Source organism: Lissotriton vulgaris, chromosome 1_1 (assembly GCF_964263255.1).
Source record: "Lissotriton vulgaris chromosome 1_1, aLisVul1.2, whole genome shotgun sequence".
NCBI classification, from domain to species: domain Eukaryota; kingdom Metazoa; phylum Chordata; class Amphibia; order Caudata; family Salamandridae; genus Lissotriton; species Lissotriton vulgaris.
Window position 1 is genome coordinate 46,265,827 of NC_141685.1, and position 72,089 is coordinate 46,337,915.

At 48.0% G+C, this 72,089-nt stretch overlaps 1 protein-coding gene across 2 annotated transcripts; it reads right to left on the bottom strand.

The window, feature by feature from the left end:
* Positions 1 to 1,364: 1,364 nt before the first annotated feature.
* LOC147737155 (uncharacterized) lies at positions 1,365 to 60,266 on the bottom strand. Of its 2 annotated transcripts, XM_086967338.1 has the most exons (3): positions 60,001 to 60,266; positions 3,213 to 4,919; positions 1,365 to 3,131 (listed from the first exon to the last, which is right to left on the bottom strand). In XM_086967338.1, exons 2-3 carry the CDS (start codon positions 4,136 to 4,138, stop codon positions 2,888 to 2,890), a joined length of 1,170 nt encoding a protein of 389 aa, XP_086823464.1. In that variant the 5' UTR covers positions 4,139 to 4,919; positions 60,001 to 60,266; the 3' UTR covers positions 1,365 to 2,887. The 2 variants fall into 2 exon arrangements, with proteins under 2 accessions (XP_086823464.1, XP_086823448.1); XM_086967322.1 differs by having other exon boundaries at positions 1,365 to 4,919.
* Between the last annotated feature and the right edge of the window lie 11,823 nt (positions 60,267 to 72,089).

Sequence of the window (72,089 nt, forward strand, 5' to 3'; positions counted from 1 at the left end):
AAGCATTCAACACCTGAAAGTTAACTGCATCTTCCTTTACATTACAAAAGATATGATCAGTAACTACGTCAAACACTCCAATGAGCCTCATTCTCAACTCGACAGCCGCCGCCTCACTGTGCTCATCCGGAACAATCTTGATCACAGAGGGCAAGACATTCATAGACGGCGTGCAGAAACACTTCGCATATTCTGCTGCAAATACTTTACCCCAAATCTCACAATCTGTTACCTCTGGCAATAAGTCTTTCTGCAAACTAATTGTGAGAATAATGTGTTTTTCCACAGGAGTGGTATTAGGAAACACTGCTTCAAGTTGGTCAAATTTCTCAGCAAGCAAATAAGGCATATAGTACTTAGTTTGAGGGTGCTTGCCCATTACCGAATTAACCATGACTGGACTAATCTACATCCCGGCCAGTCCAACTTGTTACGCTGCAAGAAACATATTGAACTAAGCCCTATGTACCCCAACAAAAGAGGTATAAAGTTGACACAAGTCGACAATCAGGGCATTGAGAGAACGTGGATATGGTGTGAACCCGGCTAAGACTGGTCAAGTGGCCCCAGGAATTGACAAGGGACCTAACCGAACCGGAGTTACGGTGTGGGGGAGGGTGCCATTAAACCAAACACGATGCTGCCATGCCGAAATTGGAATCTCTTGTGTCCTATATGGAGTATAGTTCACAGGAATCGCAGTGTGAGTGTATGTATAAATCCTATCCTCACCCGCATTTATTGCAGGAAACGTGACCCAAGAGTGGAAAAGCTCAAAGGGGAACGCCGAATCAGCACTCACCACAAAGATAACAGAAATACCATCGTCTGGTACTCCAAACTGCGTCAGATGACGCCGGAGCGCTGACCAACTATGCTGAGCTATGTCAATATCACCCATGAGGACATAGACAAGAATTTTTTTTTATATAAATTGCAGTACAACAAAGGGTAGTAATTCAAAATTTGAACCTTTTTATAAATCTCATGCTTGAATTAACCTATAACACATTCGTGTAGGTAGGTTCATCCGTCACGCCTCTTAACCGGAAAAGGTGTTGAGGGTATTGTGGACAGATACGAGCACTAATCAAGACTTTGGGCGCCATGTTGCAGGAATTCTGCTCATGCACAGAACTATGCGCAGGAAACCAGGACCTCAGTGTATTGTGGTGTACCAAAAATCCACCTCGGTGCCCAGAACCCCTATCGGACTAGCAACAGTGTCTCATTCATTCTCCTTACTACAGCGAAGCTACCAATGAACAAGCAACTTTGGGACCTCTCAGAAATAGTGGGAATCAAGAACACTCTTTTGTTTTTATTCTCATAAATGTCCACAACGTGAGCAATCAGAGACACTGTATAGTTTAAAATGTTTATTTTAACTACGTGCTCTAAGATGCAGTATCTTTGCTAACATAAGTAAAAAGATGCATAAAATCAATACAATCAACATTGTTACAATTCCATAAAATACAAAGGGAGAAATCATATCATAATGATAGTGGAACCAGATCTATTGTGCCTTGTGTACCACCCTCCCCTTGCTAGGAGCTAGGTATTATAATAATAGAAGATCTCTAGGTTAAAACCGGGAACCCCATACCTTCAATGTCAGGTGAAGTGAATCACATCCCAGATGAGCACAGCACTTTGTCGATTGAAAGGTTTTTTCCAAGTGCTAGACTCATGCATGCAGTGCAATATTAAAAGCACCTGAGTTTCAGAAATGAGCAGCTGTGTTTGTGTTGTGTCTAGAGCGTGGGCCGATCAACCTGCATCAACAGCACACATTGTTATTTTAACCTTGAACACTTTGTGCAGACTTGAGGTCGCAGTGTGAGTCTAGAGATGTGAAAACCAGACCATTCTCATGTGAAGGAAAAGCAAGCAGTTTGTCTTTATAAAAACAGAGACATGTAGTGACATGTGCAAAAGCAGCAATATGGCGTTTTCGCAACTAACTCACTTATGCTAATATAGCAATGTGTGCAGGCAGAATCATATTCATCCCTGCACTTTTACAGGTAGCATGAACAGGAACACTTGGATGTTTTTCTTTGTAACTCTTCATCGCCAAATACAAACCACCAGTGTTTCTTTTCTTTTATTCCACATTGAGCTAGTCTCCAAGTGGATTTCCTGTTAAATCACGTTGTTTTTTCTATGTGTACCGAAGTAAACAATCACTGGGAACAGACAATTTCAATATTCTACAAATCTTTGATTTTTTTCTTTTCTTCTAGTCGAGTCTTCATTCATCTGGTATTTGAATAACCCACATAATTATATACTTGTTCCTGTAATTCCTTCATCTCACAATAACTGCACTGTTCTGCTCCTGTCTATGTCCTCAGATAGGTCAATATTATTGTTATTTTTCTTAAATTCTTTTTGAATTCACTGTATCACTAGGATTATTTCTAAGTGAGTTAAATGAAGGTGTGTGTTCGCTGAGGCTATGTAGGATCAGAAATTGACAAAAGCTCGTCACACTTTTAGTGCAATTGTAAGGTTTACCCCAGGTGTGTTCGCAATTGGCAAAATCACTTCTGACATTCATTGCAATGCTCATTTTTACTCTGTGTGTGTGAGTTGATGTATTCGTAAGTTTTATAACTGACAGAAGATATTCACACATTCACTGCACATGAAAGGATTTTTCTCTGTGAGCATTAACTGATGAATCCTTAATGCAAAAGATTTCCTACAGGTACTTCTACACTCACTACAGTTGTACGGTATTTACAGAGTGTGTGCAAGCTGATGTCTACATAGGCTTGATAATTGACTACATTTCTTCACACATTCATTGCACTTGAAGGCTTTTCTTCTGCGTTTGTTTGCTGATGCCTGTTTAGGATTGATAATGGACTTCAGCTTTTCAAGCATTCATGGCATTTAAAAGATTTGTTTCCCCTTTGTGAGCTCGCTGATGATTTCTTAATGCTGAAGAGTAAGTAAAACTACTGCCACATTCACTGCAATGGTAGGGTTTTTCCCCAGTGTGTATTCGCTGATGTCTCTGGAGGTTTGATTGTAACCTAAAACTACTTCCACATTCACTGCAATTGTATGGTTTTTTCTCAGTGTGCATTCGCTGATGTCTCTGGAGGTTTGATTGTACCCTAAAACTACTTCCACATTCACTGCAATTGTATGGTTTTTCCCCAGTGTGTATTCGCTGATGTCTCTGGAGGGCTGTTAACTGACTGAAGTTCTTTACACATTCACTGCACTGGTACAGTTTTTCCCCTGTGTGTGTTTTCTGATGTGTGTGGAGGTGTGATAGTACTCTAAAACTACTTCCACATTCACTGCAATTGTATGGTTTTTCCCCAGTGTGTATTCGCTGATGTCTCTGGAGGCCTGTTAACTGACTGAAGTTCTTTACACATTCACTGCACTGGTATGGTTTTTCCCCTGTGTGCATTCTCTGATGTCTATGGAGGTTTGATTGTACCCTAAAACTACTTCCACATTCACTGCAATTGTATGGTTTTTCCCCAGTGTGTATTCGCTGATGTCTCTGGAGGGCTGTTAACTGATTGAAGTTCTTTACACATTCACTGCACTGGTATGGTTTTTCCCCTGTGTGCATTCTCTGATGTCTATGGAGGTTTGATAATTGATTGAAGCTCTTTACACATTCCTTGCAATGGTATGGTTTTTCCCCTGTGTGGGTTCGCTGATGTTTTTGGAGTTCTTGTAACCGACAGAAGCTCTTTACACATTCACTGCAATGGTATGGTTTTTCCCCTATGTGTATTTTCTGATGTGTGTAGAGGTTTGAAATTTGACTGAAGCTCTTTTTACATTTGTTGCAATGGTATGGTTTTTCTCCTGTGTGTATTCTCTGATGTGTGTGGAGGTTTGAAATTTGACTGAAGCTCTTTACAAATTCATTGCAATGGTATGGTTTTTCCCCTGTTTGTATTCGCTGATGCTCTTTTATGGTTTCTAATTGGCTAAAGTTCTTGACATATTCAGTGGAATTGCACGATTTTTCTCCTGACCGTGTTTCCTGAAGGGTCAGCATAGTTAATAAACCACATGCGTTATTTTCACATTCCCTGTATGTGTGATATTTCCGATTTAACAATAAAATACAAGACTCACTAAATACCTGCCACATTCATAATATCAGTTAAGGCTTCCTTGTGGGTGATTGCATCTTCAGATTGGATAATGGCTTCCCATGCTTGCGGGTAAAGCTTAATCTTCCTTCCAGTAGGTGCAAATTGGGACAATACTCTGTACTTTAGAGAGCAGATCTCCGCTTTCCTTTAGCCTTCAGTTGTTAGGCTCCACTTCGTTGTGCTTTTCCCTGGTGCCTGTGGTTTGGCTAGAAAGAGTTAACAATACACCTAGAGCAGTGAATGCTGGTCTGGTGCCAGTTTAGATAGAGAAGCACTGCTCTAGCCACATCATGATGGTGAAGCGACTCGTAATGTGTACAGCTACTCCAAAGAGTGTCCTGGGGCCAAGCACAGGTCAGAAAAGAAAGTAAATCCGGTTGTTTCAAACATGGACAAAAAGCCAAGTTTTCAACCTATTTTTAAACATTATCATGTTGCTAACAGCTCAAAGCTGAAGAGGGAGTTTGTTCCAAGCTATGGATCCCAAATAGACACGAGACCTTCCTCCAACTCTCATACCGGCCTCTTGATCAAAGCTGGTCAGCAGGTGGTTTGTCAGTTTTGTTGTCTTGGTTTTGTTGAGGTCATTTCTTCATCTTGGGGTGTCGAGGTGCGGAGCTCAGACTCGTACACTCACTGAATTGCCTTTGACTGCGTCTTCCTGGATCTGTCCTCTGCCTCTGATTGCACTGATGTTTTTGGAGCTCCTTATTTTTGACAATTTGTGCTGGTTTGATGTGTTATCTTCATTATTCATAATCATTTAAGACTTATTTTCTGTTGGATGTAAAGAAATGCAATATTACTAAATGTAAATGTAAAGAATGTGAATATACAATATTTAACCAGCTGTAGAAGACATCTCTTCTCTACCATATTTGAAATTTAGTAAGGAACATTTTACCATACATGGATATTTCATTGAAACTGTGGTTGAACATGTCACAAAATTCTTACTTCTGAAAAGGCAGTGATTTACCATTATTCATAGAGTAACTTACTAAAGAAAGGGCAGCTACAGAGCACTCATGTGCTACAGGTAGAGTTTTAGGTAGATATACATGGACAAGATTTCATTTAAACAGAACAGATTGTGGAAAAAGAGAGGAATCAGGAAGCGCTGCTGTTAATTCAGTTTCAGAAAGAAGCTACCAAAGGTAGCTCTTCAGTAAGTGTATAACAAAGGTAACTCTTCAGGAAGTATTTAACCAAGGTAACTCTTCAGGAAGTGTATGACAAATGTAACTCTTTAGGAAGTGTATAACAAAGGTAACTCTTCAGGAAGTATACATGACAAAGGTAGCTCTTTAGGAAGTATATATGACAAAGGTAACTCCAGACACCTTTTTCCACACGGCTTTCCTGTTCACACTGGATCAGCTCCAATGTCAACTCCCTTCTTTACCTAGCAGCTTATTAAGAGTCTTTCTATAAGTGCGACGGTCCTCATGATCGCGGTACTCGCGGTTGCAGTCCAACTGCCACCATCCAGGCGAACTGACCGCCATAATGTGAGTGTGGTGGTGGGACCCTAGGATCCTGCTGTGGAAGCGGTCTGCAAACACCCCGAATATGTTGGCAGTGCCGATTCCGACATCGCCGATCATATTACGGTCTGCATATCCACCGTCCTTTTCCCTGGCGGGACCCCGGCATGAAAAGGATAAAGGACATGCAGGTAAGGGGGCCCTCACAGGGCCCCGGCCGATTCTGCTCCTGGGGTTGCATGCGGGGGGGCACATGTTGTGCCACCCCATGGAATTGCGCCCTTGTTCCTGCACAGTGTGGCATGCATGACATGGTGCAGGAACGTGCTGCAGGCACTCTTAAGGTGGTGGTATGCTGTTTATCCAATCAGTAGTACTACCGCCTCTTGCTGGTAAAAAGGAGAACCGAGTTGTATCAATCGACCTGGTAAAACCACAATCATGTGGCCTATAATCAACAGTAGGTCAAGTGGACTCCCAAGAAACAACAGAATACTCAAATTTGCAACAATCCAAGAGGTTCAAACTGAAAGACTAATCACATTTGATAAACCTGCAGTGCACAGAGAGGGACTATGCAATAATGCCATGGAACTCATGCCTCTTGAAACACAGATTGAAACAGTTTGTCATGAAACACCAGTCTACAATGATGTAGCATCAGAATGTGCTAATGAAAGACAAATTGAGAAACAAATTCCAACAATTGACAGACCTGCCTCTGGCTACTTCATCAACTTCGCTACCTTTTCTGAAGATCAAAACTATCCTGAAGTGAGACCAGAAACAAAGACTTTTAAAGAAAAAGAAACAGAACTCTTTCATCAACTAAAGGAAACTTACCTTATTTCTCCATGGTTAGAGTTTTGGTTTGGGCTAGGTGTATTTTTCCTCCTGCTTTGGCTCATCATACTTTGTTTGGGAAAATTCATTGAAGGGAAATACAGTTCAATGGACACAGCAAGTCAGAACATCAACTTAGTCCTGAAACCACACAAATCATCTCACGTGAAGAAAAGAGGACTATCATCAGTAAATGTCACAGCCTTTCCAATACCCGGCAGGGTAGTATGGGACAAGACTGACTATGAAGTATATGGCCCGGTCGAGATCTTGAAGTATCCTCACCAATTCAAGGTTTCCTTAAGTGACTTTGTAAAACCAAGTACATTCTCTGATGATTGGGATTTTGAAAGTATAAATAATATGATGTCGAATTTAGTGTTGTCAGCAAGATTTACAGAACATGATTATTTACAAGGTTCGTCTAATTATGAACAGATGTACTGCTTTTCACATTATGCAGACCGCTACTTACATAAATCTGCACAACCTAGAAATGTTTTTAAATATAACCAATGGGAACATTGTGCTACTCCACCTAAAAGCAGTTCAAAAAGTTTTTTGAGAAATTCCAATACTTCTCAGGGTTTAATACAAGTAATGCAGAAACGTTTTATTATAAACTGTTGGATAAAACAGGGTTGAAAACAATGCTGACAAATACTAAATTGATATATTCAGAAGCATTTTATGAAAAAATGATGACATTTGGTTTTGATTTCTGGAAAAACAACATTGAAACAAAAACAATCTGGGGTACAAAAGATTGGCAGGTACAAGGCCTAGAAGCATTATTTCGAGCCTGCATGATCCCAGAACAAATAATGTTCTTAAATGACACAATTCACCAAACAACCTGTCTTGGCCTAGCTAAGATTAAAGACCTTAACAAACCGTCTATTCCAAAGCCAATACCTGATAATGCAACAACAGAAGTTGAAATAGACGTATCTAACATTTTACATCTAAACAGAACGCATCCTGATTGGAAAAAGTGGTTAATCTTGCCTACTGACACGAATAACTGTCAAGATAGATTCCTGAACAAAACACAGGGGTTAAAAATGACCAGACCCTAGATACTCCCAGAGACAACATCCAGGGATAGTAACAACATACAGTGTAGGGAAACTGTGCCTTGAATGGCTAGAATCATCCACACCGGCAGAAATTAAGCAACACTTAACTTTACTTAAAGATGGTGCTGACTTGCGTGATTTCATTATGGGACCACGCAAACAGCGTCAAAAACGCTTCATAGCGGCCAGCATATATGCGGCATACAACGAGGCTTGGAAAGAAACTCAAATTGAAACAGCTGAAAAAATAGGAGAAATTGATCGTATTAATTTGGAAAAATCACTTTCTGTTGTGGACAATTCGTTAATGTCTCTGTCCTCCAGAATATATTCACTGGACAGTATTGTATCATCTGCCATCGATATAATAGATAAAGACTTGCTAATGTTACAACATGGCCAGTCGCAATTGCGTTCTATTGTACAGCTAGGCTGACGCTGCAAAATATTCGTTCAGGCTATGAGCCATGGCGTTTAATCAACACAACTTCATTGTTTTCCATCTTTAACCTTACTGATAAACAAATCAGCTTGGCACAGAAAGGAGCAGACTATACAATCCTGAGCATCAAAAAACTTGAGCGATTACCATTGACAATGTCAGAAAGACCTGTCATTGAATAGATAATACACGGGATTATTCCGATAACAACTTTCCAATTTAAAAATTGCCTTGAGTATATACCGACTGGCCAGTATGAAGGATTGGGTAAAGGGTACATTAATTCAGCATGGAAATTACCATATACACACACATGCTATAGTGACAGCAACAAAAATGTATTTCTTAGTGGTGAAAATTGCAAACATTCACTAAGCGGTATACTTTTGTGCCAGGGTATTAATTTACACGAGGCCTGTGAAGGAACTTCAAACAACCTTTCATGCCACCAACATGTCACACCTGCAATGCAGATAGAGCCCTTCTTTAGGCAGCTTTCTAACGGGAGTTACATTCTAATAACGGATCACAGCTGTTGTGGCTTGGTGCCAGGGAAAGCATATCTCGTAAGCGTAACTTCCATGGTCACTTGCTGTATGCAAGCATTGTTTACAAACGGCCCTGGAGATTCCGAGAAGCCGATTTGGCCTCCTTTGAATGTCTCTTCTATACGAATTGATACTTTAAGCAGAATGAAGTCTGTGCTTTTACAGACAACAGTGCCCATAACGTCATCTAAAGAGACGTATGATCTACAAGTTGCAAGGACAACATCAGAGATACATGACCTTTTATCAACTAATTGCCCCGTGCATTTCACAGAAATGCTTAGCCAAATTCTAAATATGTCAGATGCCGTAGGTATCTCAAACATATTTAAGAAGATTTTTTCGGGACTGTTAACGCCGTTCAAAGCAAACCTGGGAATTATTCCCAATTTTGTCCATTCAGTCTTTGGCGGCATAACCCTAACTTTGGGACTTGTAGCAGGCATTTTAATTTTCACCCTCCTGCTCCGATATGGCAAGCCAAAGCACAGACATGACTCCGGCAAGGATGGAAGAAACGATCCTAGCAGTACGCTACCGGGACCGCATAACTAGAGTCCTTGGATTGGCCAGGCTGAGAGATCTGAACATGACCTGGTTTCTTTCATTCTGACCTACATGGCAGACCTGCATTTTACCTGTGCTTCGATGTATGCTATGCGGAGAAGAATGCGTGTTAGACACCTGTCTTGCACTACCATCAGCAGTACCAATGGATATCGATACTTTGCTTAAGTCCTGTAACGGCTCACGCATCAGGTTGTCCCCAGCGGTTACCAATCCTGATGACGGCATTCGTTGAGACTCCTGTGCTACGACTAGGTGGCGGCAGTGAAGCGATACACGAAAGCAACATCACCCAGGTACGGCTTTCTGTGAGCATTGCTGATTCAAACATCGATGATAGCAATTATTCTCATACCTGCCAAGTTACAGCATTATCGAACTTGGTCGAACTGTCATCTGAATATGTACACCTATTCTTTAAGAGCCTGTCTGATATGATGTTCTCCCCTGAACAGCAACAATGAATTTTTGGAAACACATTCCGGCGCACAGCGTTCCCATGAACTCTGAATTTGGCCTTCAGTTTTGAGCAACAAAAACTACTAAAAAGCGTTTGGACCTCTATTTCCCCGTTCACCATGAAAAAAATTTTATTGAGCATTTTTCAAAATATTTACCTTTTGTTTCCTGGCACGAATACCTTTGCATAAAGTAGAACTATTCATAAAGAACAGAACTTCTATTTTTAGTAACTCTAGAGACAAAATAACTTTTCCTCAGTGTGAGAAGTTGGCCTGATATGCAGTGCTTACTATTCTAGTGATCACTATGCATCAGTCCAAACGACCCTTATGGTGATTGGTTGTAAGTCAACCTTAGACCAGCTATCCTAGTAGCGTGGATACGAGCAGTCTTCGGGCTAAACTCTAGAGGGCGTGTTAAGCCAGCTGTTATACCATCACATATACCCCTTGAACACCAAGTGAAAGGACACCACACAAGTGTTATGAAAATAAACAGTGTATTTATTTTAAGTCACAACAGCCCTGTACTCTTTATGAGGACAGGGTACTAAGCACACAACAAAACTCTTAGGAAAATACTTCAAGTGCACAATCTACACAAATGCCCGAGGGCACGGAAAGTTAGTGTTCTCGGGTGAACCCGAAAAGGTAAGTCGAAAACGACAGTGACTCTGGACCCTTAGATAATGAGGCTATGCTGGGGCACCGAAATGCCGAAGTTACCTAGCCCAGGGGCTGCGGCTGCATAGGTCTTTACAGACGTCGGGAATCCTCGCTGACGAACCAGGAGCCTGAAGAAAGGAGTTGCTGGCAGGCGACCAGTGAAGAGAGTTCGAAGAGATCCAAGCCTGGATCGAAGATGGATGATACCTGAAAGCAGAGGGGACCAAGTTCGTAACTACTAGCCAGTAGTCAGAGGGCACCAGGAGGGCGCCGGATGGTAGTCACCTCGACTAGGTGAGTGGGCGACGCTAGGCTCTGCAGTCTCACGGACCAGGAGGCGTTGTCGGTGACCAGGATGGAGGTGCGAGCTGTCCCACGATGGTTGATGCTGTCGGCGTCGCTGGGCCCAGGATTGGGGCAACAAGCCTTGGCAAATTCAGGGCCACATGGTGGACCTATAATGGCGTCTTGAGTGGACCAGGAGGGTCCGGGGTGCTCCTCTTTCAGGAGGGAGCAAGGGCCAGTCTGGAGCAACCAGACCAGCAGTGTTGTTGTCGTACGTCGTCGAGAAGGCCACAAGCCAGCGGGCTAGTAGCCAGACAACGTGATGAGCAGCAAAAAGGAGAAGGGCCCCACGCAGATCGTGGAGATGCTGGGAGGCTGGACTTCGGTGCTGGAGTTGCTCAGGGTCGGGGCTTCTCGGACCCCAAAGCACTCACCAGAGGATCCCTCGGCGGTCGTGCTGAATAGAAGTCGTGCAGTTCTGATGATGGCCGGTCCCTCGAGGTCTCGTCGCACCCACGGATCTCAGCTGAGCTGACGATGTGGGTAGAGGTCAGAGGTGCCAGGGAAGCCGGGTCTCGTCGAGCTGGGCAGTCGGATTCCGGAGGAGTGACGTGCAGCAAACCGCAGAGTTCTTAGATGGTGCCTGCGGATGCAGAGTGACTATTCCTTAGTCACAAGGGAGAAATCTTGAGAAGAGTCGAGAGTTCCTTTCGTAGAAAGTAGTTTCTTGATTCAAAGATGATCTAATTTGAAAGGGTCCCCCCTCCTGCCTTTATCCTAAAGAAAGGGGTGGGTACGCGACTAGGTCCTGCCCTAGGGGTGGGACCAGGAAGGGGGGTGGTTACACCCCTCTCCCATGCCAGACTTTCCCCAGTTCAGGGGCTGGTGTGCCCCTGGAACTGGTTCTAGCCGGCAGATGCGTAGTGAGCACCGGGGTGCCACTCCGCAGTCACCTTCCTGTAAAGCCCTGCCTACCCAGGATACAAAAAACCCTGTCTGGGATGGTGCAAGCACCTCCCCGGACAGGAAACCCTTTGTCCAAGCTCTCCTCGCTGGAAGGACTCCCAGCAGCAGGAGGTCAGACTCGTGTCTGTGGTGGCAGCATCCTGTGGAGCTGAGGCTTCAGTTAACTTTAACCGGGGTTCACAGTTACGTACATGTCGTGTCCCTCTAGAAGGGTGGAATGCTAACCCCGTTGCCAGAATTGGCGAGGGGGTAGTATCCCAATTCGTATGACACCTTACTCAACATGTTTTGATAACGCGATACCAAAGATAGCAATTAACCGCGAGGATTATAATGCACTTAAGAGTATATGGTATGAGTTATCATGGAACAGCTATTAGGACTTGGTTCCGCAAGCTGCAAACGGGCTCAGCTCATGCCAGAGCACCATCTCACACGATTCCAAGCACTCTGCCTTCAGGATTGTCAAGGCCTGCCATAGGAGTGACTGATAATAATCTGTGTGTCCATTTTGGGGTTAGATATAGGTATACTATATCTAAAGCAAAGGGTGATTACACCACCTCGCCCCAGCTGTCGTGCAGCCAGTTGTGTCAGATTTAGATGGCCATCCAGGGGTGGCATAATACATGCTTCAGCCCCTGGTAGGCCCTGGGTACACCAATGCCCTGAGTTACAGGGTCTGATAAGGTGGCCCAGTTCCAATTGGAAATGTACCTAAGGTACATGGAATCCATTTTAGAGAGAGAGCAGTAGGCCTGGGGTCCTGATTGGCAGGGCCCCAGGTCAACTAAGTCAGAAAACCAGCAAAACACCAGGCAAACCCCCCCAAAAGAAAGGAGATAAGGCTATCCTTGACCAGGTAAGCCTATATTGCCTGAGTGGCCATATGAGGTGGTACATGCACTGGCATGGTTACCCCCTGTATCATGGTCCACTAAGCAACCCCTCACCCTAAGGGTATCTGAGGGTCTCCACCATAGGGAATCACTACCTGTGGTGTGCTTTGGCAAAGTAAAAGGCTGGTGTGGGAATGAAGTACTGAAGTGAGACTCCACTACTGTTGGGCTCAACTTCCTCCAATCACTATCCACCATGTGTGCCTTTCTTTCCAGTACTGAGTTGCTATGAGCTCTCAGGGTCAGCCTCTGGCTACCTAAAGCTGGAGGCTGAGTCCCTCTGTTTGGCTTACTGGAGGGACAGGTCAGGTTTGGGGTTTTTAGGCCCCAGGTTTGACTGTGCCCAGCAGTGTCCAGCTGTGGGAGTTCCCTTACTAAGTTTAAGGGGGGATCCCTCAGGAGTGTGTTTTATTTTCACTTGGCTAGGACTACTAGCTTCAGTGATCCTAACCTGCTGATTGGGAAATTCTTTTGGACAGGGGGCCCTTTGGGGTCCACCACTGGCCTCCCTGACCTCTACAGCCCTGGGCTGATGGAGGCAGGGTTGAGAGGGGCAGGCTACCTGCTCCAGACTGGGTCCCACTTGGGAAGGGTCCACTGCCATCAGGGGCTCTGCCGGGCTAGGCCTGGCTACCTCTGGGGCAGCTCCTTCACCAGGGGTAGAGTCAGTTCCCTGAGGAGGCTGGCTCTCACCTAGTGTCTGGGAGGGGGAAGACTTTTCTTCCTCCTCAATGCTCTCAGTTTGAGTGGAGTGATCCATTGTTTCAGGCTTCACAACACTATTATCTGTCTGAGTTTGAGCTGTGGCCATCACAACTCCACCAACCTTTTCAGGAAGGGACTCAGTTTGGGTTTGGGCTGTGGCCATCACAGCCTTGCCAACCTGTTCAGGGAGGACATCTTGGACTGGAGCTGTGGCTACCACTGCCCCACTAACCTTACCATGGAGGTTTAACATTTTAAAATGGGTTTCTTGCTCTACCTCAGCCCAGGCTGAGGTCTCTAAATCATTCCCCAGTAGGCAATCTACAGGCAAGTTTGGTGACACTGCCACTCTCTTGTGACCAGTGACACCTCCCCAGCTGAGATTTACCACTGCTATGGGATGATCACTCTGCACTCCATCAATGTTCACTACCTGGTATGTGGCACCAGGCATAAGTTGCCTTGAGGGGACTAGGCTCTCAGCCACCATGGTGATGCTAGCCCCTGTGTCTCTGTAGGCTTCAACTTTTGAACCATTGATGAGGGGCTCCTGTCTGTACCTGCCCAAAGTGTTGGGACAGGTTGTGAAGTTGATATCAAACAGGGGGAAGAGGGGTGGACGATTTTTGAGGGGGGTCCAATGTACTCGTCCTGAACAGCAGCAACCAACAGTTTTGTACAGAGTTCCCCAGGGGAGAGTCAAGAAAAAACTTTTTTTCTCAGCCTCTCTTCTCTCTCACTCAATAAAAAGTGGGGGTTTAGTGCATGAGTGTAGACCCTCTTCAGAATGTTAGGATACCTCACACAGGCTCACGGCAGGACCACAACTGTTGTCCCAGCCGATGACCGTCCAGCGTCATCATTGGTATCCTGCTCCTACGGCAGGCTGGCGGTGCAATGCCCGTCGGGCAGCGAGTAAAGCTGCACTTTAGCGGAGATCTTCTATTCCGAGCCAACGGGTGTGTGGGTGTGAGGGGCCTATAAGGGGTGCAATAGTGAGCGTGGTGGGGTGTTTTTAAAAAAAGTCAGTAGAGTCCTAAGTGGAGAAAGTTTTAATGATCAGGCTCACTGCTTTATTAAAAAAGTAAAGGGGAATTAAGGAGTGGTGAACAATGAGACCAAACCTTTATTCAACCCTTGTTGTGACAACGGTCAACATGTTTCACGCCCTAAGGGCGATTCATCAGGACCTAGTGCTCATATGATTGCTAGCGTCCCCCGGTTTGGGAGGACACTGGTATACGACCTGTGTTTTGTCGTTCTCAAATGATTCCTTAAGAGGGACCTCCTGAAAGAATGAGAAAAATAAGCAAACAACCAATGATGTCAAGATAACGATTGACAGGGGTACATCATAATTGTGCCTATATCCAGGGTGTCAGAGCAAACGTGCCCAGTGGCTAACGTTGTTTTAAGGTGGTGACAGGGTCGGGTGGTGTTGTGAGTGAGAGATATTTAAAAATGTACACAGATATATATACACATATCCACAGTGCGCTTGGGTGAGTCGCTCTGCATGATGATGCCATTCAGGAAATCTATAGCATGCATCTACGTAAAGGCGTCATGTTCTCGCCTGTGTGAATTGTACACGGAAGTAGTGGCACATCCTCACTGAGTCAAGCGGTGAATGGCGCCAACAGTGAAGTGTTTCACGCGCATCTGTAAACCAAATATTGACCCACAGACGCTATTAAAAGCCACACAAACCATTAGAGGTAATTTGACACTCTGTGAAAAGGGGAATTCAACGCTGGCAGTGGGATCGAATATCCAGCGAGGAGACAGTAAAAAGAGTCAACATGCCATGCTAAACGTGTGCGTTTGAAAAAACGCCGGTATGAAATACACTATTCCACTTACCCGTTAGGAGACCTCTTTCAAGCCTCACGAGCTGTCCAGGTGGGGCCAGCACCGATTAAGGATTACCTATAGGGGAGGTAGCCTATTTAGCGGGATCGATGGGAAAGGCTAACTAGTAGATAGCCCAAAGACGTGACTGGAATGGCTGCGAATGGACGCTAATGTGCAGGCAGCCTCTCAGGGCTCGGATCAACACCTTACCTCAAGAATCGGCGGTGGCAGGCTTCTCTACACCTACCCCTCCCACTGGAGCTCTGGTACTGGACAGCCGGCGCTGGAGTGCAGCTTGTCCGGTGTAGATAAGGAAAAGTAAAGCGCGCGTAGGGGGTGTGTCAGACCAGTTGCTGGGTTACGGCGCTTGGGTGTAGAAACCGATGAGGGGTTAACTACGGATAGCGCGGACCAAGACAAAAAGGCCGCGGCCATCTTGGAATGGTTCTGGAACTCTCGCAGGGCATGTGTAGGGGCATGTGGAAATGGACAACTAGTCCAAATTAGTAATAACTCTCTAGCGAGTCTTGCCCTGGCATGCGCGAGTTTAAAGCAACGAGAGGATTGCTGCAGATAGTGGTGAGGCCATTTAAAGGAATTGTTTTAAAGTCTCCCAAGGCATGTGTTTAAGGCGTATTGTAAATAGACCACTAGTTCAGACTAGGGAGAATCGCCCATGGCACACGTGATTCGAAATCACGGAGGTGAGCGGAGGCTGGGATGGAGAATACATGGCCCAAGCCATACAAAAACGGAGTCCATCAATGGATGGATGTGGAAATCTAGCAAGGCATGAAGAAACACTGGCAAGTGGACAACTGGTCCGGATTGGTCACTATCTGGCGAGTGTCGCCCAGGGCACCCCGTCATTAAGTCCCAAATCGTCGCTCTGAAGACGATGTATCCATCTCTGTTCATATCTGAACAAGGCTTGTTGATTCAAGTTCGGTAAGGACTCAATGACAGTCCAACGAATGTTCTCTGGAGAGTGGTTACTGTCCTTACAGTGTTCGTACAGCCTTGTGTGTGTTTTGTGACATCGGATGTTACTATTGTGCTCCATTATTCGTTGCTTGACTGGACGCATTGTCATTCCGATGTACAATAAGTCGCAAGGACAGATCAAAACATAGATGCATTTGGCGCTGTTGCAGTTGGTGTGTCTGCTCATTGTCCAGGTTGTGAAGTTGGCAAACCCCATGCCAGTCTCACAGATAAGAGTATCTAAGTTAGGGGACCTGGTTAGGCCAGAGGCCCCAGGTACTCCCAAAGAAAATGCACCCAGATTCTTGGGGGCACTCCCACCACCTGGGGGATTACTACTAGTAGTAACAGGAGGCTGGGAAGCTTTATTTGGGGGTATGTTCTCCTTATTGTTGTTGGCCTTGGGACAACTGTTGTCACTTTTGTAATGGCCTACCTGTTTGCAGGTATGGCAATAAGGTTTCTTTTGGGTTTTGGGAGAAGTTTGGGACCCACCCTTTTCAGAGGAATTTTGGGGCCCTGTGGTTTGATCAGAAGATTTATTCCCACCCTTCTCTTGAGGCTTGGTTGATTCCTTCTTTTGGTCACCACCCTGGTTCTTAGGCTTGACCCTGGTTCTGACCCATTTTTCTGCACTCTTACCCAATTCTTGTGGAGAGGTTGTCTTGACAGGGTTTTTGGCCCTAGTGGGCAGTGATATAGACTTTAATCTTGCTCACATCTAGGATAGGTATTCTTAGCTTGTGTTGGCCCTTTTAAGCCCTTTCTTCCAGACCTAGAAGAGGCCATCTATTGCCTATTGGCTTTGGCCTGTCATTATTTCTTATAGTAGAGGTTGGATCCTGTGGTCCTGACTTTATATTACACATTGGTATGGTTTATGTAGGTACTCTGACAGAGCTAAGGGTTATTTCATCCTTCTCAGGCGTACAGGCCCAGAACTAGAGGGACTCCATCTTGATGGAGCCGAGAGGCTTCAGGGGTAAAGGTAATGTTTATAGTTAAGGCTGTTGTGTGCTAGAGGAAAAACCAGTCAGGACTGCTTCTTGTCCGAGGAATGTGTTTTTCTCTTGGGCCCAGACGTAACAAGCAGCTGGCCACTGCGGTTACGTAAAGAGCTCTGGAGCTGGCACAGGAATTCGGTGGGAGGCAGCCCTTTGTTGGAAATTTCCATGAGGGGAGAGGAATCCATATTAGCGAACTGCAGGAGAGGAGGAGTGGCCAGTTCAGCTTGGAGTCAGAGCAGTGTGGTTCTTGCAGAGGAGAGAACAGGATGTCTGCTGGAGCTGCAGAATGCAGTGCAGTTCTGGAATGAAGAAAGAAGGCAGATGATTGCTGAAGCTGAAAAGAGAGAGCAGTGCAGAGAGCATAAAAGAAGGCTGTCAGCTGGAGCAATTGAACCAGAGGCGTGGTGATGTGGTGATGGAGGGAGAGACAGAGAGAGAGCCCTGATCCCACCAGAGTCAGAGGGAAATCTTCCTTCTAATAGGTGAGGTAGTCTGAACTAGTCCCCTTTACAATTACACCTTAATCTTGTTCTTATTCCCTAGGCTATTGTATGTCTAATCCTTTCCCTTTCAGCGGTGTGTTAAAAGTTCCTGTTACCCCGCAGATAAATTGTATGTCTAATCCTTTTCTTTCAGCGGTGTGTTAAAACTACTGTTAGTCATAGAGACTCCATAGATTTATGTATGTGTATTTTATCATTGTTAAAATAAAACACCCCATTTCTTAGTGAACTAGTGTGGTGTATATCTTTTGTCCCCATACAGTGGAGGTAACCTTGTTTCCTAGTCAGGTATTACTGTTTGAACAGATGTTACCCCTGATCAGGTAAGTAATAGTGAATAATTAGGGAGATAGGAGACCTGCAACTAAGGGATAAAGTTTATACTCCATCCCATAATATTATTGTAGTAGCAAGCCCTTAGTGAATAGAGAGAGAGACTTCCCAACATAGAGAGACAGAGATCTGAAGGTATTCATAGGAAAGTGGTCGTCATTGGTAAGTGGCGTTAATGAGAGCATCAGGGAGGACACTGGTGTGTAATGAGATCGCCTCTAGGGAAAGTGGCGTTAATGAGAGCACCGGGGGGATACGGTGCGTAGGTTCGCCAGATTGTGAACCGTGTGTAAATGAGAGCACTGGGGCTGCAGACCCATGTGTGTATACCCACAGGATTGTGGCATGTTAATGAGAGCGCCAGGGAGGACACTGGTGTGTAATGAGATCGTCTCTAGAGAAAGAGGCGTTAATGAGAGCACTGACTGAGGTTAGTGTGTAATGGTAGATAATCAGAACTGCCCCAGGGTAGATTAGTCTGGACCCATGAGGTCGCGAGACTATGAGGTATGAGTGTGGTGTAGGGCAGGGATGTCCTTAGTAATCAGTGAGTATTCTTAGTATCCCTATAGATTTAGTGGTGTTTCTGATAACATGAGCTTTTATATTGCGAGTTCCCCATCCTCAGATAGGTACCCAGGTGCCTGGATAGATGGTCCTGAGGAGGGAGATGGTTACGTTCCGGCTGGGTTAGAGGGGCCCCTAGGGGCTGGTCCCATCTGGTCCAAAAATCCGGTCGGTACATCTGGCGTAGTCGGCTGCTTACGAATCCTGTGTGACCTGGCCATGTGCTTGGATAGTTTCCCATGTGTTGTGAGGGAGTGCCCTGATCGCCAGTTCCATCTGGCGTAATCTTGCAGTTTATGTAGCCTGTGTGACCTATGGGCTTGAACAGTTGCAGTGTGAGGAGATTGTACTACATCATGGCATTTGGCTTATTTAGGGTGGAAGAAATGGTTTTTATTTTGGTGTTTGAACTGTCAGGGTTGAAGGATGACATTACACGAGGGAGCCAGTAACATCTTTGTGATGGTCCAATTGTATAAATGTGTGTGAAAAATGTTTTTAAATTGCCCATTAAATTGCTTGCTGCGTCTGCTTATGCTGTGCAATGTGAAATGTGTTCAATGTAATATGACTTGTGGAGTTCTTCTTGTAAATATGGCTTGTGTATAGCGCCATGTAATTGTAGCTTGTGAGGAGCATGTTCTCATTTTGACTTGCTGTGTTCCTTGTGAATTGCGCCTTGGATATATTACTTGTGAGGAGCATTTCATTTTTTGAACTTGTTGACATTCTTGTACATATGGCTTGAGAATAGCGCCATGTGGTTATGGCTTGGATAGAGCATGTTATTGTTGCGTTAGGTAGGAGAGAGCTGGTTCTCTTTCAAATGCTTGGGGGATAACGTTTTGTAGATGTGTGCACATGTTATGTGAAAACGTGGAGTGATAAGTTCTTGAATTTCCCATGTACTGCAGTCATTGGGGAATGGTTGTGCTTGAGCTACCAAAGGGTTAATATCTCGAATTGAGATGGCAGTATTTATTTTAACATGCTGTTTAACATGCATGGTTATTTGAGCTGACTCTAAAAGTCAGTGAGTGTTTTGATGATTGATGGTTTGATTTGACTTTTATTGGTTTCTGGGTCTGCCTATGTGCTTTGTCAGCTTCTTGACGGAAAGGTAACATCTTGTGCTGAGCGTAGGGCTCTGTTCATTTAACATTCTTTTTGAATTGCGTCTACGAATTTGTGTGGGTTTGCCTTGGAACTGATGATTTCATGTGTCTGGCCCTTAGAGGTCGGTAAGTTATAAATCAACCAGTCGGATTGAGATAAGGGTTTGCACGGAGAGAGCAGTGTTCTTTTAAATGTGCTACTTAATATGCATCCACAGACGTGTGGAGAATTATTTTTGAATGCATGATTTAAAATGAGTGAAATATTAGAAGATGGCCCAGTTGGTGTGCGCGCGCTATGGGGCTGTTTTCATTATTATTTCGTAGGGGGTTTCCAACTAGAAAGGAATGTGCTGGCCGGTGTTTTGCAATGATCACAGGTTGAGAATAATCAATCATGCCCAACAGTGCACAGTAAAATGTGCTTTAATTAGTGAAATGCAACCGTGTGCTTTTATAAAAAATGTTCTAGAAAATATAAATGTGTATTTCCCTGATGCAAGCTGAACCTTTTTTCAAATGTAGATGTTTTAATATGCAGCAGACCAGCATATGTAAGTTAACCCACTCAGTTAGAAAATAAATGGCTGTTTGATAATATATTAATTTGGCCCTTTTACTAGGTTGAATTGAAAGGCTTGCACGATAAATTATGCTGCAATGCAAAATTACATGTTGCCCCTGGTTGAAAAAAAAACCAATGGTGACATGTGTCTGCATTTTATGTTGTTTTAATATTATTTCCCTTTCAACAGCTGACAGTATATATTGTGATTTTGTTTATTTTTTTTATTTTTTGGATGCTAGTGTGTATAGTTAGGGTGGAGCAGAATATATTGTTCTATTTTGACTAAAAATGATAACTATGACACACTACCATCTTAATGCATTGCTATGTGTCCCTTACATTAGTTTAATTTGCATTTAGTTTCAAGGCTCGCCTATGTACTTTGACAAGCTGTTGATAGAAAGGTAATACCTTGCACGGTAAAAGCAGTGTTCATTAAACATGCTGCATGATATATATATGTGCAGAGAAATATTAAACCCAACAGTTCATGATAATTCGTTTTTTCAAATGCAAAATGCATAGTCTTGTGTGCAGAAGCAAATTGCCCCTTTTTGTGTGTTGATCTGCATGCTAAATAAATGCCCATGTTTCAAATGTCTTGCCTTCTAGCTGAATTAGTTAGACAAAAGTGTTTTTTTTAAAAGTGGAGCTTTTAAGTAGCAGTACATTGTAACAGAATTATTTTTAAAATGCTAGCATATGACTGTGTTACAGATTAATTTGCTTTTTACCACATTTGAATTTGCTTTCGTTAGTTAGAGAATACAGGTTCTGGCCTGGGAACGGCTTACAAAGAATGTGTTTTTCGACCTTGAAGTTAGCCTGGCTCTCAGACAGCTGTTTTGTGAAGGGAGGGTTTTTTTTTCCCCTCTAGAAGCTCCGAGTACTGCCTGTCTTGTTATTATTGGCCAACATCCAATTTTGTTCCGCGCAAGAAATGTTTATGTAAGAGAGGGGTCAACTCGCTCTTCCTTGCTGTCGGCGCAGACAGCTTCATTGCCTCCAGATAAGGGATCCTTGTACATGCAGAGTAGTTGGCAGACTCTTGGCCCTTGGAGTTAGTTAGATACAGTAGGCCTGGGTAGGCTTCCCTGATTAGAGACTAGAGATGCTTGGACCGAGTGCTTGGCAGCAGTCTTGCTCCTGCAATGAGATCAGCACTTGGCAGTGATTCAAATTACTTCACACTGTAGCCTGGCTTCTGCGTATTTTTTGGAGCAGATTCAAAACTCTGAGCACGAACATCTTTCTGAAGGGAGGGGCTGTCTCACAGAGGATTAGGGTATTATTAGGCCCCAGCCCTTCTGGCTGTGTTTGAAAAAATTAGATTTTGCCCAAACAAATTTAAAAGTATATGATTTTAATTATTTCTTGACTTCAGAATAATGTTTTTAATTAATTAGGATATTTCTCGCAACAATAAAAAGCACTTGGGGTGCTTTTTAAATGGAAAATTTTATCTTGCTAGATTAATGATACTGGTTTTCTCGTTCTAGGTTGCTGGGTTGTGGTGTTTGGTGCGTGCGTCGGCCCACCCCCCGCCCACTCCCTTTATTATTTTACTTTTTTATTTTCATTATTTTATGTTAGTTTTTTATTTTTGGAAGATGGAACCAGACCAGACCGGATTGGTGGTTGATGAACGGCGGAAGAATTGCTTCCTTGGTACCGGATACAGATGAAGATGCAGGGTGGTGACCTACACTGATGTCCCAAAATTGACTGCCTTGAACCTCAATATTATAACATTGGACTTACAACCTTCAATTGGCTGAGCTCGTCATGAGCATGGAAGGGGTTCTATGTTGGCTGCCTCAGCGGTCAGGTTTAAACCCCATACAATATTTTTGGATATATTTTTGACAAAGCCAATAGTACAATTTTTTATTCTGAAAGAACCCATCATGATACGATTTCCCGCAAAAGGATTTTGTTATGTAATTCCTTGGCCTGCATTATTCCCATGTTTTTCTTTGCAATCACCACGAACAGGCCCCACATAAACAGATTATAGTCCTGTTCATGTTTTAATGTTCATGAAGTGTCACATGATTGAACTTTTTTTTAAATTCTGCTCTTAGTATGCTGTACTATTTTACAATGGTTTATCTTTCACCTATTATAGTTTTCCTGTTTTCTGCAAAACAGTCTTTCCTATGGAGGAACGGAAAAAAAAATGGTGGTGCACACATGTGTTCCACAGTGTGATATAATGAAGAACCTAGGTGCTAACTGTTTTGTGCTTTTATGTATGCACCACGTTTTGATAAATATACCTAATATGCATAGTGCTATACCAGCTATTTTGTAGGAATGGGGTTGTCTTTATTTTCCTGTTATTACACTTTCACTTTGATTGATCCAAGGGTGGTTACCCTAGACTTTCAGTTGTCCTGGGAGGTGTGTCTTTTAGTATGATTATGTCCTACATCTATTAGTAATGTTTGCCCAGACCTTGAGAACAGTTTGTCATGTTTCTTTCTCAGATTTCACCAAATTTTTTCCTTAAGTTGACCAATGTCAGTAGGCCTCATTTAGGCCCATTGTTATTTTTATCCCACAAACAAGGCCCTACACCAATAGATTTCATGAGTTATCATTAGCTTAAGTTGACCATAGTAGGTAGGCCTCATTTAGGCCCTTTTGGTGTTTTATCATTAGAAGTTGAAACACATTTAGTTCTTAAGTTGTCCGAAGTAGGTAGGCCCCATTTAGGCCCCTTGCTGTTTTCATTCAACAAATAAGTCCCTACATCACTAGATTTCACCAGTTATCACTAGAAGTTGAGGCACATTTAGTTTGAGGATGCTTTAGTTAGTTTCTGTTGTTATCAGATCAAATTTTGGATATGTTTCAGCATTCAGGTCGAGGGTGCTTTGATTTGTTTTCAGTTGGTTGTTAGATTTGTATTCCCTACATTAAGTTTCAGGTGGAATTTCCTTAAGTTGTCATTCATTTTAGAGAGTTTTTTGGTTTTTGATTTGTTGATAGATTATGTTGATGTTTGTTTATATGGATGTTGTTGTTTATAGATGTTCGCAAAATAAAGTCTAAGGGTGGAATGTCTTGACAGGGTTTTTGGCCCTAGCGGGCAGTGATATAGACTTTAATCTTGCTCACATCTAGGATAGGTATTCTTAGCTTGTGTTGGCCCTTTTAAACCCTTTCTTCCAGACCTAGAAGAGGCCATCTATTGCCTATTGGCTTTGGCCTGTCATTATTTCTTATAGTAGAGGTTGGATCCTGTGGTCCTGACTTTATATTACACATTGGTATGGTTTATGTAGGTACTCTGACAGAGCTAAGGGTTATTTCATCCTTCTCAGGCGTACAGGCCCAGAACTAGAGGGACTCCATCTTGATGGAGCTGAGAGGCTTCAGGGGTAAAGGTAATGTTTATAGTTAAGGCTGTTGTGTGCTAGAGGAAAAACCAGTCAGGACTGCTTCTTATCCGAGGAATGTGTTTTTCTCTTGGGCCCAGACGTAACAAGCAGCTGGCCACTGCGGTTGCGTAAAGAGCTCTGGAGCTGGCACAGGAGAGGAGGAGTGGTCAGTTCAGCTTGGAGTCAGAGCAGTGTGGTTCTTGCAGAGGAGAGAACAGGATGTCTGCTGGAGCTGCAGAATGCAGTGCAGTTCTGGAATGAAGAAAGAAGGCAGATGATTGCTGAAGCTGAAGAGAGAGAGCAGTGCAGAGAGCATCAAAGAAGGCTGTCTGCTGGAGCAATTGAACCAGAGGCGTGGTGATGTGGTGATGGAGGGAGAGACAGAGAGAGCGAGCCCTGATCCCACCAGAGACAGAGAGAGAGCCCTGATCCCACCAGAGTCAGAGGGAAATCTTCCTTCTAATAGGTGAGGTAGTCTGAACTAGTCCCCTTTACAATTACACCTTAATCTTGTTCTTATTCCATAGGCTGTTGTATGTCTAATCCTTTCCCTTTCAGCGGTGTGTTAAAAGTTCCTGTTACCCCGCAGATAAATTGTATGTCTAATCCTTTTCTTTCAGCGTTGTGTTAAAACTACTGTTAGTCATAGAGACCCCATAGATTTATGTATGTGTATTTTATCATTGTTAAAATAAAACACCCCATTTCTTAGTGAACTAGTGTGGTGTATATCTTTTGTCCCCATACAGTGGAGGTAACCTTGTCTCCTAGTCAGGTATTACTGTTTGAACAGATGTTACCCCTGATCAGGTAAGTAATAGTGAATAATTAGGGAGATAGGAGACCTGCAACTAAGGGATAAAGTTTATACTCCATCCCATAATATTATTGTAGTAGCAAGCCCTTAGTGAATAGAGAGAGAGACTTCCCAACATAGAGAGACAAAGAGCTGAAGGTATTCATAGGAAAGTGGTCGTCATTGGTAAGTGGCGTTAATGAGAGCATCAGGGAGGACACTGGTGTGTAATGAGATCGCCTCTAGGGAAAGTGGCGTTAATGAGAGCACCGGGGGGATACGGTGCGTAGGTTCGCCAGATTGTGAACCGTGTGTAAATGAGAGCACTGGGGCTGCAGACCCATGTGTGTATACCCACAGGATTGTGGCATGTTAATGAGAGCGCCAGGGAGGACACTGGTGTGTAATGAGATTGTCTCTAGAGAAAGAGGCGTTAATGAGAGCACTGACTGAGGTTAGTGTGTAATGGTAGATAATCAGAACTGCCCCAGGGTAGATTAGTCTGGACCCATGAGGTCGCAAGACTATGAGGTATGAGTGTGGTGTAGGGCAGGGATGTCCTTAGTAATCAGTGAGTATTCTTAGTATCCCTATAGATTTAGTGGTGTTTCTGATAATATGAGCTTGTATATTGCGAGTTCCCCATCCTCAGGTAGGTACCCAGGTGCCTGGATAGATGGTCCTGAGGAGGGAGATGGTTACGTTCCGGCTGGGTTAGAGGGGCCCCTAGGGGCTGGTCCCATCTGGTCCAAAAATCCGGTCGGTACAGAGGTCAGATCAGAGTCTACCAGGTGTTGGTGTAATAACTGGTTCTGATAATTACTTAAGATTTGCTCTCTCATAATTAGATTGTATAATCCTTTAAAATCAGTAACCTTACTTTCCAGTAGCCAGCCTTCAAAAGCCTTAGTGGCACAATCAACAAAGTCAGTCCAATCCTGAGACTGAGTTTTCTGGGTATCTCTGAACATCAACCTGTACTGTTCAGTGGTTAAACCAAACCCATCAACCAGTGTATTCTTCAGGACTTGGTAATTGTTAGCATCCTCAGTTCTACTAGTGAGGAGCTTATCTCTAACTTTGCCTTCGAAGGAGAGCCACAAGATAGCTGCCCACTGACTCTGGGGGACACACTGTACAGTGCAAGCCCTCTCCAAAGCAGTCATCCATTTGTGGATGTCATCCCCTTGCTTAAAGGGGGGCACTATCTTACTCAGGTGCCTAGTATCTAAACTCCTGTTTTCCCTTGGGGGAATGCTGCCACCATTGGAATCTAGTCCACTTAATTTTTGCTCTCTAGCGAAGGCAAGTCTTTCTTTGGCCAGGGCAAGTTCTTCCCTTTCAATCCTCAGATTGACTTCCCTCACTTTGGCTTCATACACTCTCCTCTGAGGGGATGTCATCCCTCTTTGAGAAGAGCCCTGAGAGCCATTGGTTCGAACGGATCTGTTAGAGCCTCTCGATAGAGACCTAACTCGTCCATTCCCAATGTTAAGCTGGCCTTAGAGGGGCCCCAGGGTCTCCTAGTACCATTCTCGTGCCTGCTTAAGTTGTCCCTAGTTAGCTGGCTAACTACTTCTGGACCTTTGTCTGCCTCATCCTCAGATGGCTCTAGATCCTCATCCTCCTCTTCACCTTCTGCAGAGAGATGGATAAGGTCAGGGTCACCCAAGGTTCCCTCTAGGGGAGGCATGTTCCCATCTGGATGAGAAGGTTCTGTGTTACCAGCCCTCCTAGCATCATAAGTCTCTAAGAGACCAATCAGAAAAAGAATGTTAGGGTTTGCACACTGTTTTAGCTTCCTGGATGTACAGATTTGTCGCATCTCTTGGAAGCTAAGTGCAGCATATCTGGACATGACCTGTGGAGGGTCGACTGACACAAGGGGAGACTCAGAGTTTCCTCCTTTGTCTGACATGCTGCTTCTAGTGTGGTGTAAGTGATGCACCTACCTACACTATATGTTTACCTACTGATCCCTTGCTAAGAGTTGTAGCCAAGGTGTGCTAAGCCTTGAGGAGCTACAACAGCTGGTTCAGTAGAACTCAGAGTATTCTAAGCTAAGTTATATGTACCTGGAGTACTTATGTGATCTTTCACAAGATATCCTTAGGATATGTGTAGTAAAACAACAGCAAGCTCAAATCCCAACCGCTGCTCACCAATGTGAGAAGTTGGCCTGATATGCAGTGCTCACTATTCTAGTGATCACTATGCATCAGTCCAAACAACCCTTATGGTGATTGGTTGTAAGTCAACCTTAGACCAGCTATCCTAGTAGCGTGGATACGAGCAGTCTTCGGGCTAAACTCTAGAGGGCGTGTTAATCCAGCTGTTATACCATCACATATACCCCTTGAACACCAAGTGAAAGGACACCACACAAGTGTTATGAAAATAAACAGTGTATTTATTTTAAGTCACAACAGCCCTGTACTCTTTATGAGGACAGGGTACTAAGCACACAACAAAACTCTTAGGAAAATACTTCAAGTGCACAATCTACACAAATGCCCGAGGGCACGGAAAGTTAGTGTTCTCGGGCGAACCCGAAAAGGTAAGTCGAAAACGACAGTGACTCTGGACCCTTAGATAATGAGGCTATGCTGGGGCACCGAAATGCCGAAGTTACCTAGCCCAGGGGCTGCGGCTGCATAGGTCTTTACAGACGTCGGGAATCCTCGCTGACAAACCAGGAGCCTGAAGAAAGGAGTTGCTGGCAGGCGACAAGTGAAGAGAGTTCGAAGAGATCCAAGCCTGGATCGAAGATGGATGATACCTGAAAGCAGAGGGGACCAAGTTCGTAACTACTAGCCAGTAGTCAGAGGGCACCAGGAGGGCGCCGGATGGTAGTCACCTCGACTAGGTGAGTGGGCGACGCTAGGCTCTGCAGTCTCACGGACCAGGAGGCGTTGTCGGCGACCAGGATGGTGGTGCGAGCTGTCCCACGATGGTTGATGCTGAAGGCGTCGATGGGCCCAGGATTGGGGCAACAAGCCTTGGCAAATTCAGGGCAACGTGGTGGACCTAAAATGGCATCTTGAGTGGACCAGGAGGGTCCGGGGTGCTCCTCTTTCAGGAGGGAGCAAGGGCCAGTCTGGAGCAACCAGACTAGCAGCGTTGTTGTCGTACTTCGTCGAGAAGGCCACAAGCCAGCGGGCTAGTAGCCAGACAACGTGATGAGCAGCAAAAAGCAGAACGGCCCCACGCAGATCGTGGAGATGCTGGGAGGCTGGACTTCGGTGCTGGAGTTGCTCAGGGTCGGGGCTTCTCGGACCCCAAAGCACTCACCAGAGGATCCCTCGGCGGTCGTGCTGGATAGAAGTCGTGCAGTTCTGATGATGGCCGGTCCCTCGAGGTCTCGTCGCACCCACGGATCTCAGCTGAGCTGACGATGTGGGTAGAGGTCAGAGGTGCCAGGGAAGCCGGGTCTCGTCGAGCTGGGCAGTCGGATTCCGGAGGAATGACGTGCAGCAAACCGCAGAGTTCTTAGATGGTACCTGCGGATGCAGGGTGACTACTCCTTAGTCACAAGGGAGAAATCTTGAGAAGAGTTGAGAGTTCCTTTCGTAGAAAGTAGTTTCTTGATTCAAAGATGATCTAATTTGGAAGGGTCCCCGCTCCTGCCTTTATCCTAAAGAAAGGGGTGGGTACGTGACTAGGTCCTGCCCTAGGGGTGGGACTAGGAAGGGAGGTGGTTACACCCCTCTCCCATGCCGGACTTTCCTCAGGTCAGGGGCTGGTGTGCCCCTGGAACTGGTTCTAGCCGGCTGATGCGTAGTGAGCACCGGCGTGCCACTCCGCAGTCACCTTCCTGTAAAGCCCTGCCTACCCAGGATACACAAAACCCTGTCTGGGATGGTGCGAGCACCGCCCCGGACAGGAAACCCTTTGTCCAAGCTCTCCTCGCTGGAAGGACTCCCAGAAGCAGGAGGTCAGACTCGTGTCTGTGGTGGCAACATCCATTTTGTGGAGCTGAGGCTTCAGTTAACTTTAACCGGGGTTCACAGTTACATACATGTCGTGTCCCTCTAGAAGGGTGGAATGCTAACCCCGTCACCAGAATTGGCGAGGGGGTAGTATCCCAATTCGTATGACACCTTACTCGACATGTTTTGATAACGCGATACCAAAGATAGCATTTAACCGCGAGGATTATAATGCACTTAACAGTATATGGTATGCGTTATCATGGTACAGCTATTAGGACTTGGTTCTGCAAGCTGCAAACGGGCTCAGCTCATGCCAGAGCACCATCTCACACGATTCCAAGCACTCTGCCTTCAGGATTGTCAAGGCCTGCCATAGGAGTGACTGATAGGAATCTGTGTGTCCATTTTGGGGTTAGATATAGGTATACTATATCTAAAGCAAAGGGTGATTACACCACCTCGCCCCAGCTGTCGTGCAGCCAGTTGTGTCAGATTTAGATGGCCATCCAGGGGTGGCATAATACATGCTTCAGCCCCTGGTAGGCCCTGGGTACACCGATGCCCTAGTTACAGGGTCTGAAAGGTGGCCCAGTTCCAATTGGAAATGTACCTAAGGTACATGGAATCTATTTTAGAGAGAGAGCAGTAGGCCTGCAGTCCTGATTGGCAGGGCCCCAGGTCAACTAAGTCGGAAAACCAGCAAAACACCAGGCAAAAAAGTTGGGGGTAACCATAGTCAGGTATCTACCTTCCTACACTCAGCCTCTAGCACATTTTACAACAAATGCATTTATATGTGATGAAATAGTCTCGCCCTTCATTTCTGTATTAAGAGACATTTCATGTGTAATTTTTTCACAAAAATCGTTCGACTGATTACATATGCTATAATTTTTTGAATGATTTCTATGCTTAAAAACGTACAGTACCTATATTTTCATGTATTTCAAATACGCCATTTCAAATGCTATATGTATTTGGGGTGGGAAGTATTACGCGCACATCTTATTGCTTTAGTTTTTAGTAATTTGATGGACATAAATTCGTGGAGTGGGTGTCGTGTTCTATCTAGGACCCGATCAATATTGTGATCTTATGCCCCTATACGGCTATAATCCATCCATACCCCTATAATGGCATAAACGATCAGAGCCATATTTCAGAAACTTGTCTCTGCAGCTCGTTACAGTATATGACACAGCAGAAGCCACTATCTTAGATTCCTAGATTACACACCGAGTTCTTTCAACAGATAAAACCCCCAGCAACCTGGGAAAGCCCCGCTTGCTATGTTTTGATTAGTAATAGAACTCTAATGAGCACTGTAAGAACGACCAGTTCTTAGTGACATCTTTATTGACGTCTATTGTCCAAAAACGTACGTCAAACAAGGCACCTTCCAGGTATAAATAATACCAACGTTGCCTTAAGCAAACACAGCGGTGGTGGTGAATATAGGAGCAGAACAGCTGTCCCTTGCAGAGCCCAGCAGATACGAGAAGCCCACAGACGCTGCCCCTCCTCCTCCTTGACGCGCTGAGAAAGACGCTGTCTTTTCTCCTGCCGAGAAAATCCAGCTCCGGCGTTTCCAGCCTACCCTTACGGGTAACTGGGATATCGAGTCCTGAGAGGAGATACAAGACCTCCAACATTCTATTCCAGAGGTACAGTGTTGACTAAACCCTTAGAGAGAATTCTTGAAGCAAACCCTCTGGCAAACCAACTTAACTTAAACTGCCACTTACTTACTCCCTCCCAAGTATTAGGCTTAGGTCAGGTACACTGGGGTAGGCGTAGTTAGAAGCACCAGTTGAGGATGTTAGCTAAATGTATATATGAATGTATCTATTTTATTCATTTTAACCATTGTATGGCTAAGAAACCATATCAATGCTTTTACAGTATTATTTCGCAATCCTCCTTTTACTGTACGCACTTTTTATAATAACAAGTCTTGCAATTGTGGCAATTCATTTCTCTTGTATGAGAAGAAAGACCGGTCAATAAATAATACCTTTTATTGAAAACGCCCGTCTCTCTATTCTCTGCATCCTGGTGAAAGTAATTCTTGCACAACTGACTGAGTGAAATAGCGGTCTATTGTTTCACACGACTCTAGAGATTGACTCTTATTCTGAGGAGCAAAGTTGTCATGTTTATGCGGTTGTCGGAAGCTGAATCCCTTCTTGTCTGAGCCAGGGAAGCTGATCACTTCCTATTCGGTCAAGAAAGTTTCCAGTGACCTCTGAGCTAGTTGGTACAAACCCAATTAAGTCTAACATAGTCAGTAGAGACCTGGAAGACCGCACTTCTACGTCTACACTGCTGTTTATGTTATTCCAATGCGCAGGGCCTATAGGGAAAATAGGAACTACACTACAATTTTGGGGTCCTTCCTAACCTAGGGACAGGACCAAGCAGAATCCTTGAACACAAACAGCACACGATGCTGAAATGATTTGGTGGTGGTCCCATCCTCCTAGGACCACCCCAAGCACAGGTATGGGCAAAAATACAATCCCAACCAAAAGGCCCTGCAAAGCATTATGGGTCGAAATTCTAAAGTGCAGTGAATATTATTGTATCCAATATCAAAACCCTCCTCAGGGGCAGGCTCTCAGGCTCAGCAGAGAGCTAATACAATAATATTCACTAAACTCTAGAATCTTGCCCCATAATGCCCTGCTTTCAGCAAGCAAGAGCATTTTTTTCTGCTCTTGCTTGCTTTATCAAAAATAACATCGCCTTTCACGAGTTCGTGACCGATAGACAACCCGATTGGGTGTTTGTAACTGAAACGTGGGCCTCTGACTCGTCAGGCCATGATTTACTGCTGGCGATTCCTGATGGCTTCAAGTTGTATAGACAGGATAGAATTAGACGTAGGGGGGGGAGGGGGGCTGGCCATTCTTTGTAAAGCTTCTCTGTCCTGTACTATAAAAGCTCTGTCTGAGGCCTCGGACCCTTTTGAGGCACTGTACTTTTCTATTCTCTGTTCTCCCTCGGTTTCTTTCACCGGAATCCTCATCTATAGACCGCCTGGTCCTAGAGCCAGTTTCAGCGGTGAGCTCCTGAGAATTTTGGAACCCTATTTTGGTAAACCCCACCTCACCATTCTAGGTGATCTTAATTTCCATTTGGATGATCTGGGGGCCAAAGACACTGCTATGCTGGTGGACTCATTGGGAGCATGTGAGTTTACTCAATTGGTGCACAGCCCAACCCATCGGGTGGGTCACATTTTAGATGGTGTGTTCACTAATGACCCTAGACTCTCAGCTGGTACCCCTGTGCCTTTGGTCTGGTCAGACCATTTGGCAGTACCTCTTGAATTAGCATCCTCCCCTGCAGAGATGCCTATGCCGGGTGCTACTAATAGAGGTCCCAAATGGAGCTATAGGAATATTACTAACGGAGCCCTTGCTCCCTATATACGAGCTAGCGGGCACTCTTCTTCGAGAGAAGCTGGTGAGGCGGCCCAAGAGCTGGCTAACTACATCATTAAAGCTGTTGATGAGCTAGCCCCCGCATCTCTTCGATATTCGGCGCGTAAACCTTTAGCCCCCTGGTTCACGGAGCCGTTAAGACTTCTGAGACAGAGTTGCAGGAGACAGGAGAGAAAATGAAGAAAAGCCTGGGACCCTACTGAAAGAGAGGCACACAAACGCCTGTTACGAGAATATAAGGCTAGAGTAATTAAGGAGAAACAGGAGTTTTTCTCCAATCTCACTACATCCCTCACTTCGCCTAGTGAACTCTTTAAGATTGTGGACTCTCTATGTTCCCTTCAAGTGCCTGATCCAGTTGTTGGCTCACAGGAGTTGTGCAACAAAATCTCAGAGTTCTTCCATAAAAAAATCGAGGATATCTATCTCGGTCTGGAAACTCAGAGGAACACTTTGGGGGATCTTTCCTCCCTAACCCTAGCCAATTTAGAGTCCTGGCCGAGAGACCCCACCAAGACCCTCCCTCATTTTCCGCCGCTCTCCCTTGATGGGCTTGATCTCCTGTTAGACAGGACAAAGTCGGCTTCCCCTCTGGACCCCTGTCCTTTGAAAGTTCTGAAGGAATGTAGGGACACTCTTCTGCCGCCTCTTCTCGAAGTGATGAATGGTGCCATGGCTCAGGGTACCTTTCCTTCGGTCTAGAAAAAGGCGATAGTGAAGCCCCTTCTTAAAAAACCCACCTTGGACCCCGAACAGCTTAAAAACTTCAGACCCATATCTTTGCTACCTGCCCCAGCAAAAATGCTCGAATCACACCTGAATTTTCATCTATCCACTTTCCTGGATTCTTCGGGGTTCTTAGATAGCTCCCAGCATGGATTCAGAAAATCCCATAGTACTGAATCGGCACTTACTATGGTGGTGAATAACATTCGCCTGAAGGTGGATCTGGGCCAAACCACTGTGCTGGTCTTACTTGACCTCACAGCAGCGTTTGATACCCTGTCTCCCTCCACTTTAATATCTCGTGTGAGGGAGGCAGGGATAGCGGGGTCAGCCTTGAGCCTCCTGCACTCTTTTCTACATCTAAGAGAGCAGAGAGTCATGCTCGGAGAGTTCCTCTCCCCTGCTAAATCCTTGCAATATGGGGTGCCACAGGGGTCGGCCTTGAGTCCGACCCTATTCAACATCTATGTGGCCCCCCTTGGCAGGTTAGTAAAATCGCAGGGGATGGAGGTGGTGTCATACGCCGATGACACCCAAATCATGGTGTCCCTGGCTCACTCTGTTACTACATCCGCGGCCAACTTTAGGACTTGTATGCAGACAGTCGCGGAGTGGATGATCCAAAACTCCCTAAAGTTGAACTGCGATAAAACAGAGATCCTGGTCTTTGGCAAAGACCATGAGATCTGGTCTAGCGTGTGGTGGCCTCCCTCCCTAGGAATCTGCCCCTCTCCCTCCCAATCGGCCAGGAATCTCGGCGTTATATTTGACACCTCGCTGTCCATGACTCTCCAGGTCAACAGAACGGTGACCACTTGCTGGGGGGTCATCAAGATCCTTAAAAGAATCCTGCACTATCTGTCTCCCCAAGCACGTAAGCAGACGGTGGTTCCATTAGTGGGTTCCAGGTTGGACTACTGCAATCCACTGTATGCAGATTCTAACAAGGGCCTCATCCAGCGCCTTCAGGTCGTGCAGAACGCGGCCGCGAGATTCGTTCTGGCTCTACCTAATGCTTCCTCTGCTACAATGGCCAGGAAAAGCCTGCACTGGCTTCCCATTCAACAGAGGATCTCATTTAAGCTCTTGTGCCTGGCTTATAGAGCTCTTGCGGCTGGTCCTTTGGATCCTTTGGGCTCTCTTCTAACCCGCCATGTTCCCAGCAGGACTCTCCGATCCTCTGAGATAAATCTGCTTGTAGTTCCCCGCGCGTGGAAGATCAGATGGGGCATCAGAGCATTTTCCATCGTTGCCCCTCGGTTATGGAATGCCCTCCCATTGGAGATTAAGGCCCAACCGTCTCTGTCCCTCTTTAAAAAAGCGCTCAAAACTTGGTGCTTTATCAAGGCCTACAAGTAAGAGATTATATTTGTTCCAGCTAGCTTTTTTTGGTTAGGCGCCTTGACGCCCATTGGGCTTAGTAGCGCTATACAAATCAGATTTCATTTCATTTCATTTCATTTCAGAAGTGGAACACAGTTTGCTGTGGCTTGGCCAGAGCGGTATAGCTCCCGCCAAGCCACAATAAACAGCTATGCCCCAGGGGTGGGCACTCCGGGAAATAGCAGGAGTCTGGCCTGGGGAGCCCAGGGCCATTATTGGCTGCATATTCTTCATATTTTCCCCAGGGCTGCAGAGGGGCCATATGTCCCCTGCAATACATTTAACAAAAAAGAGGTGGCAGTCCCTGGGGTTGCAGGGGGGTCTGTGTGGCCCCCACACATCAATTAAAATTAGAGCCCTTGAGAAGTGCTCCCTGGGTCTCCGGGAAGACCACGCTGGCCCCCGCTCCCAAATTGACAAAAGGCCCAGGGAGGTGGCAGGGGTTCTGTGTGCCCCCCGCATTATTTAAAATTAAAGCCCTGAGAAGGTGGCAGCCCCCAGGGTGGAGGAAGGGGGGTCCGCGCGACCCACGCGTTGTGTAAAGAGAAAGCCCCAGGGAGGTGGTGGACACCTGGGCAGGTGGGGAGTCAAAGAGCCCCCAATTATAATTAAATAAGCACCAGGGAGGTGATGGCTCCTGGGCAGTGAGGGAGGCTGTACAGGGCTCGACAAATCCACTCGCTCGCTCACATGGGAGAGGGAGAATTGATTAGGACGAGCTATTTTTAGGTCCCAGTCGCCCTTTCTGATGAGTAGGAAGACAAACTAACTTTTGTACTCTGTCTTTGAAAACGGAGCAAAAGTGACAAGATAACAAGATTTAAAGGCATTTTTATTGCTCACAAAGACCCTCGCTACCTCCCACATCTATCCTGTAATATATCCTGATCTTCATCATTGAATTCATATAGACGAACCACGGGGGAGGTGAATCCTGCAGTCAGATTCTAAAGCGGACACCGGGAACCGAAGATGCAACGTTCTGAAGATCACGGCCTACACCGTAGTGGTGCCCGGGGCGCGAGTTGGCATGATGCCCGTGCAGTAATTGATCAACATCGGCCTGAGGAGGGACGGGCTGGCGGTCCGATTGACTTTCACTTTCGTTTTCGGGGATCTCACCGGATGATGTCCCCCTGGGCTGGAGGCTACTGTTATACTTGGCATGTTATATTCCTTCATCTGACTGCAATATAGGACATAGGCCTGGCCGTTCCTCTCTGGCTGCAGCTGTTCCTTTTGTCTTAAAAACTTGGTGCCGCCATATCTCCTCGAGGTTCGATTCATTCGCGATGGCAAGCAAAACTGATGGAGACAAGGTAAAGGCTAAGACCACGCGACGAGGTGGATATACCCAGTCCAACAACATGGATCGGTACGCCCAAACAAAGGGATCCCCTAGTGGACCGGGTAAAACGATGGAAGATGCTGGGGGAGCTCAAGCCTCGATAACGGAACTAACTTTGCAAGACGTGATGGCCGCCATTGAAGGGAGTAAAGTCTCTATCGGACAGCAAATGGATATTCTCGCTCATAAGTTGGACACAGTGGCTATAGATGTCAATCTGATTCGAACTGATTTATCCAAAACGAACAAGAAGGTTAAATCTTTGGACATCAAGACCGCTAGCTTGACGGGGGATGTCACTGACTTACAGACCGAGGTCCGCAACTTGCGAACCTTCCAACAAACTCTTCGCCCGTCGTCTGGAGGATTTTGAGGGAAGAGCTAGGCGTAATAACGTCTGCATTATCGGGGTCCCGGAGAAAGCGGATCTTTTTGTGGAAAACCTCGTAGTCTCCCAACTTGCACCTAAAAGATTGAGCAAGTTTTTTACTGTCGAGCGGGCCCACAGAGTTCCGGGTAGAAAGCCAAAGCTGGGAGCCCCACCGCGGCCTATTATTGCCAGGATCTTTAACTTCAGAGATCGAGATGCAATTCTGCAGGCCTCGTGGATGAGTGGGACCACGAAATTTGAAAATACCTCGGTGAGTTTCTACCCGGACTTTACCCTGGCGGTCCAGAAACAGAGACTAAGTTTCATGGGTGTCAAAAGGAGGCGGCGAGACTTGGGCCTGAAATATGCGATGCTCTTCCCGGCCAAACTGAGGATCGAACTTGAGGAGCGGACATACTTTTTTGATCGTCCTGAGGTTGTGGTGGACTGGCTGGACACTTTGCCCAATAAGCGTGGACAGGATGAGCGGACTGGAGGAGCGGAGGGCGGATCGGAGGAACAGGAGTAGGCGCTCGGCCTTGATCCTCGATCGTGCTGGCCTCAGACAGCGGTTTGCTATATATGCTGCTTGAACTATACTGACAATGTGACAATTGGGGGGGTGGTATGGGTGATGGCGGGTCTTCTCCTCCTCTGTTTTACTTTTTGTAGTTAGTTCGATGCTAGGGCGACAGGCACACTGCAAGTTGGGGTGACTTTTTAGGTTCATGCAGGGGTGCAGGGTGGGGGGGGGTTGTAACGGGTAATGGTTGGGGGGTGGGTGGTTTCTGGTTTGTGTATTTTGGTTTTTTTTCGAGGCAATGTATTGTGTTATCGATTGATGGGAGTGCCGAGTTCTGGAGAGGGATGGATTTGTCTGTATTATCGGGATGGGGGTAGGGGACTGAAACTACTTAGTTGGAACGTGAATGGGTTGGGGGATAGGATAAAACATGGGGTTGTGTTGTAAATGTTGAAACGTTTATCCCCTGATGTGATACTCCTCCAAGAGACGCACTTAATAGGTAACACTTGTCAGGCCATGAATAGGAGGGGTTATCGTCTAGTCGCCCATGCCAGTTTTACCTCTGGATCTACAGGGGTGGGCATTCTAATGAAGAGTTCCCTCCCGTTTGAAATCGACGAAACGGTTCTGGATGACAGAGGGCGCTATGTGGCTGTTACTGGTAGGTGGGAGGGTCGCACCCACTCCTTGGTATCTGTTTATATTTCCCCGGTCCTGCAATCGACTACCTTTGCTGATCTTGGGCGACTCATCCTTTCCCTCCCAGAGGGGACTCTGGTATTGGGTGGTGACTTCAATGCAGTGGTCTCCAGTAAAGAGGATCGACATCCACCTAGGGACCTCAGGAGTGCTAAGACTTGGCTCCGCAGTTTTATAGACAGACTAGGCTTGGTAGACTGCTGGCGGCTATTACTTCCCTCCCAGCGTCAATACACCTTTCATTCAGGCGCACATGGTAGCCATTCCAGGATTGATTATGTACTGATGCCCGCGGCTCAAGCCCTTGCGGTTACCGAGGTTAGACATCTGGCGCGGGGTATATTCGACCACTCCCCAGTATGGATTCAGATGGAGCTGCATGCGTGTGTTGAGGGTAGGGTAGCCCCGATCAACCCCTGGTATTTTCGGGATCCTAAGACCCGAGCCGCACTTGTAAAGTCTCTTGACCAGTATTTTATGAAAAATTAGGGGTCTGTGTCTTCTGCCATGCCCCTTTGGGAGGCTTTTAAAACAGTCATTAGAGGCCAGGCTTTGTCTTTAATCGCGGGTGTGAAGAAACGTAGGAATGAGGAAGTCGTACAGATTGAGTCGGAGATTGTGGATCTGGAGAGTGACCTCGAGCGGGGATGTACACATGAGAAGCTACATGTCTTGCATCTTAAGCAATTGGAATACAAAGCGTTGGTCACGGTTGCGGCGAAAATCATAAATAGGGAGCAGCAGGGTTGATTGTATGATGTTGGTGACAAAGCGGGTAAACTAATATCATGGCTTGATAAGTGAGGTAGGGCGAATCGTGTTGTTCCGGAGATTAAGAAAATGAGTGGTGAGCGGGTGGCCGACCCTGGCGAGATCGCCCAGTGTTTCGCGGAGCACTTCCAAGCAGTCTATTCCCCTGTGTCAGAGCGGCTGGAAGAGGATTTGCATTTGTTATTGCGTGATATTGCGTTGCCGCGCTTGTCTTTGCGGTCGGGGAAGGCTATGGGTCCCAATGGTCTCCCAATTGAACTTTACAAATTGCGTCCTGACAAGGTGGCTCCCTATATACGTGATATGTTTGTGGAATCGCGTGAGAGAGGCTCCCTTCCCAGTGATCAGCGTCTGGCTACCATAGTTGTGATCCACAAGGAAGGAAAACCGAGGGATAAGAGTGCTTCCTATAGGCCAATATCTCTTTTAAATGCAGAACTTAAAATTCTCACAAAAGTTTTGGCCAATCGATTAATAACTGTGATTAGCGATCTGATCCATCCAGATCAATCGGGTTTCATTCCGCACAGAAATACGGCCCTAAATCTCAGGCGGTTGCATGGTGTTCTCACGAGGGCGACGACGTAACGTGAGCCAGCCATCGTGGCCTCACTAGACGCCACAATGGCGTTCGATACCGTGGAATGGCCATATTTGTGGGCTGCCCTTGCTAAAATCGGATTTGGTCCAGGCTTTATCAGCTGGGTGCGACTGCTCTATGAGGGACCCCTCGCACAGATTGTTGTTAACGGACGGGTTTCGAAGCCATTCTGTTTGGGGATTGGTACGAGGCAGGGTTGTCCCTTGTCGCCGCTACTATTTGCCCTGGCCCTTTAGCCCCTTGCTGCATGGATATGGTGGGAGCCTTTGATGAAGGGTATTCGGTGGTACCCTGACTTCGAGGATCGTATCTTGCTCTACGCGGATGATATCCTGCTTTATCTTCGTGTATCAAGAGGGAGAGAGAAGACCAGAAAGCTAGTCCAAATCCCCAAAGTTATATGAAGTAAATCAAAAAAAGACTAGCTTAAAGGGGAGGGGAGTTTTTTGTTACCAGAAATTATTAATTTTGGTTAAAGGACTCAAGTATGTTTTGTCAGGGGTTAGTGGCACCATGTGGGTGTGCTCATGAAGCCCTCACCCACCAACCTAGTTGGTGGCATGCTTCATCATCGGGCCTACCCAGTGACACCTAACGTGTCCCGGGTGTGCTTCAACGCCTGATTACAGCGGAGCAGGTATGTAACTGAGTGTGCGGTGAAGACTGTTATGATAAATGAGATTAAAACGGCTTGGCCGTGGTCCCAAAACCCCCCTCCCCTTTAAGCTAGTCTTTTTTTGATTTACTTCATCCTGCTTTATCTAACATCTCCCCGGAAATCGCTAATAGTTCTCTTCGATGTGCTGACCTCCTTTGGTAAGAATTCTGGTTTGGTTATAAATTGGACCAAATCTTGTCTTTATGTACTGTGGGGTGAGGTCCCTCCTCTCCCACGTGCTTGTCCCATCCAGGTGAAGTCTTCGGGGTTCAGGTATCTTGGAACTTACATATCGTTGGACCCGGTGACTCGTTATAAGCATAATTTGATCCCCCCATTTAATAGGTTGAAATTGAACGTGGAGGGCTGGCGTAAGCTCCCGCTTTCGCCGCTCGGCCGACTGCGCTCTTCAAAATGATGTCTCTGCCACAGTTCCTCTATACACTCCAAAATACCCTTGAAAGAAATCCGGCTAGTTATTTTTGTGCAGTGGAGGGCCTCCAGAGGAAGTTGATTTGGGATGGTAGACCCCGTATTGCGCTTGCGAAGCTGACACTCCCTTGGTACGATGGGGGTATTGCTCTCCCTGACATTAAGCAGTATTATTGGGCGTCTCAACTGAGTGCTATTAATCATGGCATGTATGGTCCATCTAACCTCGTGTTCACTATGGATAGGTGGTTGTTGCCTGGGGGTGATTATAATAGAGCTCTTTACTCAAGGTCAGCTGGTAGGGATCTGTCGGGCCCCGCGAAGACCGCTGTGCGTCTGTGGTATGATGCAAATAATGCGATGGGATGGAAAGACCGCATGACGTTGGCTACCCTGCTTTTCGCCTCTGATAGACTTGGCAACTTGTGGAAGACCAAGGGGTTTGAGAAGTGGGACCTGATAGGGATCAGTAAGGTGGACGACCTCTGGGTGAAGGACCGTATCAAATCATTTGAGGCACTGAAGACAGAGTTCCAATTGAATGATAGGGAACACTTTCGATATCTTCAGATCCGCCATGCCTTGAAGGCAGTTTTTTCAGAGGGTGAGAAGATCCCAGAGTCGTCCCCGCTCGAGGATAGGGTGCTGGACGGTCATGTGCCGGACAGTACTATCTCCTTGATCTATAAAAAACTAATAAACAATAGGGCGGACCTACTGGTTCAGCTCCAGAACTTATGGACCCGAGATGGCTTAGAATTGGACGACGAGGACTGGCAGTCGGCGATCTCTTCTCCTAAGGAGGTTGCGATTCCATCCCGTCTCAGGTTAGTACAGCTTAAGATACTCCACAGGACCTACGTTACAGGCCCCCGTCTGGTTAGAATGGGATTTCCAGAAGATGGTTTGTGTAAGAGGGGTTGCGGGCTCGTTGGGACATTTCTCCACATTCTCTGGGAGTGCCGCGATGTAAATGTTTTCTGGAATGAGGTGCATAAAATTATGGAGGAGGCCACGGGTATTGCTCTTTTGTCCGAAGCCATGCGCTGTTTATTGAACGTGTGGGAGCCAACAGATTACAATGCTGCCCAGATCCAGTGGGCGACCCTTGGTAATATGATCGCTAAAAGAGACATAGCACAACTATGGGGGTCCCAGAGGCCACCTACAGTTGAAGCATGGAGGGAGAATATGGATTAGGCGATGTTTAGGGAGAAAACTGTTTACATGGCCTGGGGGCGACCCCGGAAGTGGAACAAGATATGGGGTCCCTGGAACAGTTACCGTGGTGTCATCTGCACTCCCCCCGTGACAACAAACGCAGATGTTTCATTCTCCCCTTCTCCCCACGTTCCTACCGAAGTATCATCTTAATGACGCATGGACTTGTTTCTCCCTCTCTTCCCCCCCCATCCCATTGCCGATTGCATATGATTTTGTATACCCTGTTCCTCCCTCCTTGAATTGGTATTCTGTAAATGTTCCTTATTGTCTTGTTTGTTTATAATTTTCAATAAAAAGAAACAAAAAAAAAATGTGGTGGACGCCCACATTCGATTTTGATGGCAATCCCCCAAATGTTTACAAAGTCGGAGTTTGCTTCGGAAAAGCACACTGGGAGATTTTTCACTGGGAGTGTGGATCAATATTTTCTTTCCTGTTCATCGCTACCAGGTTTTACCTGGAGTTGACTAACAAAAACAAGCATTTGCAATGCAATAGGTTTGGCATTTTCAAGAGTTAGAGCTATGGGCATTACAAATAGCAAAGTATTTTACCTAACTATAACATGTGAGGTTTAGTTTGATTGTGTGTTTTTAAAAATAATACATGTAAACTTGAGCGTATTTAAGGTAAAATAAAAAGTAAATGTTAAATGAAAATAGAATCAAAAGGTATTTAACTATTAAGCACATGTAAGAAAAGGAAAACAGTCCAAAGTAGATATATTATAATATGTTATCAGATGATCCTGTGCCAGTTACTTTGTCTTTACCGACCGCTGTTCTTCCTGTAAGATAGCGTTTGTGACCGGGAGGTAGGTGTGAAAAGCTCTTTGTGGCGAGCCCGGCAGGATAAAACAAAAGCATGGCCGCTAACTTCAATATGAAGCGGTGCGTGCAGAAAAGGAAGGCGTGGCCGCTACTACGAATGTATGTGAAAAAGTGAATTAGATGTGTGGCACACACAAGTCATATGTCATAATTAACCACCACATGTTAAACATACCTACAGATGGTATATGCATGTATATATACTCAAATGTACACAATAAAATTAAACAAATGAAAATATGTATGCACTCTACTAATCTATTATAGCATACCGGGAGGGCAAGGGTGATAAAGCGGGCAGTCCTGTTCATTACACTGCTAGCCGGTGACTGCCTGTCTGCATCCTTCTGTGTACTTGCTTCTACCTGGGGGTGAGGTGCCTCTTCTGCAGCAATAAACACACACCGTGTACCACACACACATCTGTGATGCTCAGTTTACTCCACGTTCAACATTGCGTCGTTTGGGTTTCTTGTTATATATGCTTTCATTGTTTCAAGTTTTACTGGTATTGTGACCTTCTCTCCTGCACAACACTTCATTTAGCAAAGGAAATCCTAGGTGCGAGAAAGGGAGCACGAGAGCAAACCCTCTCACAGGGGCAGGGGAAGTAAACAAAAGACGACAAACAACTGCACCCAATACACTTACTGCGTCCTCAGTAGGCACATTATATGGTATTACTTTCACTATTAGATTAGTTTTGTACCCGTTTTTAACTGCACCGTGTTTTTCCCTTTTGAGGCGCTGCCTGGCATCTAAGTCAGTCCTAAACCAGACTTGAAAAAGATGCATCGTTTTGCACATATCTTATAAAAATGTTTGTTATGCAAATGTACTGTGTACCAGCATTAGAGGGCAGGAGGGCAGGATGCCAACATGTAGCTTCAGCAGTAAACCAGAAGCTACGGGTAACGGCTTGGCGAAGGAGCTACAATCCTAACCACGCCACACTACAACAAAGAGCGACAAATGGAATGCTGTCCGTTCACAAGCTGATAAATGGAAGCAGCTGACGTAGGCGCGCCGTGCCGGCACACCATACGCTTGCACATATCCTGTCCGGGCTCGTGCACATCTCCTGTACCTCTTCCACAAAGAAATCGACGACAATAGATCTCGCCAAGTGAGCAGAAATATGCTGCATCGCTAGGCGAGACCTAAAGAGGACAGTACATCACCCACCCTAAATAAGGTGGGCAGTGTAATACCCCTCCTTTGACGAGCCCTACTCTTGGCTGTCAGAGGAAGCTTGAAACCCTTAATGTCTGCCATCCAGGCAGTTTATTCTTTCGTGTTTGCAAAGGAGTACCCAAACTCTAAATCAGGTCATAAAAGTCTAGGGAACTGTGCTCTTATTTGGATAACACCCATGATTACAGCCCGTCCCCTGCACGGCACAGTTTTTTTAACTTTACAGGAGGTGCTTCAAATGAGTCAAGATGATAACCATCAGGCCGGCCTGAACCTTCTATATCCGACGGCCACTTTAGACACTGTTGAACAATTACTTCTCGTTTTGAATGTCCTTCGGTTGGAGGCACCAAGGGCAGCTCTACAATCGTTCTGCTTCTTCAGCGAGGGTGTTCCAACACTGTTGTTCTTCTGCTTGCTTGTTCTACTGCTACTGCTCTGGCAATAGTTTATGGAGGAACCCAAAGGATATGATATCTCATCCTTTCTCTTTAAACCGGATGTGGTGCCACTGAGGGGTTAGTCCACTCCTTTGGTCTGAAAGTATTATCCTTTGCTGATGACACACAGCTGTTCCTTAGGCTGAACAGGGATTCTGACAATTCCATCAGCCGTCTGAGGGTGTGCTTGACAGTCATTTACTTCCTGATGACTACTAAATGTATAAATATGAATAGAGTTCATACTGAAGTTCTTCTCATTGCTAGAGGACTCTCACAGGAAAGCCAGAGCTTTGTCCCACACCAGTTGAGCCTGACTAAGTTAAAAAACTTGGAAGTACATTTGACAGCGAGGTCTGATTTCTTCCTCAAATACAAAAAACTTTTGGTCTTCTTGAGTTTTACAACAAGATTACTGGAAGGATTCAACAAAACTACTACCTACTCCTAAAAGAGTTGAGGGGGTAAGAGCTTCTTTTTCTCTCTTGGCTGGACTACCTACCTCAGCTTGTGGAAGGCTGCACGGGGAAGACAGCTACACTTTCAGAATATGCTGTTCAGAATATGCTGGCAAGGATAGAGTTAGGGTGCAGAACTATCATCATGTCCTATCACTGCCTCCTTGATGAAAAACAGGTCAACTTTAAACTCCTCTGCCTCAATCATCAGACGCCTTAAAAAGTACACAGGGGGTTTGTAAGACGTGTTAGTGCCCGCACAATACTCCTACATGAAGTCTAAGACCCATCGCCTGGGTCCTAAATCATATTCCTCACTTCCAGAGGGCTGGATAGGGGTGGAAACCTTCAGTGAACTGAGGCTTCACCTCTTGTCCTCGCTTACAGAGGGTTGGATGAGGGTGAAGGACCTTCAGTGATATGAGGTTTCAACTATTGTCCTCGCTTCCAGAGGGCTGGATGAGGGTGAAGGACCTTCAGTGATATGAGGTTTCAACTATTGTCCTTGCTTCCAGAGGGCTGGATGAGGGTGAAGGACCTTCAGTGATATGAGGTTTCAACTATTGTCCTCGCTTCCAGAGGGTTGGATGAGGGTGAAGGACCTTCAGTGACCTGAGGCATCACCTATTGTCCTTGCTTCCAGAGGGCTGGATGAGGGTGAAGGACCTTCAGTGATATGAGGTTTCAACTATTGTCCTCGCTTCCAGAGGGTTGGATGAGGGTGAAGGACCTTCAGTGACCTGAGGCATCACCTATTGTCCTTGCTTCCAGAGGGCTGGATGAGGGTGAAGGACCTTCAGTGATATGAGGTTTCACCTATTGTCCTCGCTTCCAGAGGGTTGGATGAGGGTGAAGGACCTTCAGTGACCTGAGGCATCACCTATTGTCCTTGCTTCCAGAGGGCTGGATGAGGGTGAAGGACCTTCAGTGACCTGAGGCATCACCTATTGTCCTTGCTTCCAGAGGGCTGGATGAGGGTGAAGGACCTTCAGTGATATGAGGTTTCACCTATTGTCCTCGCTTCCAGAGGGTTGGATGAGGGTGAAGGACCTTCAGTGACCTGAGGCATCACCTATTGTCCTTGCTTCCAGAGGGCTGGATGAGGGTGAAGGACCTTCAGTGACCTGAGGCATCACCTATTGTCCTTGCTTCCAGAGGGCTGGATGAGGGTGAAGGACCTTCAGTGACCTGAGGCATCACCTATTGTCCTCGCTTCCAGAGGGTTGGATGAGGGTGAAGGACCTTCAGTGACCTGAGGCATCACCTATTGTCCTTGCTTCCAGAGGGCTGGATGAGGGTGAAGGACCTTCAGTGATATGAGGTTTCACCTATTGTCCTCGCTTCCAGAGGGCTGGATGAGGGTGGAGGACCTTCAGTGATATGATGTTTCACCTATTGCCCTTGCTTCCAGAGGGCTGGATGAGAGTGGAGGACCTTCAGTGAACTGAGGCTTCACCTCTTGTCCTCGCTTACAGAGGGTTGGATGATGGTGAAGGACCTTCAGTGACCTGAGGTTTCAACTATTGTCCTCGCTTCCAGAGGGCTGGATGAGGGTGAAGGACCTTCAGTGATATGAGGTTTCACCTATTGTCCTCGCTTCCAGAGGGTTGGATGAGGGTGAAGGACCTTCAGTGACCTGAGGCATCACCTATTGTCCTCGCTTCCAGAGGGCTGGATGAGGGTGGAGGACCTTCAGTGATGTGAGGTTTCAACTATTGCCCTCGCTTACAGAGGGTTGGATGAGGGTGAAGGACCTTCAGTGACCTGAGGCATCACCTATTGTCCTTGCTTCCAGAGGGCTGGATGAGGGTGAAGGACCTTCAGTGACCTGAGGGATCACCTATTGTCCTCGCTTCCAGAGGGTTGGATGAGGGTGAAGGACCTTCAGTGATATGAGGTTTCACCTATTGTCCTCGCTTCCAGAGGGTTGGATGAGGGTGAAGGACCTTCAGTGACCTGAGGCATCACCTATTGTCCTCGCTTCCAGAGGGCTGGATGAGGGTGGAGGACCTTCAGTGATATGAGGTTTCAACTATTGCCCTCGCTTACAGAGGGTTGGATGAGGGTGAAGGACCTTCAGTGACCTGAGGTTTCAACTATTGTCCTTGCTTCCAGAGGGCTGGATGAGGGTGAAGGACCTTCAGTGACCTGAGGGATCACCTATTGTCCTCGCTTCCAGAGGGTTGGATGAGGGTGGAGGACCTTCAGTGACCTGAGGCATCACCTATTGTCCTTGCTTCCAGAGGGCTGGATGAGGGTGAAGGACCTTCAGTGATATGAGGTTTCACCTATTGTCCTCGCTTCCAGAGGGTTGGATGAGGGTGAAGGACTTTCAGTGACCTGAGGCATCACCTATTGTCCTTGCTTCCAGAGGGCTGGATGAGGGTGAAGGACCTTCAGTGACCTGAGGCATCACCTATTGTCCTTGCTTCCAGAGGGCTGGATGAGGGTGAAGGACCTTCAGTGATATGAGGTTTCACCTATTGTCCTCGCTTCCAGAGGGTTGGATGAGGGTGAAGGACCTTCAGTGACCTGAGGCATCACCTATTGTCCTTGCTTCCAGAGGGCTGGATGAGGGTGAAGGACCTTCAGTGACCTGAGGCATCACCTATTGTCCTTGCTTCCAGAGGGCTGGATGAGGGTGAAGGACCTTCAGTGACCTGAGGCATCACCTATTGTCCTCGCTTCCAGAGGGTTGGATGAGGGTGAAGGACCTTCAGTGACCTGAGGCATCACCTATTGTCCTTGCTTCCAGAGGGCTGGATGAGGGTGAAGGACCTTCAGTGATATGAGGTTTCACCTATTGTCCTCGCTTCCAGAGGGCTGGATGAGGGTGGAGGACCTTCAGTGATATGATGTTTCACCTATTGCCCTTGCTTCCAGAGGGCTGGATGAGAGTGGAGGACCTTCAGTGAACTGAGGCTTCACCTCTTGTCCTCGCTTACAGAGGGTTGGATGATGGTGAAGGACCTTCAGTGACCTGAGGTTTCAACTATTGTCCTCGCTTCCAGAGGGCTGGATGAGGGTGAAGGACCTTCAGTGATATGAGGTTTCACCTATTGTCCTCGCTTCCAGAGGGTTGGATGAGGGTGAAGGACCTTCAGTGACCTGAGGCATCACCTATTGTCCTCGCTTCCAGAGGGCTGGATGAGGGTGGAGGACCTTCAGTGATGTGAGGTTTCAACTATTGCCCTCGCTTACAGAGGGTTGGATGAGGGTGAAGGACCTTCAGTGACCTGAGGCATCACCTATTGTCCTTGCTTCCAGAGGGCTGGATGAGGGTGAAGGACCTTCAGTGACCTGAGGCATCACCTATTGTCCTTGCTTCCAGAGGGCTGGATGAGGGTGAAGGACCTTCAGTGATATGAGGTTTCACCTATTGTCCTCGCTTCCAGAGGGTTGGATGAGGGTGAAGGACCTTCAGTGACCTGAGGCATCACCTATTGTCCTTGCTTCCAGAGGGCTGGATGAGGGTGAAGGACCTTCAGTGACCTGAGGCATCACCTATTGTCCTTGCTTCCAGAGGGCTGGATGAGGGTGAAGGACCTTCAGTGACCTGAGGCATCACCTATTGTCCTCGCTTCCAGAGGGTTGGATGAGGGTGAAGGACCTTCAGTGACCTGAGGCATCACCTATTGTCCTTGCTTCCAGAGGGCTGGATGAGGGTGAAGGACCTTCAGTGATATGAGGTTTCACCTATTGTCCTCGCTTCCAGAGGGCTGGATGAGGGTGGAGGACCTTCAGTGATATGATGTTTCACCTATTGCCCTTGCTTCCAGAGGGCTGGATGAGAGTGGAGGACCTTCAGTGAACTGAGGCTTCACCTCTTGTCCTCGCTTACAGAGGGTTGGATGATGGTGAAGGACCTTCAGTGACCTGAGGTTTCAACTATTGTCCTCGCTTCCAGAGGGCTGGATGAGGGTGAAGGACCTTCAGTGATATGAGGTTTCACCTATTGTCCTCGCTTCCAGAGGGTTGGATGAGGGTGAAGGACCTTCAGTGACCTGAGGCATCACCTATTGTCCTCGCTTCCAGAGGGCTGGATGAGGGTGGAGGACCTTCAGTGATGTGAGGTTTCAACTATTGCCCTCGCTTACAGAGGGTTGGATGAGGGTGAAGGACCTTCAGTGACCTGAGGTTTCAACTATTGTCCTTGCTTCCAGAGGGCTGGATGAGGGTGAAGGACCTTCAGTGACCTGAGGGATCACCTATTGTCCTCGCTTCCAGAGGGTTGGATGAGGGTGAAGGACCTTCAGTGATATGAGGTTTCACCTATTGTCCTCGCTTCCAGAGGGTTGGATGAGGGTGAAGGACCTTCAGTGACCTGAGGCATCACCTATTGTCCTCGCTTCCAGAGGGCTGGATGAGGGTGGAGGACCTTCAGTGATATGAGGTTTCAACTATTGCCCTCGCTTACAGAGGGTTGGATGAGGGTGAAGGACCTTCAGTGACCTGAGGTTTCAACTATTGTCCTTGCTTCCAGAGGGCTGGATGAGGGTGAAGGACCTTCAGTGACCTGAGGGATCACCTATTGTCCTCGCTTCCAGAGGGTTGGATGAGGGTGGAGGACCTTCAGTGATATGAGGTTTCAACTATTGTCCTCGCTTCCAGAGGGCTGGATGAGGGTGAAGGACCTTCAGTGATATGATGTTTCACCTATTGTTCTCGCTTCCAGATGGCTGGATGGGGGTGGAGGACCTTCAGTGACCTGAGGTTTCAACTATTGTCCTCGCTTCCAGAGGGCTGGATGAGGGTGAAGGACCTTCAGTGACCTGAGGCATCACCTATTGTCCTCGCTTCCAGAGGGTTGGATGAGGGTGGAGGACCTTCAGTGATATGAGGTTTCAACTATTGTCCTCGCTTCCAGAGGGCTGGATGAGGGTGAAGGACCTTCAGTGATATGAGGTTTCACCTATTGTCCTTGCTTCCAGAGGGTTGGATGGGGGTGGAGGACCTTCAGTGATATGAGGTTTCAACTATTGCCCTCGCTTCCAGAGGGCTGGATGAGGGTGGAGGACCTTCAGTGAGTGCAGGTATCACAAACTGAATTTCTTCTTTGTGTCCCTCGACTCAACCCTTCCCTCATTAAAGTCATAGTGGCTCCAGGAACGACTTGACAACATTCTTATTCCGCTGATGTGATGTTCTGTTAGAATTAAAACAGGCAGACAAAGTACAAGCTATCAGTCAATTCTTGGTTCCCCCAGTGCTATGATCACTGTGTCAAACGTACGCTCTGCTGGTAACGTGTTACTACAGCTCCCGGGAACTGGATCAAGTTTGTTGTTGCTTTGGTGACGGTGGCCAGCTGGGCTTGAAGGATCGTGTGGTTTGTGGGTCTCTCACTGCTTTGAGGCCACCGCCAGCAAGGACTTCTGTCAGCGGTGCCTTGTGCAGATCTTCCTTCCAGGCAGTTCAAAGGTCGGGTGAGGTACAACTGGCCTAGGTCAACTTCTTTAACGCAATTCAACTGGTCAAGCCACAGGGCTCAAGCTGTGAGATGAAGGACAATCTGGATTTTCCTAGCTCCGTGGAAAATTGAGACAGTTCTACCGCATCCACCACATACTGCAAGACTACATGAGCTGAAGCTAGAAATACAATTCCAAGGATGAATTCACCCACTCTTTCCGAACATCCCCTTGAAAATGGCAACTAGTGAACATACCTACGGTACCAGCACAGTGCAGAGAGCTTTTCAAGAACCTCGAGGTACATTGACTTTCTCTATATGTTGTAACAGAAGATTTTGATCCTTGGTAACATCAATGCTCTTTGGACAAGGTCATACATTTTGCAATAAGAATCAAATTAATCCTGCCCAGACACACACCCTCAAGTCAATATTGCATGAAGTTTAGCGGTCTTAGTCCTCAGCAAGCCCTCTGCAAATTGCTGAAATTTTCTTAGACCTCCTGGACAGCTGTGACAACACACAGACCAACTAAACACCCTCCAGGAGCTACCAAACTATCTACCAGCACTTGGTAGTCCAATCGAGACTCCAATCTTTAAAGCCATCTACCAGCATCCAGACTCAAATCTTTCAACGTTCTCTGTTACCATCTTTGGAACTGCCTGTCTCTGAGATTCGTGGAAGCTCCACGCTCAAAGTTAGTTCGTAAAATCCCAATAGACTGGAAGACAAGAAAAAACAATGACACACCGCACAGAACTGTATATTATTCAACCATTTTTTCATAACATGTACCATTGTCTCACTTCTGTTGTTTCAACATGGACGTTTTGCTGTCTGTTTATCACAACAGCTCCTTTATTTAAAACCTCACTTACCAGTTTGTTTTACATTATACCTACCTAGCTGTTACTATGTTGGACTTGGCTCTTTTCCCCCAAAAATGCTCGCTTTTCGCCCCCCTAATTTAAGGATGTCTCCCCCATGGTAAAGGTTACTGTAAAAGCCATGTGTGGTGTGAGACGCCATGTTAATGTGATAATGTGATGCAATGGTGTGCACGTATTTTCCCCCCCATTGTGTAAAATATACCCTGATGAAATGTCGCATTTAAGATGGATGCCATGGCTGTGGGTTGTGCCACCTGATTGCAGTCTAGTCGTTAGGTACCCAGCCATCCCTGCTTTTGGAGGGAAAGCCTGGCACCCAGGGTGCTCTACTCCTCCCCCTGAGCCAGTTTAAACCAGTTTGCCTGAGAATTCTAGAAGGTTCTGGCACTGTCTGGTAGGTGGGGTGTGGGGGTTATAAATAAGGGGAATGTGCTACCATGTGCAGAGACAGAGCTGGGACAGGAACGTGAGGGGACCTGCTGCCAGGGGAGACCACCACTTGGGCCTGTGTGCTGGACCCTGCACCCATCTATCACCCCTCTACTGTCCCCAGGGCTAGTGGAAGCCCCACTTCAGGAGTTTAGACTGCTGTTCAGGAGGAGGGCCACGCTGCAGTGGAGGATGGTGTCAGCCTACCGCCCTGTTTTGATGAAGCCCCCACTGGCTGTTGACCTGGCCCAGTAGTGCCTACTGCTCTGTCCCCCGGCCCCCTGAAGAAGGAGAGCCCTCCTAGGTCCCTGAAGTGCCGGGAACCTGCGCCACGCAAGCGCTGCGCCCAGAAGCGCCTAGAAGGGAAGGAGCATCTTGGACCCCCCTAGGAGGTGAGGAGTGTTACCCTGGGGCTTGCTGCTGGGACTGTCCGCCCCCCCTTGCGCTACAATCCTAAAGCACCGTGCCTAGAAGAAGCATTGTGGGACGGGGGAGTTGCTGCCTGTGGTGCACCTTTCAATCGCTATACTGTCTGGCACTGCAAGAAGCATTCAGCCTCCAAGCGCTGGGGCTGGAGAAGCTGCCTGCCCCCTAAGCGCCACAATCCTAAGCGCTGTGTGTGTGGAAGCGCTATTATTTCCCAGAGCGCCGTGACCGGGACTGCCTTGCTGCCCTTCTAAGCGATGTTGCCCCCTTCATAGCGCTGTACCCAAGTCGCGCTGCAGGCCCTACTCACCGTCGCAGCCTGGGGCCAGGACGAACTGTGGGCTCAAAAGCACCACGGGTGGCTACCCCGCGTGTAGCGCGAACAACTACCCCCGCTTCATAAATAATTAATCAGGGGGTGCCTACCCCGCACTGGCGCCGAAGCCGAACTCACCACTGCAGCCCCTTGGGCCGTCTGAAGAAGCGCTGTGCCTGGGATCACCGCCCCGACCTCGGGGTCGCTGATCAAGGGAGTGCAGCTAGTGACTGGACTCTCGCAGCGGCCCCCGGAGCCAGGAGAGGGCCGCCGCGGCATTGAGGAAACTGGGCTGACCCTCGCAGAAGCCGGGACAGGCGGCATCACGTGGCTGGGGGCGCCGGTGACGGCACCGGCCGCGCCCCCCAGCCACCGCACACAGATTGGCTGTTGACGGCACACCCCCTGGAAGTCGCGTGCCGATTGGCTGAGAGGCAGGAAAGAAGCCGGAAAAGAAGCTGACCCTAAGCCCCGGGTCCCCGTGAGGGAGGGGGAACCCGGGTGAAGCCGGAAGTGTGCGGCGATGTTGCGGGGCTCCCGGAATCTCTAGGGAGCCCCGTGGAGAGCGACCGGAGCGGGAGCCAACCCCGCCGGTCTGTGCCCCACAAGAGGAAGCCGCCGGAACGAGCCGAAGTGCTGTTGGGGCCCTGCAGTGGATGGAGAGTCCTGAGTGCTGCCGCGAGTCCAGCGCTGTGCTGCAGGGGCCTGAGTGAGGCCTCGTGGGCCCCGTGTGGCCCGCATAGATCCCAGGAGCTCCATCTTTAAATGGCTGGCCGATGCACAGCTTACGTGCAACGAGCAAAAATCTTAGATCTTGCTTTATGGCAAGTTTCCCGCTGACTTCCGCGAGCAGCTGTGGCCACCTGACTCCCCGCTTCCCCTCTCGTCGGGACAGCCCGTCAAAAATCTGGGACTGTGGTTTGACGAGAGTCTTTCTTTTACAACTCACATCAAGAATCTGGCAGGATGTTGTTTCGGCCTCCCTAAGACTCTGAGGACTTTCTTTCCGCTTCTCCCTCAAGCGGCAAGAGAATCTGTTACATGTGCCCTGATTGTGTACTAGAAGAATCTGATGTATACCATGCAATAACACAGGCCAGGCACTAGGGAAATCTGAAGCAAACAATGCAATAACAAGGGCCAGGCACTAGGAGAAAGTGACGCAAACAATGCAATAACACAGGTCAGGAACTAGGAGAATCTGATGCAAACAATGCAATAACACAGACCAGGCACTAGGAGAACCTGGTGCAAACAAGGCAAAAACACAGGCCAGGCACTAGGGGGATCTGATGGACACAATGCAATAACACAGACCAGGCACTAGGAGAACCTGATGCAAACAAGGCAAAAACACAGGCCAGGCACTAGGGAAATCTTATGAAAATTTTGCAATAACACAGGCAGTGTACTAGGAGAATCTGATGCAAACTATGGAATAACACAGGCCAGGCACTAAGATAATGTGACACAAACAATGCAATAACACAGGCCAGGCACTATCAGAATGTGACGCAAACAATGCAATAACACAGGCCAGGCACTATCAGAATGTGACGCAAACAATGCAATAACACAGGCCAGGCACTAGGAGAATCTGATTCAAACAATGCAATAACACAGGCCTGGCACGAGGAGAATCTGATTTAAACAATGCAATAACACAGACCAGGCACTAAGAGAATCTGTTTCAAACAACGCAATAACACAGACCAGACACTAGGAAAATCTGATACAAACAATGCTGTTAGAACCCGGAGTCTCTAATTGGTAACAGTATGAACCTTTGTCAAGTGTTGACCCTTTGTTTACGTCAGGGCAAGGGAGTTTACACACTGTAGATAACCCCTGCTAACCCCCTTGGTAGCTTGGCACGAGCAGACAGGCTTATCTCAGAGGCAGTGTGTTAAGCATTTCTGAACACATACAGTAATATAGATGAACCACTACAAACGGACACCACACCGATGATGTATTAAAAATAGATAAGCTTTATATAATTAACACAAGACCTTAACGGCAAAAATCCACAGTACGAATATGCTTTAGGGTTTACTCAAAAATAGGTTCTTAGTTTTAAGTGTCTCTGGCAACAGATAATACCAACAGGAGTTATCGCTTCAATGCACAAAAGAGTTCTCAGGGTACAGTCTGCCTGCGAGGAGCACAGCATCGGGCCCGGAGTCACAACTAGACTCTCACGGAATAGTACCTTTCAGAAAACAAACAAAGGCTGGCTTGAGTTGCAGAGTTCCTCTGTAGCGGCTGAAACAGCAGTTCCAGCTTTGCTCAAACAGAGGAGGAGAAGGCAGAGGGTCCTTTGCCTGGTCAAACTCAGTTTCAGGTGCATTCTACCAGTGTGTGTCTTCTTCCTTTGTCGGGGTGAGCCAGGGTCTTCAGACTCACCCCAGGAAGTGGACCCAAAGTTGTATTCAGACCCAGGTGCCTACTCCTCCGACCACTCTCAGGACAATCAGTCAAGTGCTGTCGCGCCCTACCTCCTGGAGTCCCCCAGCCCTGTCACTCACAAACCCAGACACACAATAAGCAAGCTAGCAGAAGCAGGCTGGATAGTTAGGCAAGAAAATACCGTCTTTCTAAAAGTGGTATTTTCAAACACAGAATGGTAAAACCAACTTTTCTAAAAGATGCATCTTATCATTCTGAGTTCAGGCATTCTAAACTCGACTCTCCACCTGGTTCCCTGAGTCAGTTAGAATTGTAGGATGCTATAACCAAACTGCTCATTCTGGCCTATGGGGAACAGGTTGCCTTACAATAGTGAAATAGTGAAAAACGCGCTCAGGGTGATTCACTACTAGGTCATACTACACACTCCAGGGCATGACCAGCCATCTACATACAACGCACCCTGCCCGCAGGTCTTCATTAGGTGTGACCAACATGCAGTGAAGTGAAGGTTCACAGACCGGTGAGTGGTTGCACTCGCCGAGTCACACAGCAGCCCCAGGCTGCATACGGCACTCCACAGTGGCAGGCCTGAGTCATACTTTACGAGTTGCTCTGGCGGGTGGCACAATTGGTGCTGCAAGTCCACCAGCAGATTTGATTTACAAGCCCGGGCATCCCTGTGCACAATACTAAGGCCTGACAGTAGATAAAATACACCAATCATGGAATCTCCAACACCAGAACACCAAGATTCCAAGGAGCACTTGCACTGCAGCACTGAATCGCAGTGGCGCAGTGCCCAAAGCGTCTAAACCAGCAAACATCAAAAACAGAGGAGGCAATCCATCAAAAAGAGGTAGGGAGACCCACGTCAATGGTACTAGGTCTAACAAATGCAATAACACAGGCCGTGTAATAGAAGAATCTGATGCAAACAATGCAATAACACAGGTAAGACACTAGGAGAATTTCATGCGAACAATGCAAAAACAGAGACCAGGCACTAGGAGAATCTGATGCAAACAATGCAATAACACAGGCCGGGCTCGAGGAGAGTCTGTCGCAAACAATGCAATAACACGGGCCAGCCACTAGGAGAATCTGATGCAAACAATGCAGTAACTCAGGCCTGCCACTAGGAGAATGTGCCGCAAACAATGTAATAACACGGGCCAGGCACTAGGAGAATCGGACGCAAACAATGCAATAACAAGGGCCAGGCACTAGGAGGATCTGATGCAAACAATGTAATAACACAGGCCAGGCACTAGGAGAATCGGACGCAAACAATGCAATAACAGGGGCCAGGCACTAGGAGGATCTGACGCAAACAATGCAATAACAGAGGCCGGGCTCGAGGAGAATCTGATGCAAACAATGCAATAACAAGGGTCAGGCACTAGGAGGATCTGACGCAACCAATGCAATAACACAGGCCGGGCTCGAGGAGAATCTGACGCAAACAATGCAACAACACGGGCCAGGCTCGAGGAGAATCTGATGCAAACAATGCAATAACACGGGCCAGGCACTAGGAGGATCTGACGCAAACAATGTAATTTCCGGTGCAGAGGCTAGCTCTGTATATTATAGGTACAGATTCAAACCAAGTCATGGTCTCTTTACATAGTTTAAGCCAACATGTTTTCTGCTCCACGACTGTTGGTCTTACAGACTCTATTGTGATGGGCATTAGGTGGGACGTGGCATTAGTTCAGTGGGTCACAAAGGAGCCTCTGCTCAGGGCTCAAATGGGTTCTTCAGATACCAAGCACTGGAATTGCCGATCTGAGCTCTTCTGTGAAATGACGTCCGTCACACCCTCTTCCATCGCCACGCGAGGTGCAACAGGCAGGATTCTACAATAAGCCAAACCAGAGGCCCTTTCTTGAATGTGCCTTTCAACCAGTCTCCAATCAGCAAGGGAGCTTTTTTGTAATTTGCATCAGTCGCCAACAAGAAAAGAGGATCTTTTTGTTTCACCTCTGCCGGCTTCCTGCTCTGACGTGGAGACAAATGGGATGGAACAGGCTACAGGAGGCCGGATGTGTATTCCACCCTATGCCAGACATCCAGTGAACAACAAGGGGTTCCTCGGGGAAGCTACCAGGGGCTGCTTTCTGAAGCAGGCCATGTGCACAGAGACTGACCCTCATGTAGGGACTAATCAAATGTCCTCTTCCTCTCAGACGTTCACAAGATAAACAAGTTTCTGGGTCACACAGATTGAAGCATTCAGCACCGGTGAGTTTGGAAACCTTTGGTGGAATTATAGTGAATCAGCCTAGTTTATAGAAGGGAATATATGCAAAGTGAATCTCCATAAACTATCAGTTGGTAATAGTCTGTGTAACAGAAAGGCTGGATTTCATAATGAATCTAGATCTAACCGAGATTATTCATGTCCTTGGTTCCCTTCCACTGTCAGTAAAAAGCAGCGCCAGGTGCAGAGGTTACTTCTGCAAAGGCCTCCTCAAAGGGAAGTAAAGTCAAAAGTAGTGCAGAGTAGCAATGTTGACCTCTGCAATCCTTACAGTGACAGTAAAATACAGTGCAATGTGCACAGATTCCCTTGTTTAATTAAAACCCATGGGTGTCAGTAATAATTGGTGCAGTTTATAAATGTTTCTACAGTAAATGCCCCTTGTAGTGTGAGTAAACGCAGTCAACAGATATTCTCTACTCTAAACACTCCGAGTAAACTGTGAGTAAACATCCATGCACCTTACAGATCGATAAGTACCCCTTATAATACAGTGAAAAGCAGTGCTTTGGACACAGATTTCCTCTTTTGTAAACACCCCTCATTGTGTTTTCCTCTGTAAATGTCCCTGGTAGTGTAATACACAGCGGTGCACTGCACACAGCTTTCCTCCTGCTACTGCCCCTCATAGTATGGGTAAAAGCAGTGCAGTACTAACAGATTCTCTCTTTAAAGGCCCCTCATAGTGTCATTAAACAGCAGCACAGTATGTACAGAGTTTCTCTTTTGGGTGCCGCTCACAGAGGGTTGCTGGCCTGAAGGGACGACGTGGGACCTGTGCGCTTTGCTAGCGCTTGTGAATTCGTGTGGGGCTACTTCAGGGGAAAGACTGCACCACACGTCGAGGGACTGCGAGGACCAGCAGTCTCTGTGCTCACCAGCTGCTGCCTCTTCCCTCGGCGTTCCCGCCCCCCTGCCTGGAGTGTTTAAATCTCGCTCCTAATCCCGCGACGCGGGACGCGGGCGGGACATAGCCCGGGGCGAAGCCCGGGCAAAGGGCAGGCCCTCCACGGCCCTCAAAGGCCAGAAAAGGACGGGACGGGCCACCCCCCTTGGTTGCCACATTGTAGGCGTACTATATAGTAGGTAAAGACCCCCTTTAAGTATTCTGTTTTCCTTTTTGTGGACTCTTTCATATATCAGGGTCCTACATTCCAATACCACCATGACCTCCAAGGGGGACCATTCTACCTACGAAGCCGGTACTGGGCAAACGTGCTCCCTGTTAGATGAGTTGAACCTCCTTTGCAAAACCACATATGCCTCATTGGCTACTCCCCCTCCGCTTAAAATGTTAGTTTACTTTCACACAAGGCTACACTTCTAGATCCCCCCATATTTGTTAATAAACCCTGTAGTCCGAACACACAAAGCATTGAGTTCCCTCAGATCCCATCCACAAAAAGGAAAAATATTGATGTCAATCAAGGTGGAAATAACCCTAAAATCCAAAAACTGTGTCCATCCACTGCTAACTCCCCAATGATTCCTCCGTTTGCGGAGTTTCCAGAAGCTATAACACCCCCTTCCCAACTGCAAATACTACCCATTATCGAACAACTGCTTAGTTCCATGATAGCACCCTTACTAGAAAAAATGAACTTGTTATGGGAACGGCTTTCTGAGATAGAGAAAGCCATTATGTTAAATCCACTGGTTGGCAAACACAGTGCTACACCCAATCACCCTAAGACATCTCCTACACATCTAGGCTCAAAACCACTTGTGCAGGATAAAAGGCATCAAACAAAACCCGCTGGCCCTACTGCTTCAGGGCAACAAACACCTAAATTCCCCACTAAAGTTCCCCCCCCCACAGCTGACCGCACCGAGAGTAGGTCATAATAAAATTAATTCTATCCATTTACCTCCGGAAGCGTGCATGTGTGCATCCTTGCGGGTGTACCTACTCTCCCACCGGGAAAAATTGAGTGACAATATGATTTAGTCAATAAAACCAAATTCTGGCTGTCAAAAAATAGACCACTGCCTCCTAATCTATACAGAGTAATAAGGAGTGTTAGAAGGGTTGGTTGGCTGGGCTACCTTCCCAAAGACGTTGCGGGGGACCTGGTACTCGTGAGATTTAGGGACCGAAACATTGTCCCTTATTTGAAAACCTGCCCGCCTCGAGTAAGAGACGGCCCAATATCAATATGGGACTTACATGACTTTTACCCCATAATCCCGTGTTTTCCCCCCTGAAAACCTGGACATGTAACAAAGGCCAATCATGAACTCCTGTGTTTAAACCACAAACTCCTTTGATACTGCCATAACCTTGGAGCGGAAAATAATTTTTTATGTCAGGGACCCTTCCTTACTGTACTCTGGTCATTTAAAATGTTTTTATTTAGATTGTAAATTGTATTTATCATGAACTTTTATGGTTTTGTATCTCAAAAACCGAATAAAGTATATTTGATAGGTACCCCTTATAATACAGTGAAAAGCAGTGCTTGGGACACAGATTTCCTCTTTTGTAAACACCCCTCATCTGTAAATGTCCCTGGTAGTGTAATACACAGCAGTGCACTACACACAGCTTTCCTCCTGTTACTGCCCCTCACAGTATGGGTAAAAGCAGTGCAGTACTGACAGATTCTCTCTTTAAAGGCACCTCAAAGTGTGAGTGAACTGCCGGGCAGAGTGTACCGAGTTTCTCTTTTGTAACCACCCCTCACTCTGCTGTAAAATAGATTTCCTCCTGTGGTCCTAACACTGCTTCGAGTGCAGTTAGAAAATAGTGCAGGGCTCAGATTTCCTGTAAATGCCCCTGGTGATGTTGTAAAGAAGAAAGCAACGCGCACAGGTCATCGCTTCTGAAAATACCACAGTTAGGGGCCGCCCTTGAAGCGTTATCTGTCCCAGTGACGGGTCCTTGGGTGGAGAGTGGGTGTTCCCACGCATCGCCCCATAGATTTTGCCGCATTCCCAGATTCACCAACACTGGCAGACCTGGGAGTGCGTCCAAATGGAAAGGTGTAACGAGGATAAATATCTTTATTTCTCCTTCTTCCTTGCTTCTATGTGTGCTGGATTCTGCAGCACACATGGAAAGAGGAAAACGCTTCAGGGGATTGCTTTTGTGCAAGAAGGTGCCCCTTTCTGCACAAAAACAATCCGGTTTACAAGGCACGCGCACTTGCACCATGGTGCAGGGGTGCCGGCTTTGGCGCTAGGAGCACATTGAGCGCCAGCGCAGGGAAAACAGGACTGCGCTGTAGAGTGTTAGATACAGCGCATTCCTGCCCTTTCCCTATCACGCAGCGCAGCTAGATGACTTGCTGAGCTGCGCTGCGTGCCCCTAAGTTTAGTAGAAGGAAGTGCAGTATGGACAGATTTATCACACTGAAGAGTAAAGAGCAGTGCACGTGCTGAGAGTTTCTCTTCTTTAAACGCCCCTCGGACTGCAGTAAAAAGTGATTCCGTTTGCAGACCACAGATGGGCTCTGAGCACCCGGCACAGAGTAGTAAAAGGAGTCTACACAGATTTCCTCTTTTATTTTAAATACCACTCACAGTGTAATAAAAAGCAGTAGTGCGCACACTAGCTTTACTCAAGATGCAGTGCAGTGTGCATAGATTCCCCCTTAAAAAAAATGATGACCACAAAACCACCAGGACAAGAAGGAGCTCCCCCTCTCGTCTCCCCCCAAAACGTCCCCAGATAGATGAGCCCAGCTCAGTCGAGCTCCTGGCAGTGATTTTTCATAGTTCCATAAGATGCAGTGCAGTGACAAAGATACCTTTCAGTGTAGTAAGATAGATACAGTGTAGAGCACACATTACTCACAGTGCAGTAAGATGCAGTACAGAGTGTAAAGATTCCTCATAGTGCAGTAAGATGCAGTGCACAGATCCCCTTTTTATCACAAATGATGCCCACAAACACACCCAGAGTTGGGAGTAAAGCCCCCCAGGCACTCCCCGATAGAGATGCACAGCCCCCCCCTCCGGGCCCCGGATAGAAGACCCCACCTCAGCCCCAGGGGCTCCCGAATAGAAGACCCCAGCTCAGCCCCAGAGGCCCCGGATAGAAGAGCCCAGCTCAGCCCCATGGCCCCCAGATAGAAGAGCATAGCTCAGCCCCAGGGGCCCCGGATAGAAGGGCCCAGCCCTCCCAGAGGCCCCCGGATAGAAGAGCCCAGCTCAGCCCCAGGCGCCCCCCCTGATGGAAGAGCCCAGCTCAGCCCCTGGGGCCCCCGGATAGAAGAGCCCAGCTCACCCCCTGGGCCCCGGATACAAGAGCCCAGCTCAGCCCCAGATACAAGAGCCCAGCTCAGCCCCAGGGGCCCCCGGATAGAAGAGCCCAGCTCAGCCCCAGGGGCCTTGGATAGAAGAGCCCAGCTCAGCCCCAGGGGGCCCTGGATAGAGGAGGCCAGCTCAGCCCAGGGACCCCCGGATAGAAGAGCCCAACTCAGCCCCAGGGGTTCCGGATAGAAGAGCCCAGCTCAGCCCCAGGGGCCCCAGATAGAAGAGCCCACCTCAGCTCCAGGTCCCCCCAGATAGAAGAGCATAGCTCAGCCCGGCTCCTGCAGAGATTCACTCCAAGATTATTCAGTCTATTTCTACAAACACAGCAGAAGGTGACGACAATCTCCTACCTGAGCCGAGACCTGAGCAGACGTGTCCAGGCTCTCTCCTCCTCCTGGGGGGGGGGGGGGGGGGGTTCGGGGGGCAGATCTGGGGTCTGAGGGGTCTGAAGATGGAGGTAACTGCACAGACAGGGCTCCTTCCTCATCTGCTGCAGGCTGCATACACGAGGAGAGGCCGGAAGTGATGTCACGCCGCTGCTGGTGCTGTCTCTGCCACTGCTGACCCGGAAGAGGAAACCATTCTCCCTTTCACCCAATGTGCAGATCAGTGGTTTCATCAGCAGGCGAGGAGCGCCCTCTGGTGGCCGCTGACGGAACCGCAGCCTCTAGTCAATTGGAAATGACAGTCTCTATTTCATTAAATATATGAACATTTTGAAACTGCCAGAATTAAACTGGACAGTGTTTTTCTAATTTCCCTGTTTCTGTGGGTAATTCTTTATATTTGGTAGGGCTGTGTATATTCAAACAGCATTCCAAATTAAGTTTAGCATTTCTCTGCGTTGTTTACCTGCTCACTCCCTCCCGTCAAAGGTTCACTTATAAAATAAAGAAAGAAGTAGATTGCAGTCTCAATAAATTCATAAGACAGAACAATCGGGTTTGACTCTCAGAGGTTTCTCCCTCAGTGGATGGTCCCATGGCAGTGAGTGACCGGTGCTGGGTCTGAGGATGGAGAGGGTATTCCAGCACTAACTAATGCCAGACTCCTACATACAGGCTCTTATTAGAGTTACCGCCTTTGGTCATGTTTTAAGGTTTTGCAACGGCCCGGATATTATTTTTCAATAAGACTTTGTATAAAAGTATTTGTATTGATTTTTAAAATGGCTTTTCTGTCTTTGTTTACTTTAACTCTCAGTCATGATTCATTAAGACAGCTTTAGATCACATTTTAAAGTGATTTCTGCTTACATTTGATATTTTAAGTTTGCACTGATTAGAGGTAAACATACCAGCTTTAACTTATCTTCCTACTTTTGACCTCGCCGGATCATTAAAATACAGGCCATGCCGGTAAAAGACCCGCCAGGTGGTAACCCTCTCTCCTCTCATAAGTCGCTCCTCGACCACGCACCATTGATGTGCGGGTGCAGGAGGGCTTCGTAGCACTGTCAGGCAAGTTGCATTTGTTGCCTCTGCAGTGACATCAGATCCAACACACACACACACATCAGAGCCTTTAAGTCTCACTCATCATGAGTGACACTCACACATTTAGAGGTTGTGCGGAAGTCTCACTCATACCTTACTGAATCTTATAACTCGGAGAAGGGGGAGCCCAGAACTAGAATTCCATATGTGACTTTGCTCATACTTCTACTGTGTGCAGAGTAGCCGCTTACAGTCAAAGAGGGAGATACTATTCATTTCATAGAGTTCAGCAAACCCACTGGCCTACATTTTGATAACAGGACATTTTCAATATTTCACCTTGACGAATGAACAGATTATACATTCGGTGTAATGTTCATTTGGATGTCTGTATTCATTTTTGGGATGTTAGCTGTATACTCATCATTCCTATAATTTCACTAATATCTCATCCTCTGACATTATTAACGTCAAATGTTAGGTGACATCACTTCCTGTAGACTCATCAATAGTCTACTTCATTTTAGCTACTAGGAACTTAAAAAACCTGAGCTCTGTGAAGCACATACATGAGCTCTCAGCTGGAATATGGTGTTTAAATGCCTGGTGGCTATTGGATAATACTCTTGTGAAACATCTGTGGGATAAGATCATAGATTATTTTGACATTATTGCGGGTTCTATCTCCTCAGAAGTTAAAGTTTGGAAAGCATTCAAGGTAGTGCCTAGAGGATATACCATGGCTCAGATTAGGTGTCAGCTTGAAAATGGGAAGAGGGATTGTTTGAGCTGGCAGCCTTGGCATGGATCTCCATTCCTTTTTTTGCTGTTGCCTCCTGTGTTTTAATGTGTGTTGGATTTCATTTTTGCTGGTCTAGATCCTTTGGGTTACTGCTGTTCAGTGCCAAAGTGCAAGTGCTCCCTCTGTAAATTGTTATCATGGATTAGTGTTTCCATATTTGGTTTACTGTTAAGTCCCTAGTACAGTGCACTGTGTGTGCCCAGGGCCTGTAAACCAAATGCTGCTAGTGGGCTTGCAGCACTGATTGTGCTACCCACACATGCAGCCTTGCAAAAGGGGTTCAAGACTACCATTGCAGTGGCTGTGTGCAGTCTAGAACTGCCATGTCGACCTGGCAAGTGCACCCACTTGCCAAGCCCTAACCTTTCCTCTTCTTACATGTGAGTCACCCCTAAGGTAGGCCCAAGGTACCCCTGTGGGCAGAATGCAGTGTATGTGCGAGGGAGGACATGACCTGATGTGTGTGGCATGTACGGATAGTGAAATACTACCAATTTTGTTTTTCACTATTGAAATGCTATCTGTCCTATAGGATAGAATGAGGAGTTTACTTAGAACACTTTATAAGTATAACCGCCCATGGAAACAATATTGGAAAATAGAGTTTGGTATGCCTGTACTGAATAAAGAGATGCATCTTTTAGTAAGAATAATTTTTATATACTGGGTTTGAAAATACCACTTTTAGAAACTGTATATTTTCTTGCTTAGCCATCCAGTGTGCCGCTGCTAGGTTTGTGTATTGACTGTCTGGCTTTGGAGTGACAGTGGCTAGGGATGTGTATTCTGTTCAGACAGCCACTTGGAGGGGTGGGGGGTGAGGCGTGTCCTGCCTTTCCAGGGTGAGTCAGGGCTGGGCTGAATAGACCTGGGCTTCATTCAGAGTAGAGGGAGGAGATTCCTTTCACATCTAAATGGGCCTGGTCTGCCTTGGACGGTGCTGTCTCTACCTCCTGCCAGGAAGCTGCACCAGAGAGGACAGAACTGGTTTGGGCTGGGCAAAGAGTTTCTCTGCCACCAGAGAACAAAGGATTTTGTGTTATAAGAAGTGGGGACAAGATCCCAGACTTTTAGATCATTTCTGGAACTCAAGAGGAAACTCTGCCAAGGAGAAGACTGAAGGAGAAGTACTGCCCCTTTGCTGTGAACTGTCTGGGGTTGGTCTGCAGTAGCAGTTTCTGCCAAGGCGAGGATAAAGACTTTGCTGTGTGCTGTGTCTTCTGCTTGAGGAAGATCTCCAAGGGCTTGAAGCAGAGCTTGCCTCCTATTTTGAAGTCTCAGGGATACAAAGATTTCACCACCAGCTCCCCTGAACTTCCTTGCTGGGAGTTCTGAACTACCAAGAGGTACCTGTGGCTGTATTAGGCCTCTGGAGGTTGTTTTGCCAATGGGAGCTGGAAACGTAATGTAACCTCAAGAAACGTGACGCATCCGCACCTGTTTTCGATGCAACGCTGAAGAAAGCAACAGAGCGGCTGCCCACGACTTGAGAAAGCACCGCACACCGAACTCCATGCACCGATCTCTGAAATCAGAGATAACCACACTGATTCCGATGAAGGCCGTGCTGTGATGCTGCAAGAACCAAGGCATCATGGGACCGCGGCTGAAGAAAGCAACGCAGTGTCGTTGCCACAGCAAGAACTGATGCGTCCCTGATCCTCGGGCATCGCATCTGGTCGCCACGCCTACAAGAATGCTGGGGCCGCACAGCAAGAAACTGATGCATCACCTCCCCTTCAGTAAGGAACCAACTCATCATCGCCCCTGCTTGGCAGTAAGGCAGCAGTGCGTCACCTCCCCTGGAGTAAGAAACCGACGCATCACCTTGCCTGCAATAGTTTTTGTTTGTGCGCGTGAAGCATCAAAGGTACTTTATGTGAAAAGTTTTGCATCTGCAATTTGCTTTGATCAGAACTTTTTCTACCTTTTGAGAGTCATATTTTTATTACTGTATTGTGGATTTGTGTTATTTTGGTCTTGTTTGGTTTCAATAAAGATTACTTATTTTTCTAAAGTGATGTGGTGTCCATTTGTAGTGTTGTCACTTGATTACTGTATATGTGCACAAATGCTTTACGCACTGTCTCTGAGATAAGCTTGTCTGCACGTGCCAAGCGACCAAGGGTGTGAGCAGGGATTATTTTAGAAGCTTATCCCCCTTACCCTGACTAGGAAGAAGGCTTCCTACTTGGACAAAGTTGCAAACGGTTGCCAACTAGAGACCCCCATTTCTAACAGGGAGATTACTGACCTAGGCGAGATTAGTCCACTAGAAAAGAGGGAGGTGAATGCACATCATACCGACACCGCTCAACTCCTTCAAAATCCAAGAACCACACTAAAGTAGAAAATCCACATTATTGGATGGACAGGTTAGTTGAATTCACAAAGCAGAATATATGAATTGGGTGACAAGGCTGGGAAACTTTATACTGGCTTCCAAACAATGGCCAAATCTCACAAATTGTCCCATTGATTTTACTCTCAGGATCAATTACAAATGGTGAACACAGATATTACAGAGATATTCGCCCACTACTACAAAATATTATATTCTTGTGTACATACCCCTCCTGCTGAACTTCAGAATCCCATCCTAAGAGCTCTTTCGGTGTGGGCAGCGTCAAATGATGCCCCAGGTCCCAAAGGGTATCCTATTCAATTCTTCAAGGCATTTGCCTCCCTGGTTTTTCCGCATTTAAAGTTTATGTTTGAAGAGGCCTTTGAGAATTGCATGTTTTCTTACTTCTTGCGAGGGGCAGTTATTTCAGTTACTCCTAAGCCGCATACGCCCCCACAACTCTGAACCTCCTATAATTCAATTTCAGTAATTAATAATATCAAAACTAAAGCCCAAACAAAAGTGCTAGCCATGAGATTACATAATGTCATCCGAACCCTAGTGCACGATGATCAAAATGGCTTTATGCGGAATAAGAGCACTCGTCATTGCCTCCGGCACCTCCATATTATACCCTCCCATGTGCACCATTTCCGCAGCCCAGCGGCCCTACTTTTGCTAGATATATGGATGACTTTTGACTTGGTAGAGTGGCCATTTGTGTGAACTGCTCTACCAAAATGAGTTTTGGGCCACATTTAATTTGTTTTGTCAATACCTTTTATACCTCCCCTTCGGGAAAAAGTGAGATTAAATGGCACATTATTGGTCCCACTCTCGACATAGAAGGACACCAGACAAGGTTACCCTCTCACGCCCCTATTGTCCGCCCTTATTATTGAGCCTCTGGTGGAGTGGATCCGTTTAAATCCACAGGTCAGGGATCTGGACTGGGGAGACAATCATAAGGATAGAATGTTGCTTTACGTGGATGACACACTTTACGTGGATGACATACTGCTATACATTCCAGACCCTGACATTACTATACATAGATTAATAGAGATCATTCAGGTTTATGGAGATGCTTCTGGGTTACAGGCAAATTGGGGGAAATACATTTATGTGCATGTTGAAGACGACATGCCATCATCCCAGGTTACTACTAACCTTCAGGTAATGGGAGAACCATTTTCAATATCTGGTAAAAGAAATCGCCCACTCACAGAGCAGGAGTTGGTTCTGAGCAGAGCATCCTTCCAGCCCACTCAGGCCAATCCCAGCGCTGCTCTGCAGCATGGCGATTGGATGGGAGTCCAGGAAGCACCACGTGATGCGGGAGGCGGCTTCAGGTAAGTTCTTTTTATTTTTAATATATATTTTCTAACACACACACATCCCCGCGTGACCTCCCCTCCGCTACCCCTCCCACATTCTATCCACCTGTCACACCACCCTTTGTTTGTGGCGGCCGCCACTGGAGAGGGTTTGGCTACAATACAGAAACAGATGAAAGTGAGGAGAGAAACTGTTGGACAGGCCACATGAAGGGCCGCTCTCCCCCAGCCCAACCAGGCCCGAGTGCCGTCACGAAAGTACCACGCATCATCATTGTACGCCTGCCGCCCTCTCAGGGCCCCTGCCTGCGAAGCAAGCTACCTCGTGGGTCCGATCCACTGCCGGCCCACGCGGCCAACCTGAGCCGCCATCTTGGACACTTCACCACGAGGCCGCCTGGCCCCCGATCGACCCCGACCCTGGGCCTGGCCCGGCCTCAGACATCCCGGCACCACCATCCACCCAGGAGGTGAGCGGGCTACTTGGCAAGTCAATGGGAGAAAGAGGTGTCGATGGCTCTCCCCCGCCAAGTGCCGCTCGCCCATCGCCTCCCCGGGCGCTGGCTCCACCCCCCTGCTGGGTGTCTGGACTCCCTCATCCCGGACCCCCCGACCTCCAAGTGCGAGGGTCCGGACATCAAAGCACGCCAGCCCTATAACTGGGGCAGCTCCAGAGCAGGAAGGCAGTTGTATCTTGGAGTCGAGAGACGTAAAGAGGAACTCATCCTGGACGGACTACTGGCGCTGCCGTAGCTCTGTCCTGTGCACCATCGTCCTGCCTGTTGGCGCTGCCACAGCCGTCGTAACCTTCATCCTTCATCGTCGTCCGGATCTGCTGGCGTGGCCGCGGACCGTTGTAACCGTCATCTTCACCGGGACCTGCAGGCTCCGCCGCGGACCGTCATCTTTCATCCGTCCATCTCGGGACCTGCTTGGCTCCTCCACGGCCCGATCATCTAGAACGCCGAGCTCGAGGATTGAGAGCTATTTTGTACTCATTGGTAACTAAAGACTGTCCCGCTACCCCTTTCCTCAACCAAGGACTAAGCTCGAGGGGACCCCTGAGTCCAGACCTCCTTGTATCATATCATCGTAACCTAAGAATTGCATATAAAGTCTCGTTAACCTTCAGTCTTGTGTGGTGTCCGTCTGTGGGGGGGAAGTTACTCGTCTGTACAGTCGTTGGAGACGGCTCTCCCTGGAGACCTCTCCCCGTAATCTCGGCCGACCCTCCCGGTCCGTCTACCATTGGTGGCCAGCGGCGCGATCCGAATCACCGCATAACGTACAGAGAGTAGCTCACCCCACAACGAACCACAATGACAACTAAAGAAAGCGGATCAACCGAGAAGTTCCAAATGGAAAAACTAGAGGAGTACAGCCACCGTGAACTAAAGCAGTTCTGCATCGAATTAGGTATCGCTACCACCGGACTAAGCACCAAGGACGATTTTAAGCATGCCCTAGAATCTTGGGCAGAGACCGGGGATACCGAAGCCCCTGAGCAAAGCACCGCGAAAAAAACCAACACGGCCCCTGAAGGGCAAAGAACCGGTCTCTCGCAAGACGAGATCCAAGAAAGAGAAAAAACCCGACTACACGAGCTAGAAATGGCCCGACTCAAGATGGAAATAGAACTCAAGTTGGCCGAACAAAAAATCAACTTAGAGCACCTACGTCTCCGAGAAGAAAGAGAGGAGAAACAGAGACAAAGGGAGCTCGAGGAAAAGAAACTGGCGTACGAGCACGAACGGAACCTAGCCGAGATCAACCTGCGCAAACAGAATAAAGAGTTAGGGGTGCCCGAGAGACCACACACCCCAGGGACCACGGAGAAAAAAGTACACATCCCCAAGGATGTGGTCCGAGAATATTTCCGAGAGGACGACATCCAGCAATGGTTTAAGGCCTATGAAATCGCTATGACTGCGCACCGGATCGATAGAAACGACTGGGGTGCCGGCCTATGGGGCAGATTCCTCAATGAAGGCCGCGATACCCTGTTACAGCTCCCAGACCACCAGATGACCTCCTACGACCATATGAAAGCGGTCCTCCTCACCCGCTATGGTCTCACGCCCGAGATGTACCGTCAGAGGTTCCGAGACTGCACACGCATCCCGGGTACAACTTGGGTGGACTATGTAACGTACTTTAGCCGAGCTTTCGAAGGCTGGATCAAAGGAAACAACGTCACGACATACGAGCAGCTGTTCAATCTGATGGTATGGGAGCATCTGTCCAACAATTGCTTCATTGAACTACGCCAACACCTCCTCGACAGCAAGTTGACCGATCCCCGGCAGCTCGCAGCCGAAGCTGACCGGTGGGAGATAACCAGAGTGGGCCGGAATGGGTCCTACGAGCAGAACAGGAACAACAATGGTCACCACCGACCGAGAGGAGGAGGAGGGGGCCAAGGACGAGGAAGAGACAACACTCCGGCCGCCCCCGCTACCAGCACCACCCCCCCGGCCAACCGGGGCAGCACCCCGGCGCGACCGGGGTACAGAGCCAATGTCACATGTCACCGATGCCAACGAGTCGGCCACTATGCAAATGACCCAAGCTGCCCGCAGTATCAGAGTCCAAAACCCCGCCAAGTGGCCGCCGCAGCACTAGGGGAAGAACAGATCCCCGAGGAACAAGAAACAGACCAGCAAGAGTATCAAGAGTGGGAGCCAGCCGCCATGACTCTCGCGTGCTTAGGGGGAAGAGACATGGTCCCGCGGGTCCCCCTACCCACTAACACCCAGAAGTACAGCCAATGGGTGAGCATCAATGGACGACGGGCCGAAGCCCTTCGGGACACCGGGGCCAGTGTGACAGCCGTCCGCTGTCACCTGGTGACTCCAGAACAATATCTACCGAACATCCTCTGCCCTGTGCGATCAGCCGACAACTCGGAAAGTCTGTGTCGGATGGCCTGCGTCCCCTTTGAGTGGGGAGGGGTCTCCGGCATGTTGAAAGTGACGGTCCGAGACGACTCCCCCGTGGACTGCCTACTCGGAAATGACCTGGAGAGCTCCCCGTGGGCAGCCGTGGAGCGAAAAGAACACTTGGGGATGTTAGGCGTCCCGGACTGGGCGTGCGTCACCACCCGGTCCATGGCCGCCCGTGCCAACCCTCACCCAGAAGAACCAGAATGGCCGGCGCCACCGCCTCCGGTCGCCCCAGCCGAGACCACCGACCATGACACCCCCCTCGAACCTGCTCAACCTTCCGACCTCGCTAACCTTGACCAGTGGGCCCAAGAGGGGGGGCCCACACAAGAACAATTTCGCCAGGAACAGAAGACCTGTCCCTCCCTAGAGGGACTCCGCCAACAAGCGCTCGCCCAAAGCGCAGGGGATACTTCCGGAACTCATTGGGTCTACTGGGACAATGATCTGCTGTACAGCGAGCAAAGAATCGCCGAGCTGGGGGCCAACAGAGTACTAGTGGTGCCCCTCCGTTTTAGAGACTTCCTGTTAAACCTGGCCCATGATGTCCCCCTGGCAGGGCACCTGGGACAAGATAAAACCTACAGTCGCCTAGTGACCCACTTCTTCTGGCCCAAAATGAGAAACGATGTGCACCAGCATTGCCGATCTTGCCCCACGTGCCAAGCCAGTGGGAAGAGCGGCCGCAAACTAAAGGCCCCCTTGCAACCTTTTCCAGTAGTCACGACCCCATTTGAGAGGGTCGGAATAGACATTGTGGGACCCCTGGACCCGCGTACAAAACAAGGCCATCGCTTTATTCTGGTGCTAGTGGACCACGCCACCCGCTACCCTGAGGCTATACCTCTCCGGACCGTGACAGCCCCAGTGGTCGGCCGGGCCCTGATGGGGATCTTCTCCCGTGTGGGGTTCCCCCGAGAAGTCGTCAGCGACAGAGGCACGAACTTTATTTCTAAATACATGAAATCCCTCTGGCAACAGTGTGGGGTCACCTACCGATTCACGACCCCCTATCACCCCCAAGGGAACGGACTGGTTGAGCGGTTCAACCGCACACTAAAAGGGATGATCGGGGGATTGGAAGAGCCCCTCCGTCGCCAGTGGGATGTGCTGCTGCCGTGCCTCCTCTTCGCCTACCGGGAGGTCCCACAAAAATCACTAGGCTTCAGCCCATTTGAACTGCTATACGGGCACCCAGTGCGGGGGCCGCTCAGCCTGATCAAAGAAGGCTGGGAGATGCCTCCGGCCAAGAACCCTCCAGACGTCTTCCGGTACCTCCTCACCCTCCGCAACCAGTCCCGGCGGTTCAGAGACCTAGCAAAAGCCAACCTAGAGGCCAGTCAAGAGGATATGAAAAAATGGTATGACCAGAACGCCTCATCCATTGAATTCGAGCCGGGGCAACAGGTATGGGTAATGTCCCCCACAGAACCATGCGCTCTCCAAGACAAATGGACGGGGCCCTTCAAGGTAATCGAGCGCAAGGGTCCCGCCACCTATCTGATCGATATGGAGTCCTCCCGGAACCCACTCCGAGTGCTCCACACCATCAGGCTGAAACCTCACTTTGCACGAACCGAACTCAGCCTACTGATGGCCACAGACAATGGGGTTGAAGACGACTCCGAGCCTCTCCCTGACCTCCTGCGGACCCAGGAGCAAGACGGCTCCGTAGATGGGGTCCGCCTCTCGGAGACCCTCACCAGAGAACAACGCCAAGAGTGCCAAGCCCTCCTGTCACAGTTCGCCAGCCTGTTCTCCCTCACCCCAGGTGTCACTTCCTGGTGTGTGCACGATGTAGACACCGGAGATAGCCTTCCTATCCGCCACCGGGCCTACCGCGTACCTGATCGGGTACGGGCCTGCATCCAGGCAGAAGTGGCCAAGATGCTCACGCTCGGGGTCATCGAGCCCTCAGACAGTCCATGGGCCAGCCCGGTCGTGCTGGTCCCCAAAGCAGCCGCCCCCGGAACCACCCCAGAACTCCGGTTCTGTGTCGACTACCGGGGCCTGAATGAAGTCACCCGGACAGACGCACATCCCATCCCCCGGGCAGATGAACTGGTCGACCGAATGGGAGCTGCCCGCTACCTCAGCATCTTCGACCTGACAGCAGGTTATTGGCAGATCGGCCTCACACCCCGAGCACAGGAACGTTCTGCCTTCTCCACCCCCGATGGCCACTACCATTTTACGGTCATGCCCTTCGGCATGAAGAATGCACCAGCGACTTTCCAACGGCTCGTCAATAAGGTCCTGGCGGGGCTCGAAGGGTTCAGCGCCGCCTACCTAGACGACATCGCTGTGTACAGCCACCACTGGACCGAACACCTCCACCACCTCCGAGCAGTACTGCAAGCCCTTCAGCGAGCTGGCCTCACGATCAAGGCCAGCAAGTGTCAAATTGGACAAGGGTCTGTGACCTACCTCGGACACCAGGTGGGAAGCGGCCTAGTGGCCCCTCTACAGCTGAAAATTGCCGCCATCCAGGACTGGCAGCCCCCTATCACCCAAACCGAGGTACGAGCCTTCCTGGGCCTCACGGGCTATTACCGAAGGTTCGTGAAAGACTATGGAACCATAGTGGGGCCTCTCACAGAACTCACGTCAAAGAATCAACCCAAGAAAGTGAACTGGACCCCAGAGTGTCAAACGGCATTCGAACAATTGAAGGCCGCCATGTGTTCCGCTCCTGTGTTCCAGGCCCCAGACTACAGCCGGGAGTTCATCGTCCAGACGGACGCCTCCGACCAGGGCATTGGGGCGGTCCTGTCCCAAGTGAACACCGAAGGCCTTGATCAACCGGTGGCCTTCATCAGCCGGAGGCTCCTACCACGGGAGCAACGCTGGAGCACCATAGAGAGAGAAGCATTCGCCGTGGTATGGGCCCTCAAGAAGCTCCGGCCCTACCTTTTTGGCACCCACTTCCGGGTGCAGACCGACCACCGACCCCTGCAGTGGCTGATGCATATGCGGGGGGAAAACCCAAAGTTGCTACGCTGGTCCATCTCCTTGCAAGGTATGGACTTCACAGTCGAACACCGGCCTGGGCCAGACCACGCAAACGCAGACGGCCTGTCCCGGTTTTTCCGCCTCGACGGAGAGAGTCCCCAAGAGGATGGGTAACTCTCCCCGCCTTCAGCTGGGGGGGACGCATGTTGGACAGGCCACATGAAGGGCCGCTCTCCCCCAGCCCAACCAGGCCCGAGTGCCGTCACGAAAGTACCACGCATCATCATTGTACGCCTGCCGCCCTCTCAGGGCCCCTGCCTGCGAAGCAAGCTACCTCGTGGGTCCGATCCACTGCCGGCCCACGCGGCCAACCTGAGCCGCCATCTTGGACACTTCACCACGAGGCCGCCTGGCCCCCGATCGACCCCGACCCTGGGCCTGGCCCGGCCTCAGACATCCCGGCACCACCATCCACCCAGGAGGTGAGCGGGCTACTTGGCAAGTCAATGGGAGAAAGAGGTGTCGATGGCTCTCCCCCGCCAAGTGCCGCTCGCCCATCGCCTCCCCGGGCGCTGGCTCCACCCCCCTGCTGGGTGTCTGGACTCCCTCATCCCGGACCCCCCGAC

Coding starts and splice junctions, on each gene's coding strand:
- LOC147737155 (XM_086967322.1), bottom strand. CDS start 4,138: ATGTGGCAGGTATTTAGTGAGTCTTGTATTTTATTGTTAAATCGGAAA.